General features: G+C 40.5%; 2 protein-coding genes across 2 annotated transcripts in view; both read left to right on the plus strand.

The window, feature by feature from the left end:
- asb2a.1 (ankyrin repeat and SOCS box containing 2a, tandem duplicate 1) overlaps positions 1-13,418 on the plus strand; it is a 23,183-nt gene extending 9,765 nt beyond the window's left edge. The window contains 7 exon segments of the mRNA XM_046836720.1: positions 3,187-3,342; positions 6,454-6,699; positions 6,777-6,948; positions 9,810-10,183; positions 10,186-10,379; positions 12,325-12,478; positions 12,561-13,418. Coding sequence (XP_046692676.1) covers positions 3,187-3,342; positions 6,454-6,699; positions 6,777-6,948; positions 9,810-10,183; positions 10,186-10,379; positions 12,325-12,478; positions 12,561-12,709 — 1,445 coding nt within the window. The 3' untranslated portion in view covers positions 12,710-13,418.
- Positions 13,419-28,611: 15,193 nt separating this feature from the next.
- prima1 (proline rich membrane anchor 1) lies at positions 28,612-60,682 on the plus strand. Its single transcript, XM_046835925.1, has 5 exons — positions 28,612-29,079; positions 32,674-32,817; positions 35,017-35,101; positions 43,363-43,498; positions 59,979-60,682. The coding sequence occupies exons 1-5, from the start codon at positions 29,011-29,013 to the stop codon at positions 60,079-60,081; spliced, it is 537 nt and encodes a 178-aa protein (XP_046691881.1). The 5' UTR covers positions 28,612-29,010; the 3' UTR covers positions 60,082-60,682.
- The last annotated feature ends 5,541 nt before the right edge of the window (positions 60,683-66,223 follow it).

Genomic DNA, 66,223 nt, shown 5'->3' on the forward strand with positions numbered 1-66,223 from the left:
GTAATGGAGCGTTGATTCTAGGCATTCAGTGGCCCAGTCGAGCTCTGCGGGGTCAGACGGAGATCGAATTAATATCGACAGTTCCGGAAGATTATTGATAAAACTTGCTGCTGTAGTTGACGTGAATGTGCTAAACACGTTAACGTGGTGAGGTACTAATGCTATGACTGGGGCAGATTTTAAAAGAGATAAGGTAATGATCTGAAATAGCTTCAGACCCTGGAATTAAAACTTCAATTTTTATTTTAATTCTAAATGTTAATAATAAACCAAGAGTGTGTCTCCCCTATGAGTGGGTCCTATAACATTCTGATTAATTCCAACTGAATCTAGAATGGACACAACTGCTACTCTTAAGGAGTCATTCTGATTATCATAATTTATATTTATTCAATTAATGCTTTGTGTGAAGAGGTAGCTACATTTGTGATGAAATTTGCAAATTATATGAGAAAATCAGATGAGGGCCCTTGTGGTATATAAATAATAATTAATGGAAATGACTGACTAGACCTGCTTTCAGACACTAAATATGTTATGTTTGTGTAAAGAACTTCAAATGTTAGCTAGCAGCTAGCAGACGGTCAGTTTAGCCTGTTTGTCTGCTCCCTGGCCTTGGCTCTGGACAGTCACTGGTTAATCAGAATCAGAATCAGGTTTATTGGCCAAGTGTGTTGACACACACAAGGAATTTGGTTCCAGCTGTTTGTTACTCTCAAAAGTACAGACATAACTAGTGCTGTTTTGAAACAGCACCGTCTCAAGTGGGATGGATACTGTCCCGCCCTAACAGGCCAAACAGCCTTGCCTTCAAAATTGCTCCAATTATCTATGAAGCCCAAACAATAGACATAAATACACACAGAGCGCTTCATGAACAAACAGAAGCTGGTGCCATCTTCACTCCATGTGCTTTTTATAGCTTCCTGGTCATGACGTCACCCCGCTGGTACTTATGTGATTCAGAGCTTGGACAATGTGGAAGCGTTTCTAAAGCATGTGTGTGTGTGTGTGTGTGTGTGTGTGTGTGTGTGTGTGTGTGTGTGTGTGTGTGAGAGAGAGTTTGGTAGAGTTCAGTGTGTTGAGGAGTCTAATGGCTTGATGGAGAAAACTGTGGCACAGTCTGATGATTCAGTGCCTCCTTCCTGATGGCAGGGGGGTTGAGAGTGTGTGAAAGGGGTGTGTGGGGGATGTATGTGAAGAATGTGTGTGAGGTGTGTGTGAGGGGTTTGTGTAAGGGGTTATGGGGTGTGTGAGGGGTGTGTGTGAAGAATGAGTGTGAGGTGTGTGTGTGAGGGGTGTGTGTAAGGGGTGTGTGTGAGGGGTGTGAGAGGTCGTCCACAATGCTGTTGGCTTTGCGGATGCAGTGTGTGGTGTAAATGTCCATGATAGAGGGGAGAGAGACTCTGATGATCTTCTCAGCCGTCCTCACAATCCTCTGTAGGGTCTTGAGATTGAAAGTGGTGCAGTTCCCAAACCAGGCAGTGATGCAGCTGCTCAGAAAGCTCTCAATGGTCCCTCTGTAGAACATGGTCAGGATGGGGGGAGGGAGATGGGCTTTCCTTAGCTTTCACAAGAAGTGGAGGAGCTACTGAGCTTTCTTGGTGATGGAGCTGGTGCTGAGTGACCAGGTGACGTTCTACACCAGATGAACACCAAGAAAGTTGGTGTCCCTGACGATCTCCACTGAGGATCCATCAATTGTCAGTAGAGAATAGCCACTCTATGCTCTCCAAAAGTCGACAACCATAGAGAGCACAGTCCTTAGATTTGCGGTGAGTTTTACCACAGAGAACTGCATTTCTGTCATCAAAAACCATGCCTAGCCTGTCCAGCTGAATGGCGGCGGCCGGAATTCTCTTGCTCAGCCACATTTCCATGAAAACAAAGACACAGCAGTACTTGCTGGAGTCTGATAGATTCCAATCCAGACATTTGCTAGCAGGATGGATGGTAAACCAGGCCAGCTAGGGTTAGTGCACTACTCCCTACGCGCTTTCCAAGTTTCTGCCAAGGTCTAGAGGCCTGGTCATCGAAGCAAGCCGAAGTTGTGTAGCTTCTCCCACAGATCATCATTATTGATGTTGGAGTGATATGTGTATTTCTGGAGAGTTTGGTGTTGGTACACACACAGAGACTGTTTGTTTCGATATCCATAGGTTAGGTAAGACGGGCTACAACATATAAACAGCACTATTAAGGATCCGGAGCAGCCGCTGCAGGCTGCTGTTGCAACGCTATCTCGAAACAATTTTGCCCTTGTGTCTCTAGTTGCACACTGTGTGATTTTGCCCACAATTTGGTTATCTAGGACAAATTTAAAAAAACTGAAGATTTCTATAATAATAATAATAATAATATAAGGTAAAATTCTTTAGTCTTCGATCGCTGGTTTGTTTCCCAACAGCCGATTAATGGCAATTTCGATCTTTTTTTTTCTCTGATGAAATTCTGGCAGAAGATTTTTAAGACACTCCTGCAGTGTGACTTAACCCTACAATGATCATCAAAACAAGAACCAATAGGAGCGCCAAACCGTTGTGACAACTTTAAAAAAAATGCAGGGAAAATGTGGAAGTGAGGACATAAAAAAAAAAAAGCGTATTGAGTTACGGAGGTAAAGAAGTGATTGTATGATGTTTTTATTATCAATGCATGTCAGGAACCAAAATAATACTTCAGATTTTTTGTTCACTGCTAGCTACCATTAGCAAGAGAACAAGGGTCTGAACGTGTCACGGGTTGATGACGTAAAACTTCAGATCAGTTTTTTCTTGTGCATTTTTTTTTTTGACTTTTTTACAGTCTGACATTATGACAATTGAGATTCTATGGTGTGACATGGGGATCATGCCAGGGAATTAGAAATGGGGACGACACCGGGTGCAGTCGGAACTCCTGTCTTTGTTTAAATTGGAAATTAGCAGTTGCAAAAGGGGCATCTGATGGGGGAAAAAATGGGATAGACAAAGAAAGAAAAATCCTGACAAGTTTACATAAGAAAAAAAAAAAATACATGTGAACATGTTTTGATAAATGTATGATAAAAATCACATCAACCTAATTTTTTGGATGCCTGTGCATGAACACTGACAAATTGTTACTTGTTGTTATTTATTTGTCATTTGCTTATATTCTTTTTGGGGTGCTGTGATTTTATATGTATATTTTTATTTACTGATAAAGTCCAGCCTGGGATGATAAACAAACGCACGTTGAAGGATCAGACGGCTCTCCTGCTGGCCGTGTCGCGGGAGCACGAGGGGTGTGTGTCGTGTCTGCTAGAGAGAGGTGCAGATCCAGACATCGCCAACACGAACAAGGAGACGCCTTTGTATAAAGGTAACACGGGGAGCTTCCTAAACCAGCTGCAGCTCTTCACCAGACATGTAGAATTGACTGGAATGTAAGGAAAACTTTATGGAAGGAGTCTCCAGTGTCAGTGCTTGTTACAGTCAGAGGTAATGTTTTTCAGACATTTTCCCTTATTTATGAGGGTACACCAGAGGAAGCCTGGTTATAGCTGCTGTGTGGTAAACATGAGAACAAGAACATGAACTAACATAATAGTATCAATAGTATTAGTAGAGGTAAAAGTAGTAGTGATGATAGTAGAAGTAATTAATAGAAGTTAGTAAAAGATGGTAGAAGTTAGAAGTAATATTAATAGATGTCATAGCAGTTATAGTATTTAAGGTAGTGGTTGTCTAACTGTAGAGGTTGAAGCAGTATTATTATTATTATTATTATTATTATTATTATTATTATTATTATTATTATTATTATTATTATTATTATTATTATTATTATAGTTTAAATAGCAACAATATTAAAAGTAATATTGGTTTTAATAGTAGGAGCATTTGCAGAGGTCGAAGTAATAGTAGTAGTAGTAGTAGAAGAAGTTGTATAAGTAGAAGTAATATTGCTATAAATAATAGTAGTATTATTTATTTTAAAAGTAATGTCAGTAGGAGTACTAATAGTAATAGTTAAGAAAGATGTAATAGTAGTAGTTAAAGTAATAGTAGTAATAGTTTAGGTAGAAGTAATGTTATTAGTGATAGTATTAGTAATAGTTAAGGTACAAGTTGTTAGGTTCCATCTCTGAGCCAGATATATTAGTAGTACCAGTAGAAGTAGTCGTAGCAGTAGTAGCAGTAGTGGTAGTAGTAGTAAAAGGTCTAGTTAAAGTAATATTTAGTAGTAGTGTAGTAGTAACAGGCGATTAAGAGGATGAAGAATGGAAAGTCGGTTGGACCAGATGACATACCGGTAGAGGCGTGGAGATGTTTAGGAGAGATGGCAGTGGAGTTTTTAACCAGATTGTTTAACAGGATTCTGGAAGGGGAGAGGATGCCTGAGGAATGGAGAAGGAGTGTGCTGGTACCGATCTTTAAGAATAAGGGAGATGTGCAGACCTGCAGTAACTACAGGGGAATTAAGTTGATCAGTCACACCATGAAGTTATGGGAAAGAGTAGTGGAAGCCAGGTTGAGAGAAGAGGTGACCATCTGTGAGCAACAGTATGGTTTCATGCCGAGGAAGAGCACCACAGATGCCTTATTTGCTTTGAGGATGTTGATGGAGAAGTATAGAGAAGGACAGAAGGAGTTGCATTGTGTATTTGTGGATTTAGAGAAAGCGACGACAGAGTGCCAAGAGAGGAGTTGTGGTATTGTATGAGGAAGTCAGGTGTGTCAGAGAAGTATGTAAGGGTGGTGCAGGACATGTATGAGGACAGTGTGACGGCAGTGAAGTGTGCAGTAGGTACGACAGACTGGTTCAGAGTGAAGGTTGGACTGCATCAAGGATCGGCCCTGAGCCCTTTCCTGTTTGCAGTGGTGATGGACAGGTTGACGGACGAGGTCAGACAGGAGTCTCCTGGACTATGATGTTTGCAGATGATATTGTGATTTGTGGTGAGAGTAGAGAGCAGGTTGAGAAGAGCCTGGAGAGGTGGAGATATGCGCTGGAGAGAAGGGGAATGAAAGTCAGTAGGAGTAAGACAGAGTACATGTGTGTGAATGAGAGGAGGGCAGTGGAGTGATGCGGTTGCAGGAGAAGAGGTGGAGAAGGTGGAGGAGTTCAGGTACCTGGGGTCAACAGTGCAAAGTAATGGAGAGTGTGTTAGAGAAGTAAAGAAAAGAGTGCAGGCAGGGTGGTGTGGGTGGAGAAGAGTGACAGGAGTGATTTGTGATAGTAGGGTATCTGCAAGAATGAAAGGGAAAGTTTATAGGACTGTGGTGAGACCTGCGATGTTGTATGGATTAGAGACAGTGGCATTGAGTAAAAGGCAGGAGGCAGAGCTGGAGGTAGCAGAGCTGAAGATGTTAAGGTTTTCGTTGGGAGTAACGAGGATGGACAAGATTAGAAATGAGTTTATTAGAGGGACAGCACATGTAGGATGTTTTGGTGACAAGGTGAGGGAGGCGAGATTGAGATGGTTTGGACATGTGCAGAGAAGGGACATGAATTATATTGGTAGAAGAATGCTGAAGATGGAGCCACCAGGTAGGAGGAAAAGAGGAAGGCCAAGGAGGAGGTTCATGGATGTGGTGAGGGAAGACATGCAGGTAGTTGGTGTGAAAGAGGCAGATGTAGAGGACAGGGTGGTATGGAGACGGATGATCCGCTGTGGCGACCCCTAATAAGAGCAGCTGAAAGAAGAAGAAGAAGAAGTGTAGTCGTAACAGTGGTAGATGTAATATAAGTAGAAGTAACAGTAATACTAGTTAAGGTTGAAGTGGAGTGGTAGTACTAGATAAGGTAAAGTAATATTAGTATTTGTAGTAATAGGTGCGATAGTTTAGTAGAAGTAATTGGAGTAGGGTATTAGTAGTAGTTAAGATAGAAGTAATAGCAGTGGTAGTAATATTACTAATAGTACCGTAATAGTAGTGTTTGTAATCATAGTTGTAATAGTTAGGTAGAAGTAGTAATAGTAATATATTTTTTATATTTGTAGTGGTAGTAAAAGTAATTTAGTAGTAACAGTACTGTTAATTATAGTACAGAGGGAAGTAATAGTAGTGGTTCTAATAATAGCATTAATAGTTTTGGTTTAAGCAATATTAGTAAAAGAAATATTAGCATTAGTAGTATTGGAAGCTGAGTTAGATGAAATATTTGTAGACGTAAAAGTAACAGTAGTAGTTGTATTAAGACTATTAATATTCAAGGTATGATTTATATTTGTAGTGGTAATAGTATATGTAGACATAGTAGTAGAAGTTGTTGTAGTAATAGTAGTAGGAGGAGGAGGAGTACTAATTGTAATAGTAGTAGTTGTAGTAATAGTTTCAGTAATGTTACTAAAATAGTTGTAGTAGCAGAGGTAGAAGTAATAGTAATAGTAATAATAGTAGCATTACTCTTGTATGGTAGTTTTGTTTATGTGAAAGATGGAATCCTCTGTAGAATCCTGATTTAGAGCTTTCTCTGCGTCTCCAGCATGTGAGAAGGAGAACCCCTCCATCGTGGCCTTGCTGCTGAATCACGGCGTGGCAGTGAACAGAAGCTGCATACAAGGCTGGACGGCGCTGCACGAGGCCGTGTGCAAGAACAACGTGGAGATCTGTGAGATGTTGGTGAAGGCAGGGGCTAAAATCAGCATTCCTAACATATACGGCATCACCCCCTTCTTCGTTGCAGCTCAGACCGGGAAGGTCGATACGCTCCGCTTCCTCCTGAAGAATGGTAAAGTGAGGAAACCGACCTTATATCAAACCTGACGAGTTTTATACTGAAGAGGCTTTATTTATTTCTACACTCAGGTGCTGATATTAACAGCCAGGCAGCAGATGGAGCCACGGCGCTTTATGAAGCTTCTAAGAATGGTCATGTGGAGATTGTGGAGTTTCTGCTGTCTCAAAAAGCAGACACCAACAAACCGGGAAAAACCGGACTGCTGCCCATTCACATTGCAGCTCAGAGAGGAAATGACCGGTAAGCAAGTAATAATAATAATAATAATAATAATAATAATAATAATAATAATAATAATAATAATGTCAATTATTTTTAATACAATTTTAAATATTTATTATGTTTAAACCTTTCCTTATTTTCCAAAATTACATGACTTTTCAGGAAATGGGCACCGGGCCAAGCTGTACAAATACTCAAATATAGGATCTTATTGTTCTTATTTTCCTTTTCTTTTTTTTTTTTTTTTTTTTTTTTTGCTGTAAAATTTCATACTTTTGGTATGGGTTTGAAATATCCAAAATAATCAAGAAACTAATTTTGATAAAACAAGAAATAAATATGCAGCTTGAAAGATGCTCCAGAATAGAACCACTGGTTTATTTATTCATTTAGTTAGTTAGTTATTTTATATGTAATGTTATTTCATTTTTATATAATTTTATACTTTTTTATACTTTCATACTATACTTTATATCTTTGCTTAAGCTGATAAATAATGTTGACTATTGGAAAAAGAAATAACAAAAAGATATTCAATGCAATTACACATTATTACACTTTCTCTGTCTGTGATTGTATTATTATTAGTAGCACTATTGGTAGTAGGGATAGTAGTTTTAATAGATGTTGTAGTTTTGTCAGTAGTAGTGGTTGTAGTAGTGCTTTTAGCAGCAATATTATTAATAGTAGTTTTAGTAGAAGTATTAGTAGAAGATTTAGTAGTTGTAATAGCAGAAGTAGTATAAGATGTAGTGATAGTAATTGTGTGTGTGTGTGTGTGTGTCCGTGTGTGTGTGTGTGTGTGTGTGTGTGTGTGTGTGTGTGTAGATTTGTAACTGTTGAAATGAGTTGGGATAATTGAATGTGTATAAATGTTGTTGCACGCTGTTTCAGCGACGACTGCTTCGGTTTCGGGTCAGCACACGGTACTGACAGGTGGCTTCAGTAAGTCCTACAGCGTGGCTAAAAAAACATCCACTGCTCCATTAACATTATTAACATGAGGTTAATGTGTCGAGTTCAAGCGGTGTGGTTTTCATTTCTTAACCGTGTGCCGTTCTGCTTTTCACTCTGAAGTTGCTTTGGATCTATAGGGTCCAGTAGATGAAGTTTTTTTTTAGGGTAATTAAAAGGTGTTCATAAGGCTTCATGACACCTACATAAACACTTCCATATATCTATATATCTATATCTACATCCAAACTCATTCACTTTGACTGCAGACTTTAGGCAGATTTTCCTGATATTAGGTGTTATAACACTTGCATTCAAAAGTCATATACGGTACATACAGTAGCTTGTGATGGCGGCATAGCACTAACATAGGCATTCATTGAAACTTTATTAGAAAAAAATTAAATTTTAACTTGACTTATAAAAAAATATACTGACATAACACTGACATAGGCATTCATAAACATGTTATAAGCAGAAATGTGTCATTTTACTTACAGACTATAATATGCAAAGGAGGTATTATAGTGTCTTAGCATTGACATTGGCATTCATATGTATGTTATAATGAGAAATATGCCACAACTTTTACTATAGTGTCACAGCACTGACATAAGTATTTATAAAAAAAAAAACACACAAATAGAAATATAACATTTTACTTAAACTGACACTGTTCTTAATGCCATAACAATGGCATAGGCATTCATAAACATGTTAAAAGCAGAAATATGTATTTTTAACAGACTATAGAAAAAATGTCATTATAGTGTCATAACACTGACTTAAGCATTCATAAAATCCTTATAAGAAGAAAAATGATATTTTACTTTACTTCCTTATACACAAGTGTTATTATAGAGTCATAGCATTGACAAAGGTATTCATATGCATGTTATAAGCAGAATGGCATTTTACTTACAAGACATAGGAAACAGACACATCTGTTATTATATGCTCATAGCACTGACATAAGTTTTGATAAAAACATTATACAAAAAAAACATAGCAGTTTACTTAACCATAAACACTGCTGTCATGATACTGACATATGCATTTATAACATTCCTATAGACAGAAATGTGACATTTACTTACAGACCATAGAAAATATACACAACTGTCATAATAGTGTAATAACACTAACATAATATGCAAAGGTGGAATTATTGTCATAACACTGACATACATGTTTATGTACTGTATGTTTAGAATGCATAAGAAAGAGACACAACTGTCACAACACTATCATGTTGACATTTGCATTCATAACATTCTTATAAACAGAAATTTGACCTTGGAGCAGAAATTTTGACATAGGTGTTCATATGTATATTATAAGCAAAGATATTACATTTTACTTAGAAGGCATAGACACCTGACACAACTCTTATAATAACACTGACATACGTTTTCATAAAAATGTTACAAGAACAAAACATTACACTGATATTAGTGTCATAGCACTGACATAGGCTTTCATAAATGTTATTAAAAAAAAGCAGCGTCAACACTGACGTGTCATTATAGTGACATAGCACTGACTTAGGTATTCATATATTTATAAGGATATATTCCATTTTTCATAGATTATAAGCAGGCATAGGGAACTCACTTGAGGTATGAACATAGTAATATATTTATTGTCAGCTTATAAAATGGAATATGGGTGAATGGGTACGAAGGATTATGAAGCCTTTATGTCAGGACATCCCAAGCGAGGTCATAGGTGTAGAAGTTTTTTCATGTAATTAATAGTCATTAATTGTCATAGAGTGGATTTTACTCAATAATTCCAGCTACTAAACTATTCATGTGTAAGTGCACTTCATTAGCAGTTCTTAAGCAGTTTGTTAGAGCTGTCATTAACATTAGCATTAAATGAGATGTACTGTAACACCTCGAAACACTGCCTCTGTGCTTCAGAATCGTATCAATGCTCATCCCCGCCACCAGCAAGGCCCGGGTGAGGCGTAGCGGCATTAGCCCCCTCCACCTCGCCGCCGAGCGCAACCGAGACGAGATCCTCGAGCTGCTCATCGACTCCGGCTTTGACGTGAATGCCAGGCTGTCCGATGACCGCAGCACGATGTACGAGGATCGCCGCAGCACCGCCCTCTACTTCTCTGTGATGAATAACAACATCGATGCCACCAGCATGCTGCTGCGGGCCGGAGCTGATCCCAACCTGGACACCTTCAGTCCCCTGCTTGTAGCCCTGAGGCAGGGCTGCATACGGACCGTGACCCTGCTGGTGGAATACGGCGCGAACGTCAACGCCTACATCCCCACTCACCCCACCACCTTCCTGCCACCGTCATGTTCTGCATGAAGTACCTCACCCTGCTCAAGTACCTGATGGACAACGGCTGTGACGCGCTTTCCTGTTTCAGCTGCGTCTACGGTAGTGACCCTCACCCCCCCCTGAAGCCGGAGCAAAGGGATCGTACACACTTCAGAGACGATCAGACTACATCACGTGACACCTGCGTACAGGTAACGCAATCCATCGATGTTCGCCATACAATTTACATACATACTGCGCCGAATGCTATGAAGAACTACAGCAAATATACACAACTCATATTTATGTCTTTTGTTTTATACACTGTTATAAGCAGGTATATAAATATTTATACAGTTATAAGTAAAATCATGATATCAACCTCACTATACACTGTCAGGATATCACGGTTTTCTTGGGATTCTGCATTTTGTCCTCCTTTATTTTAATAATTTTTGGTTTTAACCACCAGATGTCGCTAATGTGTCACTTTGCCCTTCACTAGTGGCTCATTAGCTGTTTGCAGTCTCTCTGTGTCTATTTACATTTAACATGTACAGCATTTGGCACTTATCCACTCTCAACTTTTTGGGATTTAATCCCATGACCTTAAGATCAGGAATCCATCATCTTATACACTGAGCTACTTAATTTCTCCTTTTTGATATCAGTTTGCTAAATTTGAAACATTATTCTAGTATATTTGTGTCCCCATATAGTCCAGATTTAGTCTCCAATTTGCTGTTATAATAACCTCCACTCTTCTGGGAAAGAAGTTACTCTAGATTTTGTGGAGATTTGTGCTCTGTAAGGGTGTTAGTAAAGTCAGGTACTGGTGTAGGTGAGAAGGTGAGGAGGCCTGAGGTGCAGTCAGCGTTCACATTCATCCCAAAGGTGTTCAATAGAGTTTATAGCAGGAGATCTTCCACTCCAACGCATGGAAAGCAGACCTTCATGAAGTTTGCTTTGGGTTTTCTAGTTCATGTGAAGGGAAAATTTTATTCTCCTGCATCCAAAGATGTCCTCCAACTTTGTACAGTTTGAGGAGGAATCACATATGGCTAAAAAAAAGCAGGTGTCCCAATACTTTGGACATTGCTCAGAAGAGTGGAGGTTATTATAACAGGAAATGGGACTAAATAGTGGAATGGGAATGTTAAAAAAAAAAAAAGAACATTGCAATCCACATACTTTTGACCATATTGTGCATGTCTTTTGTCTTTCTTGGTTTTAACCAACAGATGTCGCCAATGTGTCTTTTATCCTAGAGGAACAAATGGCTCATTAGAAGTATCGAGACACCAGAATTTTCCACCCATATGTGGTTCTTGAGTTGTGTTGGACGTCTTAAGATGCAGGAGCATTACATTTTCTCTTCACTTGACATCCCTAGGAGACTCAAACCTGTTCCATTATGAAAATGACACTGTGCACAAATCTAGCTCCATGAAGATTTGCTTTACATGGATTGGAAGATGTGGAATATCTCCTGCTTTAAACCCTGTTAAACACCTTTTGAGATGAATGTGAACTCTGACTGCACAAACATTTCTTCATATAGTGTATTTTATATGCATCACATCAGCAAAAGTGCCTTTAAAGTGGAAAAATATATTGCAATATATAATTTATTACATTCTGATTATTAAGTTTGTAGACACCTGACCATCAGATTGCTTTGTGCTTCTTTTTGAACATCCCATTCCACATTTAGACTTCATTCTTCTGGAAAGATGTTCCACTAGATTTTGTAAAGATTCTTTCAGCCTTAAAGGTGTTAGTAGAGTCAGGTCCTGATGTAGGTGAGAAGGTGAGGAGGTCTGGGGTGCAGTCAGCATTTACATTCATCCCAATGGTGTTCAATAGGGTTTATAGCAGGAGATCTTCCATCCCATGGATAGCAGATCTTCATGTAGCTGACTTTGTGCACACGTCATGCTGGAGCACGTTTGGGTCTACAAGTTCAAGTTAGGGTAAAATATTGTACTCATAGAAGTGCAAAAGTAAAGGTCACGTGTAAATTTGGGTGTGGTTGGGGCGGAGTCAAGGAAGTGCACAAATCAACCTTATGCAACTACAAACCTACATGAATCGTTTATCGTCCATAACACACCCATGCTAACACTGATGCTTTACCTGTGTCTCCTGTACCTCCAGTTCTGTGACATTGTCTCCACGGACACCTACAGCCACTGGGCAGGACCTATCATCGACGTGCTCCTGGATTATGTAGGAGACGTGAAGCTCTGTTCTCGGCTCATCGAACACTTGGACAGTTACCTGGACTGGGCGGAAATCAAGGAAAAAGCGAGTACGCCTGAGATGTTTTTGAGTGTCGTTCATGTGGATCTTTTCAGTCTCTTGTTCATTTCTCCGTTTACTGTTTCCCCCAGTGCCCCCACGGCCGCTCATGCAGCTCTGCAGACTGAAGATCCGCCAGATGATCGGAATCCACAGACTGAAGAAAATCAAAAAGTTGCCCCTTCCTGTGCGTCTGATCAAATTCCTGAACCATGAGGAGCGCATGCGTGATTTATTTTGACCGTATTGTGTTCGGAACAACACATGCCCAGAATTTTCAGTACTATAATGTATTATGTGTGTATATATTCTTTCAGTTGTTCTGTGTGTGTGTGTGTGTGTGTGTGTGTGTGTGTGTGTGTGTGTGTGTGTGTGTGTGTGTGTGTGTGTGTGTTTGTGTGTGTGTGTGTGACACTTTGATGATGTAATGTTGGACAGACCTGCACTTAGATAATTAGACCTTCACTTCTTCACTGGTTTTCATCAGCAGTGGATGAAGTACACAAACCATGTTTTTGTGAAAATATGATGATTTTGCAAAATATCGTTGAGTACAAAGTAAAATATTTGAGTTTGAAATGTAGAAGTTGCAGTAAAAGATAATGGAAATACTTCAGTAAAGTACAGATACACAAAAAAGGCCATTTAAATAAAGTAACCAATCACATTTACTTCCTTACTGTCCACCACTGGTTTTAACACAATCCTAGAGAAAAACATTAGCACTCTCGTGGGTTCTGTAGATCTCCAGAATGAAGATGGAGGTCTCAGTAGATCCATGCTAGCTCTATAAGGAACCCAAAGGAGGACCTGGAAGTAAACAACGAATCAACTTCCTCACTGCATTCTAATGCATTACATGATACTGAACGTAATTAATGTGTATTAAATGTTAGAGTGTTTCTATTCCAGTGTTTGTTTTAGTTTCTAATAAATCCTGAAAGCACTGAGGTCATGTGATCTGAGCTTTCAGTTCCCTGCTTTGAGGTCATGTGACATGTACAGGATCAATCCACAAGGTGGCATTGTAGATTCAAATATTCATTGTGTCTGGTACGATCCAGTTTATTCTCTATATTGTAAAGAGCTGGAAGCAGTTTAGGTGTGAATACTGGATTGTGATTGGCTGGAAGGAGTTCGGGTGTGAATTCTGGATTGTGATTGGCCGGAAGGAGTTCAGGAAGGAGTTCATATTCACATGGACCATATATGAATCATGTAAAGGAAAAGAAAATGTATAAATATTAGGATGCGCTGTTTTTATAATGAATAATAGTAAAGAAATCAACATTAAGGTTCTAACAGTAACTTAGAAATTACAGCGTGACCTCTGACACTGGAGACTCCTTCCATTTATATATATTATATATCATTCATAATATTGACAGAATTTGTAAATCTGTTAATAGAGAGTAAATGAGCTGATATTATAGCAACGATTGAATGTATAAAAAAAACCCTGTGATTTGTAATCTAATGAATTATCTGACCAACCGCTCAATTCAACAGCTCTAAGTAATTGCAATCTTTGTGAACTAATAAAAGGATTTGCAATGCTGTTATACAAGCACCAGGGGGCAGCAGTGATCTACACGACCCGTATAACAATAAGGTCTAAAATATATGTTAGCGGTTTGTGGAATTTGCTCTGGTAGGTTATAAATCAGCTCTACTGTAGGATTTGCTGCTGTTGATAAGTCTCTCTCCATCGGTCTTCCGTTTTTAAAAGTGTTTTGTCCTCCACTTTCCTCCCAATGCATCATGCGATCAGTCGATACAGATTTTCAAATCAAACCAAACCACAGCCATCCATCCTGCCAGGCTCGCTCATCCCTACTGCGTCTCGCTCAGCAGTCGTGTGGACAAACAGCTGTCGGAGAGCAGACTGGGGACCGTTTGTCCACTGAGGACGTTTGAGTGGACAAATAAAAAGCACTGGATGTTCAGCAGGTTGCCATGGTTGATGGTCCAGAAGTTTTGAGAGGGTTCTGCCTTCAGACAGACAGACAGACAGACAGACAGACAGACAGACAGACAGATAGACAGACAGACAGACAGACAGACAGACAGACAGACAGATAAATGGTGTTCCTCTCCGCCTTGTGAGTTCTACATCTAGACAGACAGACAGACAGACAGACAGACAGACAGACAGACAGACAGACAGACAGACAGACAGACAGATAGATAGATAGATAGATAGATAGATAGATAGATAGATAGATAGATAGATAGATAGATAGCCAGGAAATCTACAGATGTGTAGAATTAAATTTTCCCTTCACTTAAACTACGCGTTCCATGAAGATCTGCTTTGCGTGGGTTGGAGTGGAAGATCTCCTGCTATAAGGTCTCCTTGAACACCTTTGGGATGAATGTGAATGCTGACTGCACTCCAGACCTCCTCACCTTCTCACCTACATCAGTACCTGACTTTACACCCTTGTGGCTGACAGAGCACAAACCTCCACAACATCTAGTGGAACATCTTCCCAGAAAAGTAGAGCTTATATAACAGTGAATGAAGACCACTGCTCCTGACCCCCTTTTCTGCTCTCCAGACCTGCCACATCCATCCTGATGTCCTACTACGGGATGGAGTTCTCACCTGAAACTTTTCAGTGCTGTTCAGGATGGCCTCCAAATGATCACCCTTAAGATATAGAAGAGCATCATCTTGGTGATGTTACATTGTGATAAAATGTGTTTCATGCTCAGCAAAAAAAACCCTTTTACCCTTTCACATAATAAAAAACACGGACCACATGGGAGAAGATCAAAAGCTAGAAATTACCATCTCAGCCATCACCATGTGACCTTTTTTCTTTTCCCTCAGTGAGTTTGATGACGGTTTGATATTTTACCGATCTGTCTGATATCATTAGCGCATTCGTCTTTGTTCTTTTATCTTTTCCGATTTAAATGCAAACCTGGAGCTCGCTTTGAAACACTGGTCGCGTGTACACACACCCTCCCGCTGACGCTAACAGAGGTGTGATTCTTACAGATGTTACATCAGTTCACTTCTGATCACATCTCCTGTCTCTTTTTAATCCATCCTGCTATTAAATAACACACTAACTACCATCAAATTCAGAAAATCCATTTACATGTAACACTTGTGGGTCGTGTATTTCCTCGTTTCCCCTTCAGTGGTGTCGTTTAATCTCAGTGTTATAGAGAAGTGCAGTAGAACAGAGCGCTGCATCACACACAGGATCTCACACAGTCAGAATGAAAAAAAACCCAATGAACACAATTCAACACGTCTCCTTTCACTGGAGCCACAGCTGCACCTCCACATACATCATCTCCAGCAGAAGCACCAATATTCACCTCGTAACATCACCCCGGGGTTTTTGTGAATTTGTTCCTGGGGATTTGAAATGAAATGTGTTTATGTGCATATTCTACAGGAAAGAAAATACAAAAGTATAAACGATTCATAAAAAAAGCTCAACAACTGTTTTGAACTGTATTAGCGACGTTTCCTCACCATGTCCTGCTTTTCTTCTCTTGTAAATGTCCATGTAAGTGTTTCTGTGACCAAATCAGCTTCGTCTCCTCAGTTTCTTCACATGAATGTATTTGAGATTGTGAAGTTTGCTACAGATGCGGGTTGTGAGCTCTGACAAGTGACGCTCTCTGACCATCCAATCAAAAGACGTTAAAATGGCGACATTATAAGGACATTATTGGGCGACTGTTAGAGGGTCTCGGAGTCATCAACTCAAAATCTGATTGGTTACAGCAACAGCTACGAGCAGCATGTACTTTACGCTATTATATATTTTTTCTGGAGGCCTGCGATGTAAACAGACACTACAGGAAGCAGCACAAAGAAGGTCTTTTTGATATGGAACATGCTTGATTTTGTATAAACATCATTCCCGGATTACATTAGCAAAGCCAGATTGCTGGAATAGCTACATACACTACACTACATACGCCACATGCAGGAACAATTTCTGGTACTTCCTTTCAAACTTCATATTTTCTAAACAGGAACTATTATAGTTGCAGGTAGGAACCAAACTTGTGAGCAGGGAACTGAAAAAAAGTCACACCACAGAATTAGTTAGAGGTATTATTCAGAGCCAATCCTGAACAACCCAGTGCCCCCGAAGCAGCTCTGATCCATCACAGGCTGTCCTCCACAAGACCTTTGAAAGTGTGTGTGTTATCTGATAATAATACATTAGCAGATGGTCTTGTACATTGTAGGGTGGAGACTTCATAGATCGGACTAGTGTGTCCAGCACGCCCCATGGACACTCAATCAGACCGAGACCTAAAGATTTTGGAGGTCGAGTCAACACTCTTTGTCATGTTCCTCAAAGCGTTCCTGAGCAATGTGTCGCAGTGTGGATGTGAGCTTTGGAGCTTTGTTCTGCTGAAAGAGGACAATGGGAACATCATTACTTTGAAGGGGGTAACTGCATGTAGGTGCTACATTTGATAGTAACATCCATATGAACTCCAAAAGCCAAAGACTTTCAGCAGAACATCACCCTGAGTATCACCTTGCCTTCTCAAGCTCGATCTTCTTCCTATAGCGCATCTTGGTGCCATCTCTGACACAGCAAACCCCGCAAGTGCATTAGTGGGTCATTAAAAAGTCCATGTCCCTGATACTGGTTCACCAGTTTCTAACCTCTACATGCTAGAATCCCACCACAAGACCTGCTGATCCATACACTCATCCATTTTTCTTGCACACCGGTGTACGTACAGTATATGTCAGCTTCTTGTCATTGATCTTCTGAAGTTCTTCTTGAAAACAGATCCATGCAGGGAAATGTCTTGGGAGTTGTGTTCAGTTGAATGTTGGCAGACTTGGCTCAGGTACAGGCTCTGAAGTATTCCTGATCAGAGAACTCAACTAGGGAAAAACCAGAACATTAAGCACTGATGCGGTTCCTCTGGGTGAGGAACATTATTATGTTCAGCTAAGGTGTTAACATCGCTCTCGTAACTGTTTTGATTTGACTTGACTTCCATGTAGAGACCTCACACTGGGCTCACACAGCAGCTGGCACAGGGGTGGATTTATCTCAGGGAAGAAATAAAAGCGGAGTGTGTGTGTGTGTGTGTGTGTGTGTGTGTGTGTGTGTGTGTGTGTGTGTGTGTGTGTGTGTGGGATGACAGGTGCATCTGGCAGCATGAGTTGTGTTTGTGATTAGCATCGACCCTGCAGCGCAGTTGGTTGCTGTTGGAGCTGTTTGAAGGGTTTTCCTGTGGAGCGTCTACCACCTATTACCCATAATCCTCCTCTTCACACTCGAAACATGCTCCACAAATAGACTTAGTCAAACTTGGGATCAAATAAAAACCTGCTCTTCTTTGCCGTTTCAAATGATTTAGTAATTGACTTTATAAATCTGCTGAACAGAATAAAGTAAAAGAGCTTTCACATTGGATGGCATCGGCTGCCATTTTCACTCCATACAGAGCTGATGGATGGCAGCAAGCTAGCAAGCTGCCTTTAGCTAGTTAGCCCAGTAGACAGATTTGAGAACATTTAACTGTTCAGTTAGCTACAGTGGGAAATACAGCAGGGTTTTTTTAGCATCCAATATGAAATCAGAATCAGAAAGAGATTTTGAGAAATTGTTTCAAAGCTTCCAGTTGCACATTTTTTTAATGATGAATTAAATAAAATAAATGAATAAAAAGGAATAAAAAAACTACTACCCAGAGAAATACAGAAGTAAATAAGTAAACAGTTGTATTGCAATTTATTTTTTATTGAAGTGTTCATGAGGTCGATTTCCTCGGGGAAGAAACTTCTTGTTTGCCTGCTGTCCGGGTGCTCGGTGCTCTTTAGTAAAAGGTTTGGCTGTGAGGGATCCAGCGTGATTTTCTAAACCCCTTTTTTCTCATTCTGGATGTATACAGTTGTTGAAGAGTGGGCAGGGGAGCACCAATACTTTCAGCCTCACAAAGATAAACACTATAAGGTTAATAATGCAATATGGACCAAACATACGAGGTGGTATCCAAAAGTTTTGAGATTAGCGCCACAGATCCGTTCGCTTTCACAGGATGTCCTCCATCAGACGCCTTAACATCTGTCTGTAGAACTCACTATTGTAGATGTAAAACTCACAAGGCGGAGAGGAACACCATCTATCTATCTATCTGTCTGTCTGTCTGTCTGTCTGTCTGTCTGTCTGTCTGTCTGCCTGTCTGTCTGTCTGTCTGCCTGCCTGTCTGTCTGTCTGTCTGTCTGTCTGTCTGTCTGTCTGTCTGTCTGTCCTTTTGTCTATGTATCTCTCTATCTGCTGATTTGTTGTGTCAGACATTGTTAATGTGATGTTGATGTTGATGAAAAAAAGCTCTCGAGATGCCTCCTGGTTCCTGGAGGTAAGAAGGTATGGCTGCGCTCCAGGACTCCAGCGAGCCGCTGATTGCATGATTGACACGAACAAAAACAAATCATTATTTGATTACAGCCATGTGTACAGTTTGATTGCAAAAGTTATACAGGATAATAATAATAAAAAAACTCACATTCCAATCAACAATCGTTCAACTCTTCTGATCCACGGGGAGGTAGAGAGCCATCAACACCACACCCAGCAGGTCCAGGGCCAGCTTTCTCCCAACTCCAGTGACCTACTGATCTCTACACCACATTGTAGGACACTGATGTCTCACTGCTTCTCCTCCATTCTGATAAAACTCAGCATCTTCCCATGTATCATATATATCTGTATCTACACTCTGTATTATCTTGGGACGTCCTGTACATACAATTTACATACATCTACATCTACATACATCTACATACATCTCACACATGCACATGTACTTTAAGAACATCTCATTCTACAGTCCTTATTCGCTCTTATAATAAGCTCCACTCTTCTGGACAGATGTTCCACTACATTTTTGTGACGTAACAGAAGGTTGTGTGTTTGTACAGAGAGGACAATGACTGTGGTGTCAGGAGAAGATGGAGCTCTGCTGGGCTGAAAATAGATCTGGAGCAGGAGTGTGTGTTGTGCTGCTTTACTATAAAAATAAACACAACCTTACAGTCATGAAGTCCAGCAGACGGTGGAGACTCCTTCCATAGAAATGTCACAGAAAACGTCACTATATAAACAGACACGTTTCTGTTCAGTGTCTCCTGGCCGTCTGCAGAGACATGAACATCTACATTTAAAACAAACTGGCTGCTTATTCATTTATTTGTTTGTGTAGTTTGTTTACAGATAATTGCCCTGGGATGTTAAATACACTATAGAAACAAACTATTTTAATTTGAATTTAATTTCTATTAATTAGTTTGTTTGTTTTCAAAGTTTTAAAGAAAAGTAAAGATCCACATTTTATGTTACATTCTTTATTTCATAATGGATTAAATTAATTATTTTCCTTAAAATTCTACAAACAAAACCGCATAATGACATGAAAGAAGTTTGTTTGAAATCTTTGCAAATTTATAAAAAATAAAGCACATGTACAGTTTTTACAGCCTTCACCATGACACTCAGAATTGAGCTCAGGTGCATTGTGTTTCCACTGATCATCCTTGAGAGGTTTCTACAACTTGATTGGAGTCCACCTGTGGTAAATTCAGTTGATAGGACATGGATTTGGAAAGACACACACTTGTCTACAGAAGGGTTACACATTTAACAGTGCATGTCAGAGCACAAACCAAGCCATGAAGTCCAAGGAATTGTCTGTAGCCTTCTGAGACAGAATTGAAGGTCCCAATGAGCACAGTGGCTTCCATCATCTATGAATGGAAGAAGTTTGGAACCACCAGGATATTCATAGCGAAGACCCGCCCGGTCACACTGAGCGATCGGGAGGGAAGGGCCTTAGTCACGGAGATGAGCAAGAACCTTATGGTCACTTTGAAAGAGCTCCAGCATTTCTCTGTGGAAAAAGAAGAACCTTCCAGAATAACAACCATCTCTGCAGCACTCCACCAATCAGGCCTATATGGTAGAGTGGCCAGATAGAAGCCACTCCTCAGTAAAAGGCACATAACAGCCCATCTGGAGTTTGCCGAAAGGCATGTGAAGGACTCTCAGACCATGTAAAACAAAGATTTAACACTTTGAGCTGAATGCCAAGCATCATATCTGGAGTAAACCAGACACTGCTCATTACCTGGCCAATACCATCCATAAAGTGAAGCATGGTGGTGGCAACATCATGTTTGGGGGTGGTTTCGGGGCAGGAACTGGGCAGGATCGAGGGAACAATGAATGCAGCAATGCACGGAGACGTCCTTGATAAAAACCTACTCCAGAGCGCTCTGGACCTCAGCCTGGGGTGAAGGTTCATCTTCCAACAGGACAACAACCCTCAACACACAGCCAAGATAACAAAGAAATGGCTATTGGACAACTCTGTCAATGTCCTTGAGTGTCTCAGCCAGAGTCCAGACTTGAACCCGATTGAACATCTCTGGAGAGATCTGAAAATGGCTGTGCACTAACCTGATGGAGCTTGAGAGGTTCTGCAAAACAATAGGAGAAACTGCCCCAAAATTGTTGGTCAAGCTTGTAGCATCAAACTCAAAAGGTCTTGAGGTTGTAACTGGTGCCGAAGGAGCTTCAACAAAGTATTGAGCTAAAGAAAGTGAAAACTTATGTACATATGATTTTTTTTTCCTTTTTTATTTGTAGATATTAGATTGGATTTTAGAAGGAAAATTATGAATTGAATTCATTTTGGAATAAAGCTGTAACAACAAAATGTGGAAAAACTGAAGCTCTGTGAAAACTTTCCCCATGCACTGAGGTTTCATGCTCGCCTGTGAGCACCATTCATGGGGGTTATTGTATTTCTGTTCAGGCAGGATAAAAGAAGGATCGGTTGCTGTGTTAGCATTGCGTGCGCTAGCCACTCAGGCCCCTTTTTCACCCAGGATCGATTTCCTGATGAGGCAGAGCTCTTAAATCACAGTGCCATGTCAGTGCTGACTCCACTCTACTCCTCAACCTGGAGAGGGAGGGGGGCTGCCTGTCACAACACAATCTATCATCCACCGGCTGCAGCTGAGGACACGTCTCCTCGTCTCCTTGGTTCCTCAACTCCCCTCCTGCCCTCAGGCAACATCGGCCCCAGAGTTCTCTCCAGCGTGTCTCCTAAAGTAAGGTGGAACATTACATCACAGGCTAATGGAAAGGCCGTGTCAGCTCCCCGAGATCCCTGGCAATATCTTATTAGATCTGACACGCAGTAATGCCACTGTGTATAATTCACCACATCTCCAACACAAATACTCACTCACACACACACACACACACACACACACACACAGCGTGTCTTCTCACACCAGGTCCTGAAGCTTCTCCAATGGTCTAATATTCAGCAGCACAAACACCAAAAACAACCATGTTACTGCTGGTTCATTATATATATATAGTATTGTGACACTGGACTTTTTTAACCTGATGTGGTTCTTCTGCAATACCACAAGCATGGAGGCACACCATTGTACAGGACCTGTTTGGATGTGGCAGCATGAAAATTTACCTTTCACTTTAAACCCACATGTTTTTAGTTTGTTTGTTTGTTTGTTTGTTATTTAATTTACTTTTTGCAAAATTCTTTTTGGGGCAAAAGCTGTTTATAAAATACTGACAATAACAATAAATAAATAAATAAATAAATAAATAAATAAATAAGCATAGATAGATAGATAGATAGATAGATAGATAGATAGATAGATAGATAGATAGATAGATAGATAGATAGATAGATAGATAGATAGATAGATAGATAGATAGATAGATAGATAGGCCACAAAGATGCAGACACACAATTGTGTAGGATGTCTCTGGATGTGGAAGAATGAAATTTTCCTTCACTTGAACTAGGAGATCCAAACCTGTTCCATCATGATTCTACTCCTGTGCACAAAGCCAGCTCCAAATAAGATCTGCTTTGCATGGGATGGAGTGGAAGATCTCCTGCTCTAAACCCTATTGAACTGGTTGAATGTGAACGCTGACTGCACCCCAGACCTCCTTGCTTCACCTACATCAGTGCCTGACACCAAATCTCCAGAAAAAAATCTAGTGGAACATCTATCCAGAAGAGTGGAGCTTATTAAAACAGTAAATGGAGACTACATGGGAAACGAGGTGCACATAGCAATCTTATGGTCAGGTGTCCACAAACTTGTCCATATAATGTATAGGGTTAGTGTTTTACATAAAGCTCTTTACAGGTGAAGTGAGGAGTCTCCAGTGTCTCCTATCTCCTGATTTTTTTTCATATTTTAGTTGATTTTTTAATGTTTTTCTTCTCCTTGTCCCAGAAAAAGCTCACCAGGGTGTTTATTTATAATGTTGCTGAGTTCATAGAACAGAAGGCCACAAAGCTTTTAATACAGCAGGAGATATTCAGATGCGGAGATGTTTCTCTCTTCATTTCCTGATGAGCGTAGCTTTTTACAAACACCACACAAACGCCAAGTAATTACATTCCTAATCATCAGCATCTCAGATTTCAGTTGGTCCTTTATGAATAATCTGTGACAAAGAGACACAGAGACCGAGAGCTTTGTGATTATCAGTACCAATAACAGGAACATTATAAGATTATGTTCAGAAGAACAGCGGAACAGAGAACGTGTGCACCAGGAGGGGTTTAAAATGTACTTATAAATGAGTAGATCCTCTGACTGGAGCGTTCTGGATTTCAAAGCTCATTTTTGGTCTTTAATATCAATTTACTGTTATAATAAGATCTACTCTTCTGGGAAGATGTTTCACTAGATTTTTTGGAGATTTTGTGGAGATACTTTCAGACAGGTACAGTGACCCTCTCGAAAATCAAAATGAACAAATCTTTTTTTTTTTTTTCGTTTAGTTCATTTGCAGGAACAGTCAGAGGGTCCATGCAGGAGCAGTCAGAGAGTCTATGCAGGAACAGTCAAAGGGTCTGTGCAGGAACAGTCAGAGGGTCTATGCAGGAACAGTCAGAGGGACTATGCAGGAACAGTCATGGGGTCTATGCAAGAACAGTCAGGTGGTCCATGCAGGGACAGTCAGAGGGTCTATGCAGGAACAGTCAGGGGGTCCATGCAGGAACAGTCAGAGGGTCTATGCAGGAACAGTCAGGGGGTCTATGCAGAAACAGTCAGGTGGGGAATGCAGGAACAGTCCGGTGTTCTATGCTGGAACAGTCAGAGGGTCCATGCAGGAACAGTCAGAGGGTCTATGCAGGAACAGTCAGAGGGTCTATGCAGGAATGGTCAGGTGGTCTATGCAGGAACAGTCAGAGGGTCCATGCAGGAACAGTCAGGTGGTCTATGCAGGAACAGTCAGAGGGTTTTTGCAGGAACAGTCAGGTGGTCTATGCAGGAACAGTCAGAGAGTTTTTGCAGGAACAATCAGGTGGTCTATGCTGGAGCAATCAGATGGTCAATGCAGGAACCATCAGGTGGGGTATGCAAGAACCATCTGATCTGGCTGATATGTTTATACAGAACGAACACTGACTGTTGGAGTGTTTGGAGAACAACAAGATGCCCCTGGAGAAATCATGTGTCCTAATACTTGTTCATACAGCATACCTTCATGATATTACTTGTATATGGACAGTATCTGATAGCAGTGTTTTGGAACAGACCACTGATGCCTCCATGCACTTGACTGATATCAGCTGGAGTGCTTTTGTAGTTTTTTGTTTTAGCTGAGCACTTTGTAGAAGATTAAGTTTCTTTGAGACACTAAACATGCCGGTTGATAATGCCTATTATAGTCATTCCACAATCACTGTTTTGGTTTGTGCTTTTTGAAAAAAATATTCTGACGTCATGTCCAAGTATGAGACTCCGAGCCTGAGAAAAGCCGAGCATGCAGAACGAAAAACAACGTCGGAGCTCAACCCTCATTCCCAATTCATGTAAACGAATAAGAACTAGTAATAAAACAGATAAGAAGGTTTTTATTGGACAAAGAGATAAAAAGAAGAATACGAGTGAGAGAGAAAGAAAAAGGGAGAGATGATCTTGATTGTTTGACAAAAAGCGCTCTAATGGGCAGCTCTGTATCAAACACACAATCAGACAGGTCCACCTTAATGCACACAGAGTCATCCGTCGTTCCTCTAAAGTGGATTAAAGCGATCTTTAAGGTCGGGCAGCAGGCAGGAGGATCACGCCAGACTTCCTGACATCGAGAAGCTTGATCAGCTCATTGTCAAACCCCCCCTCGGAGCAGTTTTTTAATCTACTCCACTGTGCTTGGAGTCGCAGCTAATGAATTGAGTTCAACTTGGCCTAAAGACAATCCTCCCGATTAGGAGCTGCGTCAAACTCGCCACGTTGTGCTGAGTTGCTGATAGTCATAAAAGCTAAAAAACAATGATGAATCAATTTTGAAGTCAAAATCTGATATTTATAGTTGTGTCCAGAATGCATCTGAATTCCTTAAGGCATGTGTGTGTGTGTGTGTGTGTGTGTGTGTGTGTGTGTGTGTGTGTGTGTGTGTGTAAAGAAATTGGTATCAGAAACAACAAGAAATTATGTGTGCAGGTCGTGTAAAATCAGAATGCTAGGAACAGTAATGTGGTCTATGTAGGAACAGTCAGGGTGTCGGTGCAGGAACACTCCGCTGGTCTATGCAGGAACAGTCAGGTGGGGTATACAGGAACCATCAGGTGGGGTATGCAAGAACCATCTGATCTTGCAGGAACAGTCAAGTGGTCTTTAAAGAAACAGTCAGATGGTCTATTCAGGAACAGTCAGGTCATTTTTTTAGGAATAGTCAGGTGGTCTATGCCAGGAACTGTCAGGTGGTCTTTGCAATAACAGTCAGGTGATCTATGAAGAAACCGCAGATGGTCTATGAAGGAACAGTCAGGTGGTCTATGAAGGAACAGTTAGGTGGTCTATGAAGGAACAGTCAGGTGGTCAGGTGTCTATCCCACAAACACTAAATGGTCTATTTCAAAAACAGTGTGGTGGCTATCCTGGGAACACTGAAGTGCTCTATTCTGGGAACACTGAAGTGGTCTATCCTGGGAACACTGAAGCGGTCTATCCTGGGAACACTGAAGCGGTCTATCCTGGGAACACTGAAGTGGTCTATCCTGGGAACACTGAAGTGCTCTATTCTGGGAACACTGAAGTGGTCTATCCTGGGAACACTGAAGTGGTCTATCCTGGGAACACTGAAGCGGTCTATCCTGGGAACACTGAAGCGGTCTATCCTGGGAACACTGAAGCGGTCTATCCTGGGAACACTGAAGTGGTCTTTCCAGGAAAACTGAAGTGGTCTATCCTGGGAACACTGACATGGCTATCCAGGGAACATAAAGTGGTCTATCCTGGGAACACTGAAGTGGTCTATCCTGGGAACACTGAAGTGATTCATCCAGGACACTAAAGTGGTCTATCCAGGGAACAGTAAAGTGGTCTATCCTGGGAACCATAAGGATATATTTCCAATAAACACTGAAATAGTCTGAAGTGTTTTATCATAGGAACACTGAATTATTCCAAAATATTCACAATTTTATTTCTCTTATACTGTAGAATCATATTTGCCACAAGTTTGTTCCTGTTTTTTACTCGAGCTTTAGCAGCTACACCTGATCCTTCCTTGAGCGGCAGAAAGCGTAAACTCCTCTGTCTTGAAAATGTCACAGCACATAGCACCCTGGAGGCTCCTTCCATAAACGCAAAACAAAGAAGAAGAAAACTTCACCTCATTATTGACTGCACACATTTCGAACAGAACCGTGTGCCGTGAACGAGGAGTTACTATAGAAACAATATATCAGAACACGCGCATCTCAGGCAGCTTCTGGAGCAGGTGATGTTCCACTAAAGGTTTTCGCAGTTCAGAAGTTAATAATAAAGCGTCGGTGATGAATGGTTTTTGCACCTGGGCTTCAATATCATCTCGGCCCGAGTCGATAATCACAGTGTTTACCCTCTTGAGTAAACTCATTTATCTGCAGAAGGTTGTAAAAAAGGAAAACGGTCTGATTGATCAGGGCACCTCAGCAGAAGCAGCATTTCCAGAGAGACCCTGTCAGATGTCAGCAGCATCTCTCTCTCCCTATCCATCTCGCTCTCTCTCCCTATCCATCTCTCTCTCTTTCTCTCTATATTCCTTTTTCTGTAAACCACTGGCTATAAATTACGATTCAATTTATTTGTGGGAGAATTTATGGCCATGACAGTCTAATGGAGGAACCTCATCTGGGGTTGTCACATCAGGGAGCACTTCTGTCTAATTAAAATAAGGAGTGGCGAGGCAGTAAAACTCGAGCTGTCACCATGAGCCAGGACTCAGAGATAAAGCGAGAGAGCGAAAGAGAGAGAGAGCGAAAGAGAGAGAGAGAGAAAGAGAGCGAGAGAGAGAGAGAGAGAAAGAGAGAGAGTAAAAGGGAGACAGGAAGTCTGGATGCCCCGATAGATTTTTCCAGCCAGACCCGAGCTATGAATTTAACTGCAGAGTGAAAAGAAGAAGAAGAGGAAGAGGAAAGGCCAAGCGATTACTCACCCCGATGCTCTGCTTTTTCTCTGCATCGCTCGTTCCAAAATATAACAAGATTCAGCTTCCGAAGTACAACAAAAGTAATGGCACTCTTCAAGAAAATGGACAAATAAAGAGTAATCGTATGAAATCGAAACAAAATAAGAAAAAGGTTCTTAGAAACTCCTTTCTGTCTGGGATAGTCCCATTTTTATTATTCAAAATGTCTTCATTCTCTGTTATATGAAAGTTATATCTTCTGTTATTGTTTGGAAAGTGACCAATATTTTAGATCGATTTCTCAACGTTAACCGTTTCTCGAGCGACGTGTCGCAACACTACGGAAACCGAGGCGCGTCCTGAGAGTCACATAGAAAACAGATTAACATGGCAGAGGTAGAGCTGTAACTTCCTGCACACACAACAGGAAAGAAAACATCTGGTTTTATTTCATCTGTTTTGTTAAAGGGCCATGCGTTAGAAGTCAGAAGGCACTTGAGGTAACTTGATGAAATCGCATCGGTAGCTGTTTCATATGTATCAGTAACGTATCGTATCCTTGCCAAATACTGTCTCTTTTTCTATCTTCTGTAAGCTACCCCTGAGATAAACTATAGTCCCAAAAGTTTCTTCTCCAAATTATCACAAATTTAAAAGCAATTGTATAGATGATTATTTTGAAACATGACATTTTCTAGGAGTCCCAAACCTTTTCCACCATGACAATGCCCCTGTGTACAATCTCCATGAAGATCTGCTTTAGATAGGTTGAAGTGGAAGATCTCCTAATGAACTCCAACCCTCTTAAACAGATATTATTATTTTCATGCTGACACCCTTGTAGCTGTCAGAGCACCAAACCCCACAAAATCTAGTGTGACATCTTCTCAGAAGAGTGGAGGTTATTCTAAGAGCGAATGGGGAATCGCAGAATGGTGCAAAAACAGAAAGATCCAGTCCCGGAAGCAGCAGTTCCGAGGGCACATTGCTAGGAAAAGCAGGCAGAGGAATTAGGTCTCAAAAAGATCGACCCGTCGCATTCCTAAGGCTGATGATCCACAACAGCAGGAGAACACGAACCCAGAGGACATCTAGACAAACATGTAGGGCATGTAAGAAATTCAGCAGCATTTTTACCCCTTCAGTGGTCAATGAGCTGATCAAAAGTCAGATGTCTTCTCCGTCCGGCTTCCAAGACCTTCCATTGTGTGAATGTTAAAAATGTGATATACTTTATACATATCATCATTTCTGATGATTTAGGGGTGTCAATAATTATGAAACCGTACCCCTGAGGACTGCATTGCGTGGTAAAGGCTGTATAATGTATAATAGACTATAATGATGGATAATAAATAGACTTGTTTGTTTGTTTATAGGTTTTTTCTTTGTTATTTATGGTTTTGTTTGTATTTATTTATTAAATCACAAGTGTATTTGTTTGTTTGTTTATAAGTGATTCTATTTATTTATTCATAGGTTTATCTTTTTGTTTGTTTGTGTGTTTACAAGTGTTTGTTTATTTATTTGTATGTTTATTGATTTGTTTGTTTATAGGTTTATCTACCTATTTATCCATTTGTTTGTTTGTTTGTTGTCTCGGGGCGGCGCTTCAGAACTGATGACTGACTGTCCGCGCGCGCGCGCACACACACACACACACACACACACACAAAACCATACATGCACGTACGCACGCACATACACACGAACACACTCGCGCGCACGCACGCAACTTTTCGCTCCGGTTCCTCTCCGGAAGCCGGGATCGGTGTGTGATGAGTCCCGGAGAAGTTCCAGGTCCAGCAGTGTGACTGTGTGTGTGTGTGTGTGTGGAGTTGATCAGCCCGCGTGCGCTCCGTGCCCTCCTCTACTTCATGTCACGCGCTGATGACAGAGACACGGTGCCACGATGTTTGGTCTTCAGAGTAGCGAGCAGCTCGCGGGGAACTGCGTCTCCTCCTCCAGCGTCTCCTCCTCCACCTCCTCCGCCGCCGCTCAGCTCGACACGCCGCTGTGAAGCAGCCCGAACCGGAGAGTCTGGCGGTGCGCTCCGGACCGTCACCCCGCCGCAGGGATGCGTGATCACTCCGCGCTCAATCTGGGCTTCATGCCGCTCTGCGTCCTCCTGTCCGCCCTACTGCAGGTGAGCTGGAGAAACCACACACACACGCCTGATCTGATCTGTGTTTCAGTGTGTAGGCTGGAAATAAAACACCAGAAAAGATCTCAGGATCATCTTTTAATGCTTCTGTAGAGTCAGAGCCCTGCGCTCTCAGAAAGGTTCCTCAGGACCAAAGGTTCCTCAGGACCAAAGGTTCCTCAGGACCACAGGTTCTACAGGCACGAGGTCTCTTCGTGAAGAGTAGAACCGGGCCATTAGTTTATTACGGTTTATTCTGAAGTGAACTTTTTCTGTGTTTGGGTGAGATATCTCAGCACTGGGCTTCATAGAGAAAGTTCATTCGCTCTCTCTCTCTCTCTCTCTCTCTCTCTCTCTCTCTCTCTCTCTCTCTCTCTCTCTCTCTTAGCAAAATAACAATTTCAATGTATAATGTGGAACATCTAATCATCATCATCATCATCAGTATTAATATTAGTAGTAGTAGCAATAATAATAATAATAATAATAATAATAATAATAATAATAATAATAATAATTAATAATCATTAATAATAATGTATTTACTTCATGTATTTATTTATTTTATTTGTCTATTTTATTTTCATTACATTGCATTTGTTTTCTTGTTATTATTATTATTATTATTATTAGCAGTATTACTGCTAGTAATAATACTAGTAATAATAATAATAATAATAATAATAATAATAAGTGGAAGAAGAATAGTAATAAATTAATTTGTTTATTTACTTATCATTATCTGATTTGAATTAATACTGTATTAGTGTAAAACATAGTTACGCGTGTTTGTATGTTTGTTTGTTTGTTTGTTTGTTTGTTTGTTTGTTTGTTTGTTTGTTGCATATGTGTAGGTCATTTGTTTCAAGATATCCTACTGACAGTTTTTTCAAAATAAATAATTAGATAGATAGATAGATAGATAGATAGATAGATAGATAGATAGATAGATAGATAGATAGATAGATAGATAGATAGATAGATGTATTAATTATCCTCTATCCTTCTAGACTCTCTCCTCCTGCTTTCTATTCTCTTTGCTCTCTCTCTACTGTGTGTGTGTGTGTGTGTGTGTGTGTGTGTGTGTGTGTGTGTGTGTGTGTGTGTGTGTGTGTGTGTGTATGTGTGTGTGTGTGTGTGTGTGTGTGTGTGTGTGTGTGTGTGTGTGTGTGTGTGTGTGTAAAGAAATTGGTATCAGAAACAACAAGAAATTATGTGTGCAGGTCGTGTAAAATCAGAATGCTAGGAACAGTAATGTGGTCTATGTAGGAACAGTCAGGGTGTCGGTGCAGGAACACTCCGCTGGTCTATGCAGGAACAGTCAGGTGGGGTATACAGGAACCATCAGGTGGGGTATGCAAGAACCATCTGATCTTGCAGGAACAGTCAAGTGGTCTTTGTGTGTGTGTGTGTGTGTGTGTGTGTGTGTGTGTGTGTGTGTGTGTGTGTGTGTGTGTGTGTGTGTGTGTATGTGTGTGTGTGTGTGTGTGTGTGTGTGTGTGTGTGTGTGTGTGTGTGTGTGTGTGTGTGTGTTTGTATACACTATTACACTGGTTCTTCATTAGTAAGTTGATTTAAACACAAATGAAGCACATTAGTGATGTTAGTTAATTTGCTCGGATAGAGACAAAAGGGGACGGGAAAGAGGGGGAAAGAGGGGGAAAGACAGAAAAGGGGAAACAATGAAAGGAGCTGGACAGGAGGGGGGACTTGGGGAGATGGGGCAGGAAAAGATCTGGAAAAGAGAGGAAATGTGTCTCTGTATGTCCCTGTACCTCTTTATGTCCCTTTGTCTCTCTGTGTGCCCCTGCATGTCTCTGTGTGTCCACGTGTGTCCCTGTATGTCCTGGAGTGTCTTTGTGTGTCCCTGTATGCCCCTGTGTGTCTCTGTATGTCCCTTTATGTCTCTGTGTGTCTCTGTATGCCCCTGCATTTCCCTTTGTCTCTCTGTGTCTCTGTATGTTCCTGTGTGTCCCCGTATGTCCATGTGTGTCTCTGCATGTCCCTGTGAGTCTCTGTGTGTCCCTGTTTGTCCATGTATGTCCCTGTGTATCATTGTGTGTCCCCATGTGTCTCTGTTTGTCCCTGTGTATCCTTGTGTGTCTCTGTGTGTCCCTATATGTTCATGTGTGTCTCTGTGTGTCCTTGTGTGTCTCTATGTGTCCCTGTATGTCCCTGTGTGTCTCTGCTTGTCTCTGGGTGTCTCTGTACGTTTCTGTGTGTCTCTGTGTGTTCCTGTATGTTTCTGTGTCTCTGTATGTGTCTGTATACCCTGTATGTCCCTGTGTGTCTCTGTGTGTCCCCATGTGCGTGTGAGGAAAAAGCCTGATCACTCAAAGAGCTTTAACATGTAGAACAACTAAAGAGCGGAGATCTCACCTCGGAGTGTAGACAGTCCAAATCTGTGTCACTTAACGAGGTGCCGCACCATGATGGGTTTATAAATCAGCATCAGACTTTTAAAATCATTTCGGAATCTGACCGGGAGAAAATACAATAACTCCAGAACTGGAGAAAAACGTCTGGTCTTAGTCAGAATCCCAGCGGCTGAATTTTGGACAACCTGTAATTACTTTAACGTAGATTTCGAAACTCAACAAGAAAAGAATTGCAGTAATTGATGCGTCTTAGTGTGTCCCTTTGTGTCCACATATGTTCCTGTGTAGCGCTGTGTGGCTCTATATATATCTCTGTGTGTCCCTGTGTGTCTCTGTATGTGTCTTTATACCCTGTCCAGGGTGTCTCTGTTTATCCTCTTATGTCCACATATGTCCTTGTGTAACCCTGTATGTCCAGTATTTGTATGTCCCTGTATGCCCCTGTGTGTCTTTTTATATCTTTGTGTGTTCCCATTTTTCCCTAACTTTCCCCGTGTGTCCATGTATGTCTCTGTGTTTCTATGTGTCTCTGTGTGTCTCTGTATGTCCCTGTGTGTCTCTGCATGCCCATTTGTGCCTCTGTGTGTCCCTGTATGTCTCTGTATATTCATGTACATATGTCTCTGTGTGTCCCTGTGTGTTCTCGCATGTCCCTGTGTGTCTTTCTGTGTTTACGTGTCCACCGAGTGTCCGCATGTGTCCCGTATGCTCCTGTGTGTCCCTGTAAGTCCCTGGCAGTTAAACACACACACACACACACACACACACACACACACACACACACACACACGTGCACACACATACCCACATGCACACATATGCATGCATACACACACACACACACAGACACACAGACACACAGACACACACACACACACACACACACACACACACACACACACACATACACAACAATTGATTATTGATACTGGGGAAACAAAGTAAATAAATTAATTAAAAACTCTTATAAACGTGAATGTACACTCACAAATACTCACACAAATACACACACACACACACACACACACACACACACACACACACACACACACACACACACACAAATGAATGTAAAATGTTTTCTTTTTTTTCTCCTAAATAATATATTTTAAAGACAGACAGACAGACAGACAGACAGACAGACAGACAGACAGACAGACAGACAGACAGAAGAATTGGAGTGTGTTCCTGATGTTCCTCCCTGGTGTCTGTTCTATAGCACGCTCATGGAGAAATGCAGAAGTCCTGCACTGGAAGTTCTGCTGTGGTCCTGGAGAACACCTGCAACCTGCCCTGTTACTGCAGACCATACCCAGTGCTGCCTCCACCTCCTCCTCCACCACCTCCACCCAGACTCTTCTCTCTACAGGTCAGACACACACACACACACACACACACACACACACACACACACACACACACACATGTTATGGTGGTGGTGGATGAGAAGGTGGAGTAACCCTGATGTAGAAGTTGTAAGATGTTGATGGTGGTGGTGTTGGATGAGATGGTAGTGTAACCCTCATGTAGAAGATGTAAGATGCTGATGGTGGTGGTGTTGGATGAGATGGTAGTGTAACCCTCATGTAGAAGATGTAAGATGCTGATGGTGGTGGTGTTGGATGAGATGGTAGTGTAACCCTTATGTAGAAGATGTAAGATGCTGATGGTGGTGGTGTTGGATGAGATGGTAGTGTAACCCTCATGTAGAAGGTGTAAGATGCTGATGGTGGTGGTGTTGAAAGAGATGGTAGTGTAACCCTGATGTAGATGGTGTGAGATGATGGTGGTGGATGAGAAGGTGGTGTAACCCTGATGTAGATCATTCTCCTGGACCTTGGTGTGTTTTATTGGCAGATTAGCAGCAGTTTATTTTTAGCTTAACAGCTGAGACGAGGGAAAGTCGATTATTCACAATCGCTCGCAGGCTCTTGGGGAAGAACAAACTCCTTTAAGCCCAAAAAAGGGCATGTGAGGCAGACGCTGTTTCCCTAACTCGATATTGTGTGTGTGTGTGTGTGTGTGTGTGTGTGTGTGTGTGTGTGTGTGTGTGTGTGTGTGTGTGCGTGTGGCTCAGGACCTCATATTAAATCAGCATCATGTTCTGTCAGACTGAACTGCAGGATGGAGCTTTAGTTCTCCTCCGTAGTGCTGCTCTGAGTGATCGCTAGGTTTATTTTACAGAGAAACCCTGAAAACATTCACCACCATGGACAATACCCTGGTCAAAGTCTGTCTGTCTATCTATCTATCTATCTGTCTGTCTATCTATCTATCTATCTATCTATCTATCTATCTATCTATCTATCTATCTATCTATCTATCTATCTATCTATCTATCTATCTATCTATCTATCTATCTATCTATCTATCTATCTATCTATCTATCTATCTATCTATATAACCTGACTCTGAATATGAGAACTTTCCTCCTCCTAGCCCACACTGAGAATATTTCTTCCTTTTCTATGATGAACTGATGATAATGGTGTGTTTTTTTACTCCTCCGTCCTGCCTGAATGACAGAATGTGAAATTTATGTGTTTTGTATAAACAAGAGGTCTCCACACAGCGCTCTGATGAGATGTGAGAGCCCTTTTCCTGTCTTTCTCCCTGGAGAACCTGTCAACTTATGCCCCTCTCTGTCCATCATCCTTCCCTCCTTCTTCGCCTCCTTCACTTTTTCCTCATCATCATCCACCTTCCCAAATCCGTATGATGCTTATTATGAGTTTATCACAAGGATTATTTTGGAGAACGTCTACATTAATTATGGAATTGTTCAGTACACCGTGATGACAGAGCTCAGCGTGCTCTTGTGTTCCTCAGATGCTCTTATACAAACAACAGCTTATTAACACCTACTGACCAACCAGAATTCAGAATTCAAAATTTTGTTAGTATTCATTAATAGCTGCCACTTCTCGCTCATCTTCTTTATCTCCATCATTTTAGCCCTCTTTATTATCTTTATAATTTTCCATAAAGCTGGTCATCTCTTCATCATGTCTTCTTTTTGCTTCACTTTCAGCATTTCTACCATCTCAATAATCTCCATAATTTCTTTCACCTGCATTATCTTTATCATGTCCATCATCTCTACCATCTGCATCATCTCTATAATCAGCATCATCTCCAGCATCTCTACCAGCTCAGGCATCTCTATCACCCCATTATATCTACCATTTGCATCATCTTCATCAGCTCTACCATCTCCAACCTATCCATCAGCTTTACCTCACTTATGATCACTAACACTTCCAGGATTTCTTCCATCTGCATCATCTCCATCATCTCCAAATCTACCATATTCAGAACCCTTACCATTCCAAGCATTTATAACATCTGTATCAGAGAAGGTCTCTGTCCTCTCTTTATCCCTCTTATTGTGATTTTCATTACATTCCTCAGTTGCTTTAAGCTGACCCTCTCTATCAATTTGTCCATTATCTTCTCCACCATCTTCACCAACTCCAGCATCTCTATCATCTTAATCCTTTTTGTAATTTATCTCTATGTTCTCCTTTGTTCTCATAATTTTTTCTTTCTGAAACTGTAAAAGCTACAGTGCTCCATGCTGAAAGCCCCCCAGCAAAGCTTCAGGAACACTGTGAACTTCGCTCACCAGATTTACGTTGATTTTGTGAGTAAGCAACACTATTAGATAAATGTCCAGCTGGCAGCATGAAGGAGTTTGTCCAGCTCATGGAACTGATCATGCTGGAAGAATTGAAGTCTGAACAGCTGGCAGGACATTCACATAACACTTGGGAGTTGTGTCCAGTCCTCCTTCACCTCCTAAAGACATGTCTTCACATTTTTCCAAAACCGGTACCATTTCTAATCCCTCATACATCTCATACAGAATCAAACGAAACAGCAGATGCAGATTGAGGTACCAATGACCACTGCTCCCATCCCTTTATTTTTTTCTGATCTGCCTGATTCTTCCTACCTCTCTTCAGTGTAATGCCCACTCTGTCTGAGGATGGTTCCACATCAATAGCCTAAAGATTCATGAAGTTCCTGAGAAACTTAAAAAGAATGAATTAGGACTGGAAATTAATATGGACAGTCTGCTTCAATGTTTCAGGACCCCAGGTTGCATGAACAGTTCTGCATTTCAGCACCATTAAACAGCACCTCAGTTATGATGGAACTGTAATGAAAGGACCTTCAGTGTTGAGGATGAAGATGGGTTCCCTTTTGAGTCTGGTTCCTTTTAAGGTTTCTTTCTCATGGAGTCTCAGGGATAAACTTGTAATTCTCATTTTTGTATTAGTTATTTCTCTGTGTAAAGCTGCTTTGAGAAAATGTCCATTGTTTTTTGTTTGTTTGTTTGTTTTTTGGGGGAAAAAGTAAAGAAATTATTATTATTATCAGGAATGTGATTTGTGTATGACCTCCATGACTTCATCACATCTCTATCATCATGATCTTTCTCTTGGTTCTTTTATTAAATGCTGGTTAGAACCCTGTTTAATCAGTAATCGGAATTCTTCTAGTACACCAGATCTCCTGAGTCTTCATTTTTCTGCATTTTCATGTTTCTTTAATAAAGAACTGCAGACTGATGCAACCTTGTTTTTTTTACGTTCTACTCTCCGTCACTGATCTGTGATGGAGCGATGGAGTGATGGAGTGATTTGTGTGCCTGCTGATGACTAACAGTAGTCCGGGGGAGGCTGCGGTGCCTGCAGGTTTGCCATTGCCCTTTGCTCTGCTCCACGCTGTCGTGAGTGTGGGTGAGCCACCCACAGCGATGGAAACCCACAAGTGCTCCTGTCATGCAGTCATCCAGAGTAAACTGTGTGTGTAAGAGAGAGATACCCAGTGCTGCCAGTCCACAGTGTAGACAGTGAATGATGCTTTGTGAGAGGATGGAGTGATGGAGAGGCTGGAGGGAGTGAGCGCTGTCAGTTTGATGAGATCCTTGTCTCTCAGTGTGACTCACAAACTGGCAGGAGAAGCAGAGTTTTTAGACATGAGGAGAGTTTCGGATTTCAGGGTACAGTGTGTGTTTCAGTAGAACATGTTCATTAGAGGCCTGATGGGTGTGTTATTAGGGGACTGATGGGTGTGTTATTAGGGTACTGCTGTGTTATTATGTGGACTGGTGGTGTGTTATTAAGGGGACTGATGGGTTTGTTATTAGAGGACTGATTGGTGTGTTATTAGGGGACTAATAAATATGTTATCAAGGAATTATGGGTGTGTTATTAGAGGACTAATAAATGTGTTATTAGGGAATGATACACGTGTTCTTAGGGGACTGATGGGTGTGTTGCTAGAGGACTGATGGGTGTGTTTTTAGGGGACTAATGGGTGTGTTTTTAGAGGACTAATAGTTGTGTAATTAGGGGACTGATGGTTTGTTATTACTGGACTAAGGGGTGTGTGATGTGACTTAAGGGTGTGTTATTAGAGGACTGAGGGGCGTGTTATTAAGGGACTGATGTGTGTTTTATTAGTGGACTGATTGTGTGTTATTAGAGATTAAGGAGTGTTATTATGGACTGATGGTATGTTCTTAGAGGACTGAGGGGTGTGTTATTAGGGAATAATAATGTGTTATTAGGGGACTGAGGGGTTTGTAATTAGAGGACCGAGTGTTGTGTAATTAGAGAACTGATGGGTGTGTTATTATGGGACTGATGTTGTGTTATTGGGGTACTGACGGGTGATCTTACGAAACTGATGGTGTTATTACGGAACTCATGGGTGTGTTATTATGGGACTAATGGGTGTGTTATTATGGGACTAATGGGTGTGTTATTACGGGACTGAGGGGTGTGTTATCACGAGACTGATGGGTGTGTTATTATGGGACTAATGGGTGTGTTATTACAGGACTGAGGGGTGTGTTATTATGGGACTAATGGGGGTGTTATTACAGGACTGAGGGGTGTGTTATTATGGGACTGATGTTGTGTTATTAGAGGACTGAGGGGTGTTCTTACGGGACTGATGGTGTGTTATTACGGGACTGATGTGTGTATTGTTAGGGGACTGAGGGGTGTGTTATTATGAGACTGATCGTTGTGTTATTATAGGACTAATCGGTGTGTTATTAAGGGACTAATGGGTGTGTTATTAAGAGACTGAGGGGTGTGTTATTATGGGACTGATCAGTGTGTTATTAGGGGACTAAGGGGTGTGTTATTATGGGACTGAGGGGTGTGTTATTAGGAGACTGAGGGGTGTGTTATTTTGGCACTAATGGGTGTGTTATTAGGAGACTGAGGGGTGTGTTATTAGGGGACTGAGGGGTGTGTTATTACGAGACTGATAGGTGTGTTATTATGAGACTGATCGTTGTGTTCTTATGGGACTAATGGGTGTGTTATTACGGGACTGAGGGGTGTCTTATTATGAAACTGATCAGTGTATTATTATGGAACTAATCGGTGTGTTATTAAGGGACTGAGGTGTGAGTTATTAGGGGACTGAGGGGTGAGGTTTTAGGGGACTGAGGGTGAGTTATTAGAGGACTGAGGGGTGAGGTTTTAGGAGACTGAGGGTGAGTTATTAGGGGACTGAGTGGTGTGTTATTAGGGGACTAAGGGGTGAGTTATTAGGGGACTAAGGGGTGAGTTATTTGGGACTGAGGGGTGAGGTTTTAGGGACTAAGGGTGTGTTATTAGGGGACTGAGGGGTGTGTTATTAGGGGACTAAGGGTGTGTTATTAGGGGACTGAGGGTGTGTTATTAGGGGACTGATGGGTGTGTGATTAGGGACTGAGGGTGTGTTATTAGGAACTGAGGGTGTGTTATTAGGGGACTGAGGGTGAGTTATTAGGGGACTCAGGGGTGAGTTATTAGGGGCTGAGGGTGTGTTATTAGGGGACTCAGGGATGAGTTATTAGGGGACTGAGGTGAGGTTTTAAGGGGACTGAGGGGTGTGTTATTACGAGGCTGATAGGTGTGTTATTATGAGACTGATCGTTGTGTTCTTATGGGACTAATGGGGTGTTATTACGGGACTGAGGGGTGTCTTATTATGAAACTGATCAGTGTGTTATTATGGAACTAATTGGTGTGTTATTAAGGGACTGAGGTGTGAGTTATTAGGGGACTGAGGGGTGTGTTATTTTGGCACTAATGGGTGTGTTATTAGGAGACTGAGGGGTGTGTTATTAGGGGACTGAGGGGTGTGTTATTACAGGACTGAGGGGTGTGTTATTATGAGACTGATCGTTGTGTTCTTATGGGACTAATGGGTGTGTTATTACGGGACTGAGGGGTGTCTTATTATGAAACTGATCAGTGTATTATTATGGAACTAATCGGTGTGTTATTAAGGGACTGAGGTGTGAGTTATTAGGGGACTGAGGGGTGAGGTTTTAGGGGACTGAGGGTGAGTTATTAGAGGACTGAGGGGTGAGGTTTTAGGAGACTGAGGGTGAGTTATTAGGGGACTGAGTGGTGTGTTATTAGGGGACTAAGGGGTGAGTTATTAGGGGACTAAGGGGTGAGTTATTTGGGACTGAGGGGTGAGGTTTTAGGGACTAAGGGGTGTGTTATTAGGGGACTGAGGGGTGTGTTATTAGGGGACTAAGGGGTGTGTTATTAGGGGACTGAGGGGTGTGTTATTAGGGGACTGATGGGTGTGTGATTAGGGACTGAGGGGTGTGTTATTAGGAACTGAGGGGTGTGTTATTAGGGGACTGAGGGTGAGTTATTAGGGGACTCAGGGGTGAGTTATTAGGGGCTGAGGGTGTGTTATTAGGGGACTCAGGGATGAGTTATTAGGGGACTGAGGTGAGGTTTTAAGGGACTGAGGGGTGTGTTATTACGAGGCTGATAGGTGTGTTATTATGAGACTGATCGTTGTGTTCTTATGGGACTAATGGGTGTGTTATTACGGGACTGAGGGGTGTCTTATTATGAAACTGATCAGTGTGTTATTATGGAACTAATTGGTGTGTTATTAAGGGACTGAGGTGTGAGTTATTAGGGGACTGAGGGGTGAGGTTTCAGGGACTAAGGGGTGAGTTATTAGGGGACTGAGGGGTGAGATTTTAGGGGACTGAGGGGTGTGTTATTAGGGGACTGAGGGTGAGTTATTAGGGGACTAAGGGGTGTGTTATTTGGGACTGAGGGGTTAGGTTTTAGGGGACTGAGGGGTGTGTTATTAGGGGACTGAGGGTGAGTTATTAGGGGACTAAGGGATGAGTTATTAGGTGACTGAGGGGTGTGTTATTAGGGGACTGAGGGGTGTGTTATTAGGGGACTTAGGAGTGAGGTTTTAAGGGACTGAGGGGTGTGTTATTAGGGGACTTAGGGGTGAGTTATTAGGGGACTGAGGGGTGAGTTATTAGGGGACTCAGGGGTGAGTTATTAGGGGACTGAGGGGTGTGTAATTAGGGGACTGAGGTACAAAAAGGCATGTGGTTATGTCTGCTGTACAATAGGCATATCTGACTGAGCAGGGCAGTCTCACCCCAAAGCGTCACATATCGACGCTGTGGATGTTGCGTCGGACGGCGTCCACATCCGGCGCCGAGGGTACCCCTTCGCCGCTTTTGGCGTGAGAGACGGAACCTCCCTCGCCTCGCTTTTCGACGCAGATGTTTGAGAGCCCGTGTGCTACACTTTTCAACGCAGATCGCTGTCCTATACACTGAATAAAGTATTATCTATCATAATAAGTGTACAGGAATAATTTTTAAATTTCGAAAAATCCTGAAGATGTCCGTAGCCCTAACCCTAACCCTAACCCAAACCCTAACCCAAACCCTAACCCTAACCCGAACCCTAACCCTAACCCAAACCCTAACCGTAACCCGCAAATGGGGTTCCGTCCATCTCGTCAAAAGCGGCGAAGGGTTTCCGTCCTCTCGTCAAAAGCGGCGAAGGGGTACCCTCGGCGTCGGATGTGGACGCCGTCCGACGCAACATCCACAGCGCCGATATGTGACGCTGTGGGGTGAGACTGTGTTGGACTGAGACACACAAGTGTGTCTAAATGATTATTAACTCTACATACATTGTTTTCTGTCGCAGTGAGTACAGGTTGTGTAGTTGTAATTGTAGTGTAGTTGCGGTTATTGTGCTCTTATACAGGGAACGGTCAGGACTGCTCACTACAGAGCTCCGTCCACCAGAACAGCCAGGCATAAAACAGTTTTTTCCTGCAGTCTATAATCAGCATGAACAATTAAAATATGAATAACTACACATTATCCATCATAACTCACACATTTAAACATAGAATCCAATGGTTTATTTGTAAACTGCACACTTGTAAATAACATCTGTACATTCATTTATATGATATTTGTACTCTGTATATATTGCATTATTTAATTGTGTTTTACTATTTTGTTATATTATGTCTGAACTTTTCCTTGTGTGTGTAAGCATGCTTGGTAATAAAGTTATTTCTGATTCTGATTTTTCTGAGTAGTTGTGTAGTTGTAGTTTTGGTGTCGTTCTGGCTGTTGTTTTGTTGACGATCTGGCTTTTGTGGCGTTTTGGTTGTGATTGTTGTGTAGTTGTTGTGTAGTTCTAGTGTGTCTTGTTGTGTAGTTCTAGTGTGTGTAGTACTAGTGTGTGGTTTTTGTGTTGGTGTTGTGTCATTGTAATTGTTCTGTAGTTGTAGCTGTGTTTTTGTGTAGTTGTGTCTGTAGTTGATCTGCCATTGTTGTTGTTGTTGTTGTTGTGTTTTTGTTGTGTTGTCGATGTGGTTGTTCTGCAGTTGTATGTATGGTTGTTATAAAGATGTGTAGTTGTAGTTGTCTAGTTTTGTAGTTGTAGGTGTGGTAGATGTGTAGTTGTATTTATGGTTGTTGTGAATTTGTGTAGTTGTTGTGGTAATTGTGTAGTTGTAGTTGTGGTAGTTGTGTAGTTGTAGGTGTGTAGGGTATCAGGGCACTGTTGGTCCTCGGGTGATTAGTTGAGTGGAGTTTGGAAGGCCAGAGCAGTGTAAGTGCATTAAAGCAGGAAGCAGCTATAAAAATAGTCTCATCTAATAACACTGCCATCATGATATCTGTTATCTGCTGTTTGATCACACACACACACACACACACACACACACACACACACACACACACACACACACACACACACACACAAAATAAATAAAGTTATAGTTGTAGTGTAGTTGTAGATGTTGTGTAGTTGTAGTGTAATTGTGGTGTTGTAGTTGTTGTGTAGTTCTAGTGTGTCTTGTTGTGTAGTTCTAGTGTGTGTAGTACTAGTGTGTGGTTTTTGTGTTGGTGTTGTGTCATTGTAATTGTTCTGTAGTTGTAGCTGTGTTTTTGTGTAGTTGTGTCTGTAGTTGATCTGCCATTGTTGTTGTTGTTGTTGTTGTGTTTTTGTTGTGTTGTCGATGTGGTTGTTCTGCAGTTGTATGTATGGTTGTTATAAAGATGTGTAGTTGTAGTTGTCTAGTTTTGTAGTTGTAGGTGTGGTAGATGTGTAGTTGTATTTATGGTTGTTGTGAATTTGTGTAGTTGTTGTGGTAATTGTGTAGTTGTAGTTGTGGTAGTTGTGTAGTTGTAGGTGTGTAGGGTATCAGGGCACTGTTGGTCCTCGGGGTGATTAGTTGAGTGGAGTTTGGAAGGCCAGAGCAGTGTAAGTGCATTAAAGCAGGAAGCAGCTATAAAAATAGTCTCATCTAATAACACTGCCATCATGATATCTGTTATCTGCTGTTTAATCACACACACACACACACACACACACACACACACACACACACACACACACACACACACACACACAAAATAAATAAAGTTATAGTTGTAGTGTAGTTGTAGATGTTGTGTAGTTGTAGTGTAATTGTGGTGTTGTAGTTGTTGTGTAGTTGTAGCTGTTGTCTAGTTGTGGTTGTGGTGGTTGTGGTGGTTGTCGCATTGTTGTTTAGTTGTAATTGCGGTATAGTTGTAGTTGTGGTTGTTGTAGTTATTGTGTAGTTGTAGTGTAGTTGTAGATGTTGTGTAGTTGTAGTTGTAGTGTAATTGTGGTGTTGTAGTTTTTTGTGTAGTTGTAGCTGTTGTCTAGGTGTGGTTGTGGTGGTTGTGTAGTTGTAGTTGTGCCGTGGTTGTTGTATAGTTGTAATTGCTGTGATTGTTGTGTAGTTGTGGTTGTTGTGTGGTTGGACAGCAAATGTACAGCTTGGACAAAATAGACCAGAAGTTTGAGAAGATGATCAGAAAGTGGATCAGATGCAGTGGATTCTCTGTAGATCCTCATTCTGCACTGCAGCTTCTCACTAAAAGGTTTCATCATTCCAGCAGATCTTTTCCCAGGAACATCCTGAATCGTTTTATTTATCTGCAAAAGCTTCACGTATCCATGTGCATTTGTTTCAGACCCTTGTTATGAATAGCTTTGAGATGTTTCTTGAACTTGATACGAGTTCAACTTGAAAATTCCTGCGAGTGAAGAAAATCCCCGCTGACAGAAACGTGTCGACGCTAAAAAAGCTTAGAAAAAGGGCTGTGTGGGTCGTTGACCTTTGAACTGAAGGCGGGCTGATAAGCGATGCTCGCGGATCATCGAGGATTCGTGTCTCTCTGGAGCTAATAAACACTCCGTAGTACAGTAGAGTATATCTTAGTATGCTAATGAGAGAGGCGGCGAGGAAAAGAGGACGATGCGGCACTTGTGTGTGATGGAGCGGATGAATGGGGGCCGTTAACTCCTCTCTCGCCTTTCAGATTCGCACTCCATAAAACTTTAAAGTGGCACAGGAGGTGTGGCTTAGCCCGGAGCGCTAATCTGCTGCAGCGTAATGGGCCGAGTGAAGCAGCTCTCAGGATACGGAGATGATGAATGGAGTGGTGCAAAGCGCTGCGGTTTTCCTAAAAACACCCCAGAGCTTTACAGGTGACAGAGGAGACACTGGAGCATCTCTTCACCACCATTTACTTTTTCTCTCTTTCTCTTTTTTCTTTTAGTTGCTCCATCCAGCGTGTCTCCTCCTGTTAAGTCATGGGGAAGAGAGGTGGAGATTTTGGTGCTGGGGACGGTGAGCTGTGCATCAGTCATCTTCTTCTTCCTCACCGTCATTATCTGCTACAAGGCCATCAAGAGGTACGATCTCATTCAAAGCACTTTTGTGTCTGTAAATTTACTTATTTAGTTCTTCAAATTAACATTTGGTATTTGATTGTGGATTCCGCGCCTGCTTACCTGTTACACTTAGCGTTGCCCACTTATGCAAATCAAAGTCCCACCAATTTGTCCTTATCAGAGTCCCACCCACTTGTCCTTATCAGAGTCCCACCCATTTGTCCTTATCAGAGTCCCACCCACTTGTCCTTATCAGAGTCCTACCCACCTGTCCTTATCGGAGTCCCACCCACTTGTCCTTATCAGAGTCCCACTCACCTGTCCTTATCAAAGTCCCACCAATTTGTCCTTATCAGAGTCCCACCCACTTGTCCTTATTAGAGTCCCACCCACCTGTCCTTATCGGAGTCCCACCCACTTGTCCTTATCAGAGTCCCACCCACCTGTCCTTATAAGAGTCCTACCCACTTGTCCTTGTCATAGTCCCACCCACTTGTCTTATCAGAGTCCCACCCACCTGTCCTTATCAGAGTCCCACCCACTTGTCCTTATCAGAGTCCCACCCACCTGTCCTTATCAAAGTCCCACCCACTAGTCATCAGAGTCCCACCAACCTGTCCTTATCAGAGTCCCACCCACTTGTCCTTGTCAGAGTCCCACCCACTTGTCTTATCATAGTCCCACCCACCTGTCCTTATCAGAGTCTCACCCACTTGTCCTTATCAAAGTCCCACCCACCTGTCCTTATCAGAGTCCCACCCACCTGTCCTTATCAGAGTCCCACCCACTTGTACTTTTTAAAGGGATACCGACTTATCTTAATTAAAGTCACTCCAGTCTGTCCAAATCAAAGCCCTGCTGATCTGCCCATGCCAGTTTGTCCAATTCCAAGTCACACCCACTTGTCCAAATCAAAGTTTCAACCCTTTGTTTAAATCAAAGTCCTGCCCATTTTTGCAAAAAAATTCACTGACTGTAAGCAACTCTTTAATACTTTATGTCTCAGGACTAATGAATTGTCTCACACAGAGATCATTCTTTGTGTGTTGGTCTCACATGAGCAAAGCTGTACCTTTATAACATTAAAGACCGCACGGCTCTGTACAGGAAATAACAACCATTCAGACCAGAAGAGACTTAAGAGGGAAAGGAATCAGTTCTGTTTTCTGTACTCAGATACTGAGGTTGTTTTCATGATACTGAGGAATGTACACATGCAACACAAACAAACCATCGCTTAGTTTAGTGAGTCATTGTTTCACCAAATCATTTGGCTGCAAACCTTTTATTCTTCCTCAGTATATGATCAAAGTTATGTGTCAGCAGTGTGGTGTACTGAATACTGAAGTGTACTTAATACTGAAGTGTACTGAATACTGAAGTGGAATGAATACTGAAGTGTACTGAATACTGAAGTGGAATGAATACTGAAGTGTACTTAATACTGAAGTATACTGAATACTGAAGTGTACTGAATACTGAAGTGTACTGAATACTGAAGTATACTGAATACTAAAGTGTGCTGAATACTGAAGTATATTGAATACTGAAGTGTACTGAATACTGAAGTATATTAAATACTGAAGTGTACTGAATACTGAAGTATATTAAATACTGAAGTGTATTGAATACTGAAGTATATTAAATACTGAAGTGTACTGAATACTGAAGTATATTGAATACTGAAGTGTAGGGAATACTGATGTGTACTGAATAGTGATGTGTACTAAATACTGATTTGGACCTCTTTGATTGTTTAAATCCTCTGGAATCGAGAAGCTGGTGTTGGATCTGTGATAATCTCAAATGTTGAGCTATTTTATGAGTTGCTCAGTAGCTCCTGGTTCCATAACGTCAACTGACTGTATGAGACTGTAGAAAGAACATTACTTATAATTCAGTGGTGGGCGGTCAGTGCCAGTAAATCCTTTTCTGCTGGCCTAAACACTATCAGAAGCCTACATTTACAACCTAAATTCTAATATTTGTTTCATGAAATTGTATTCAATTATTCCCAACAGTTTATTCTCCTTATTTCGTAGCGCTTCTCTTGGCTGCACTGCTTCCAGTACGTGTATCGTGTATGTGGACGGTAGATTTCAGCCTCTATGTGCTGCCATGTCAATCTAATCTGCCCAGAGCCTTCATAGTCAGTACTGCTGGCTCTTTTTTAACCATCGTCTCCTTAAGAAATAGCTCTGTTTCTTTAACCAATCAGATTTTATATTCGCCTCACAGGGCAGCTAGCTGGCCAAAACTACAGTCGGAATTTTCAGTCCTCTGATTGGTTGGTCAGAGGGAAACTGGTACAGCCAAGTTTGACTGGCAAAACACGTGTGTAGCTCTGCACACGTTAATACATCAGAGACAGAGAAAGAGAAATTGATTTGGTCTCAGACGTACTTTAAAATCCATTTTGAAGAAAAGCTGGACATGGTGAGGAGGTCGTCCAACCCTGAAGCTAGCTAGCGTGTCTCATCCCGGGAAAGGGTTTGTTCTCCACTTCCAGACCAGTGAATACGAGCGGTACCACTGGATTACAGCCTCTGAGGGGCGCTGCACATTATGAGTCTGTATCTCTGGTGAGTAGGTTGTGTTTTATTAAAATCTTTATGTTTTTGTCATGTTATTAGACAAATATTGATTCTGAACTGCTCCAGATGTTGTAGGTGCACAGTTGTGGTTGTAGTGTAGAGGTTTGGAGTTTTAAGTGGGTTTGTTGCTTTAGTAAAATGGTTTTCACCTCCATATGTAAAATGCCTCTCTGTAATGCCACGTGTTGTTATATTGTGTTTTTGTATTGATGGTTTCTATAATTGAGATGTGATGTGGTGGTATTAAGAGGTGGATTAAGTCGGGACGTCCCCACTGATGGCCCAAGTGCCAAATACACGGCCCTCCACTGTTGTAATCACACATTCCAGTGCTCATGTTAGTTCTCACTCTTCAGTGTTCTGTATTGTTTAAAGACTATAATCACACTCTTGATGTCACCCAAATGAGGATGAGGTTTCACTTTTGAGTCTGGTTCCTCACAAGGTTTCTTCCTCATAACATCTAAGGGAGTTTTTCTTTCCCCACAGTCACCATGGCTGCTCATCAGGGATAAATACACACCAGTTACCTTCACTCATATTCTGTAAAGCTGGTTTAAGACAATGTCTGTTGTGAAAAGCACAACAGACGTGTACAGACGTGTACAAAATACAGACGTGTACAGAATACTGAAGTGTATTGAATAGTGATGTGTACTAAATACTGGAGTGTAGGGAACACTTAAGTGTACTAAATACTATGGTGTACTGAATCCTGAAATGTGCTGACAAGTGAAATTAACAGAATACTGAAGTTTACAAAACTGAGTTCTGCTGTGACTCATGAGACAATTCCTGGCTGTATAATTGTGGCTTGAGGGACCTTTTAGTGTAATTATATTTATAAGATTTAAAAAGTTAGAAAAGATCAGGGTGCATTTTTTAGATAACAGGAACTGAAAGCAGAGCCTTAAATCTCATTCTGGAAGTAAAATACATTACATCTGTATTTTATAATTTCTTTGTGGAAATAATTCTCGCAAACGTCAGAGTGAAACAATCCAGATGTTCGAGAGAAGCCCGAGGAGATCGGCGCTGAAGTTTACACACTCACGTCATGCTGAAAAAAGGAGTCGTTTATTAAGCCATTGTGTGAAGTGTCTGCTCTCAGCGTGTTATTACACCAGCGTGTTATTAGCTCTGGAGACGCTCTAAACAGACCTGCTGAATTCCAGAGTTTCCACCCGAGAAGAGAAACATGTTTCCTTTTATATAATATGTCATCTTTTATCCAGACTCAATGAGCAGCGAGGGAAACCTTCCGACGCAGATTATTACTCCGCTTATTGCATTATGGCTGTGTGCTCTGGGATCACTTACTGTAATGAGATTAATCGAATGAAAGCCAGTGGGATGGAAAAGCTGACAAAAGAGCTCACAGTTTGGGTTTAATATCACAAACCCCTGTTGATGCCAGAATAATATCTCAGCTAGCATATTTTGATATTTTGGATTAGGTTTAATATTTTATTGTCACTTAAACTACATGACTGTTAGATTCATATATGTATATAAAAGGTCAATAGGATGAATTTTTCTTGGATTTATGTACAGAAGGATGTGGCGCTCTCACCACTGCGGCCCGGGTTCGATCCCCCGGTCAGGGAACCAACCCCAGCCACTCTTAGTGCCGGTCCCAAGCTCGGATAAATGGGGAGGGTTGCGTTAGGAAGGGCATCCAGCGTAAAAACATGTGCCAAATCAAACATGCGGATGATCCGCTGTGGCGACCCCTAACGGGAAAAGCCGAAAGAAAGTTTTTATAGCCAACCATCAGATTGCTATGTGCTCCTTGTTGAACATCCCATTCCACATCTCCATTTGCTGTTATAATAAGTTCCACTCTTCTGTAAAGATGTTGCAATAAATTTTGTGGATATTTGTGTGATTTGTAAAAATCAAGTCAATAGGGATTGAGCTCAATAGCAGGAGATCTTCCACTTAATCCCATGGCATTGTGCACAGGGTTCAATTTTTTTTTGTCAATTTGATGCCAAGTGCATCCAAAAGACCATAACAGTCTGTGATAGAATTACATCTGGCTAGAAAAGTCAGGTGTCCCAATACTTTTGGCAATACCATGTATTTCACTGTATTTCCATGCACCTTCAATATTTAACAAACAAGTAGATTCATCTAATCCTGAGATTTGGATCTACGCCTGTGTTTCTATAAAGAATAGAAACCCAAACAGCCTTCGGATTCGTCATCTGCCCCGTACTCCGTGTTCTGTTTCCCTCTGGCAGCGTCACGGCTCGGTGAATTTTCCAGTAGTATTTTATTTTCGGTCTTGTAAACACTTGCAGGCGTTAAAAATAACGTCCTGCCCTCTGTGACAAAGAGGGCATTCCTCTCAGCATCTCAAACGCCCCCCAACTTAATATGGTAAATGGGCGGAGCCGGGAGATCGGCTTTATTTCCCGTCTCGGCTGTAAAGAGTCGTTCTGGCAGGAGCGAGGAGTGTGTGGTGGAAAGAAAGAAAGCAGAGTTTATATTTAGCCGCGCTGTAACACGTAGATGGGTTTCCCCGATAAACACAACGCAGGCTATTGCTAGGAAGTTTGGTGTTTTGTTGGAACGGGTCGTGGCTCCTTTCTTCTGACAGCCATGGAGGTGTTGCAGTGAAGAAACAGTGCAGGAGATGTGAGAGAAATAAACACGAACGTACGAAAGCTTTCTCTAGGCAGCTGCTTTCACAAGAGAGCAGATACACTCTTCCTGTAAGAGCCTGAGAATGAAATATTTATAGGGTTTCTTGTATTTTTTTTTGCCAGACATCTGCTGTGTGTACTACAGAGCCTCTATTATTCATACTGAAGGCTCCTGTTTTAGGTTCTGCTTTTGATGTTTCTTCTGAATGAGAAATCGAGGTTCTCATAGAAACGCTGCAGGGAAGTGGACATGTCTATTTCAGGGTTCCATTAGAGCTATTTTTATCTCAGGATGTTTAACTCTATAAATATTCCATCACGCAGGGGTATTTAGAGTGTGACTGACTTTTTTTTTTTGCACTGTAGGCCAAGCAGAAGCCTGTGACTGATTGTTATCATTATTATTATTATTGTTGCATTATTTTTTTACATAATTTATAGCACAAATCTGGTGGAACGCTTTTTTATGCTGCCATGTATGGACATAAAAAGTCATGAACATTGGAAAGTGTTTTCTGGCTCGAAGAAACCAAAACTATTGGTGGAAAACTAAATACCTGAGAACACCAAGAGTGAAACATGGTGGTGGTGGTGGCAGCATTGTAATGAACATTTGAAAGTCACATTACAGCACAGTAAAATTATTTCTTCACATGTCCCAAAGATGTTAGGAAGCTATGCCAGCGATAAAATTTTTCGATGTTTAGAGATTTTATTTTTTATCTTCTTGCTTACATTATAGCAGTGATAAACGGTCACTCCTTTACCGGCTGCTCTTTGTTCCTCTTTGGAAGGTGATAAGGCTTTGAACGCTATAAAGCACAAATGCTGTGTCAGATTTTAGCTTTATGGTGATACACACACACACACACACACACACACACACACACACACACACAATGCTGTATTCCTTAAATAATTGCGGACATTTAGAGTTTATGTGGTGTGGCTGGAGGTAATCAATTGGTTTATGTAATTTAATAAATGATTAGCATGAAATAAATTAGGACTAATTTAAATCTAATTATAGACAATGTGTAAAAACTGAAATCAGGCTCTACAGCATGAGGAACATCATGTTTGTTGATGTACACATGGATGTAAGAGCTTTTGTTCTCTCGTGGTTCTTGTCTGACCCACAGTGATTAGATTCTGACCATCAGTGGTGATTTATATCAGACATCTCCATGCTGATGTCGTTAGCGATCTCTTAGTGACAGCTTAATTACAGACGTCCACCAGGTATCAGGAAATAAACGTGATACCGAAAGGTCAGAAACGTTTACCATTTAAAACTAAAGACACACATCAAGGAAAAGGATTTGTTTCCTGCTGTGAGTGGATTTTCCATATCACTGAGTCTCCAGGACACGTGCAGAAGATTATTCAGATTCATGCAGAACAAACGTAGTACAAAAAATACATCATTATTAATACTACTACTATTAATAATAATAATAAATATATAAACAATATAATATAAATAAAATATAAATATAAATTATATAATAACAATCTATCTATCTATCTATCTATCTATCTATCTATCTATCTATCTATCTATCTATCTATCTATCTATCATAATAATAATATTTTTATTGTGTTTTTATTGTTATATTCATAATAATAATGATAAAATACTATATTAGAATCTTTAAGCACAAGATTTAGGTGTAAAAAGCTACTACTTGACAGTCAACTAAATAAATAAGATGATACTACTACTGCTACTACTGCTACTAATAATAATAATAATAATAATAATAATAATAATAATAATAATAATAATAAATAAATAAATAAATACCAATAATTGTGGTCCAATAATAGGTCTTTTAGGGGAGCAGTATGTACATGTTAAAAGCGATAGATAGATAGATAGATAGATAGATAGATAGATAGATAGATAGATAGATAGATAGATAGATAGATAGATAGATAGATAGATAGATAGATAGATAGATAAGATGATTACAATGATCATCATCAGTAAAAAAAGTGGTCCTATAATAGATACTTGTTGGACACCAGTATAAAAAAAACTATTTATTTAGCTTAAAAGATACAGTATAAATAAAATGTATCATCATCATCATCATCATCATCATCATCCAAGAGTAGATTGTTGAGGGACACCAATATATGTATGTATGTGAAAAATCTCACCTAGTTAAAAAGATATGAATTCATTGAAAATACATTATTATTAGTAGTAGTAATAATAAGTGGTCCAATAATAGATTATTTCAGTAATCTTATCATCATCATCATCATCATCATCATCACCAATTAAATAATAGTGGTCTAATGATAGCGTCTGTAGGATACACCTGGTTGTTATGTGTAAAAAGCTCTGGACCAATAGAAAATTCGAATATAAAATGAATAATTATGAATAATAATAATAATAATAATAATAATAATAATAATAATAGTAATAGTAGATCATTATTGGATGCCAGCATAATTGTTTCCTACGAACAAAATATTGACATTAAACAGATAAAATTGTAAAATAACAGTATAAACTGGTCCAAGACGAGATACTTGTGTGAGCAGTTCTTCATTTACAAGCTTTAATTTTTTATTCTTTCTGTTATTTTGCTTGTAACCAAAAAAAATGGCTCTTCCACCTATCAGTGCGAATGCTCCATCATCACTTCTGCCTGTGGAAACTTCTTCAGCCGTGGGTTCATCCTGAATCACGTGATCAACTAAAACAAACACAGTGAAAGCTCCAAGGCTTTTTTTATGTGAACAAGTCAACTTGTGGAAGTTGTATAAGTCTTCTATATTCCTATAGCACTCTGTGGAGCTTCTATTTAACCCTCCGACACGTGTTTTTTGCTCCTTCGGCATCAGCATCATCTCCGTACCGCTACACCTTGGATCACCTCATCTCTTTTTCGTCTCACCGCAGTCCAGCTCTTGGCTTACATAACAGCGCTGGGCACTGAATCAGCACACACTCAGCATTGCCTCGCACCGTCCTCCATCCTCTTCATCCGCCACTGATCTGACCGTCAGAGCTTCTCGCTCACACACACCAAAAAACCCTGTGGGTTGGATTCTCTGATTGAATACATAAAAATACGGGAAAAAAATGATGGATAGAGATAAAAAGATCTACCTCTGAAATATCCTGTTTATCAAGAAATTACATGTCAATTCTGGATTTTGATTGGTCAATGATATGTTGTTGTTGTTGTTGTTGTTGTTGTTGTTGTTGCTGTTGTTATAGTAACACCCTTTTTTAGCATTTAATACCGTGAATTTTTTTTGTAAGGATATTAAAGGATGTATGAGAGAAAACTCCAGTCTCAGCGAAATAATACGAGGATGAGGAGGATGAGGCGTTTTTGACTCAGCGTCTCCTACCCTCAGAACCCTCATGATCTCTTCGTGTCATTCCTCTGGTCACCAGATAAGTATTCATCCTTTGCGTGAAGTAGAGGGAAAGTGTTTATACCCAAGTTTTTGTATACAAGGCACCAGATTGTGGGATTAGAAAAGATTTTCCCAGAATTCAAAGCTTAGAAACGACTATGAGATTTTATATATACAGAACGATGAAGACTGAAGAATGGGTTCGCTCGATGTCTCGAGTGGTTTCCGCCTCCTAGTCGTCAAAAGCGTACGTGATGTACGAGACGATCTGAGCGCTTGTGTAAACAACAATCACAGAAAAATACGTAAGATGAAAACAGAGATATAAATAACCAGGTTTGGGTTCTGTTTAAATAAGATGCACATACTGGATAAATTCATTAAATCTACAGGGCAGTGAAAAAATGTGATTTCATAAATTGTTTTTTATTATAGTTTTTTTGCCATATGTGTCACATTTAAATGATCATCAAGAAAATGTTAATATTGCATAAAGATAATCCTAATAAATGCAAAATGCATTTAAAAATCTGTCCCTATGTGAAAAAGCAGCGATGGACGAAATACACAAAACATGTAGGTGAGTAAAAGTAATGACACTAAAATGTGACTCCAGTAAAAGTAAAAGTGTCCCTTTAAACTTTCACTTGAGGAAAAATACAAAAGTGTTTGCTTTCAAATGTACTTAAGTATCTGATTTATTATAACTGTAATGTTCCTATTATCATTTTTATCACAAGATTCTTTAGTTAATCAACTCAGTTTATGTGAAAAGACTCGAATGTGACTCTCAGCACACTGATCTATTAATAGAATGATATTAATGATTTATTTCTATTATAATTGTCATGAGAACAAAAACTTCTTTGCAACTACTTGTGTAAATAATCCCACGTGTGTTGTGGCGAGTTCGAGTTTCTTTATCAATTGTTCCTCTTTAAATGTTCTGCTTGTTGTTGAACTGATGTTAAACTGTATGTTTGTGATCAGTAGATACTACCGATGATGCTTTTAGCTTAAATGAGGCCCTGAGTAAACCACGGCATGACCCAACGTCTCCCATTCATTAGTTTCAGCTTTGAGAAGCTCCTCTCTGCTTCAGCTACAGTCACTGGATAAGTAAAACATGTTCTCAAAGCAGTCCACATATTTGGACACATTTTCAAACTCCGTTTCGTGTATAAATATCACCCTACCTGCATTTATTGCACAATTAAATTACCATGTCATTGTGGACAGTTTATTAAACTCTCAGAACCAAGAACCAAGCAACTCTTTGGGTAATTCAAATCAAGTCATGTCAAGTTTATTTCTATAGCGCTTTTCACAACAGACAGGATTTAAGAGTTAAGGTGAGCGATGTGTCCCTGATGAGCAGCCATGGCGACTGTGGCAAAGAAAAACGGGGACATGGATGAGTACAAGGCTGCACATTACAGTGGGTGCAGAGCGGTGAAGGAAGCAAAGCGGCGCTACGAGAGGAAACTGGAGTCACAGTTCCAACATGATGGCTCAGGGAGCCTGTGGCAGGGACTAAGAAACATCACAGACTATAAATATATCTACCAAAATGGGGAATGCAGACGCTTCTCTGGCGGACAAGCTAAACACCTTTTACGCTCGCTTCAAAGCTGAAGCTAACCATGCTAGCAAAGCTGAAGCACAAACCGCATGCACGCTGAGAGAGCCGGAGAGATAAACATGTTCACCCCTTGGAGCATGGCGTGAGGAGGGCATTTAGGAAAATAAATACCAGGAAGGCAGCAAGACCACTTGGCATCACAGGTCGGGTTCTGAAAGCCTGTGCTGAACAACTAGCACCAATGTTCACCGAGATATTTAACCTCTCCCTGGAACACTCTGTTTTCCTCTTATGCTTCAAACAGTCCACCATTTTTTCTGTCCTGAAGAAGCCCCAGCCCGCCTGCCTCAACGACTACCGCCCTGTAGCCCTGACTTCAGTAGTGATGAGAGATCAGAGATTTAATCACTGCGACACCACCAGACACATTGGATCAACTACAGTACGTGTACCACCAGAACCGCTCTACTGAGAACGCCATTGCTCATCTACTTCACACAATAACGTAATGGAACCAGGAGCTTCTGAGCAACTCATAAAATAGCTCAAAAGTTGAGATCATCCTAGATCTAACACCAGCTTCTCTATTCCAGAGCCTTTAAACACTCAAAGAGGTCCAATGTCCAAACTCTACATGAGGTAGAATCCAATTGGTGCTGGTACGTCTCTAGATGGTTTGGGATGTTTGCAGGCATCTACTACTTTAAAGGTCCACAATCTTCATTAGGTGGGATGTGACTGGTGCTGGAGCAAACTCATGATGTCTCGGGATGGGAAGAGAAAGACAGCACAAGTTGATAATGTGCATGTGATCAGATGTTCTGGAGCACAAGGTTATGATGTGATGTGTGTTATGTGTAGGCTTTGCTAAAAAGATATGTTTTTAATCTGCACTTAAACTGGGAGAGTGTGTCTGAGCCCCGAACACTGTCAAGAAGACTATTCCAGAGTTTAGGAGCTAAATCTAAGAATGTTCTACCACCTTTAGTGGACTTTACTGTTCTAGGAAATACTAGAAGAACAGCGTTTTGGGATCTCAAGGAACGTGTAAGAAGAGGAGTTGTAGGAATAAAATTAAATGTAATTCATTAATGTACTGAAGTAGTTTTTTCATGTATTTGTACTGTTTTAAACTTGTTTTGATTGCCACTTGGCAGTGGTGGACTTAAATGACATGGGCAGCTGAGCTAAACCGCCATTGCTTTTCTCCACGCTGAAGTTCTGTGGACGTATGTGTCCAGTACTCGCACCGGGCACATCCAGTTAAGCTTCTCCTGGTCGGGGGCCTGAGAAGGAAGAGGATAGAATGCTTGGAGCATGACTGGTTGTGGGACAGCCGAGAGCACCTTGGGGACAAACCCTGGCCTGGTGTAGAGAAAGGCACTGTCCATGCCTGGGGTAAACTCCAGACAGAAGGAGTTCACGGAAAAGGCATGAAGGTCCCCAAATCTCTTTAGAGACGAGCTGGCTCTTGACTGTTAAAAATCTCAAGGGCACTTTGTGCAAGGGCGCGAACTGTGCCGCTGACTGTTTCTTGGCCTCCTGGAATTTTTAGAATTTTTCCTTGTGTCTGAAATCTAGTGAAACTTCTTCCCAGAAGAGTGGAGGTTATTAAAACAGCAATTTAATGGTCAGGTGTCGACAATATTTTAGCAAAAAATCATTCTGCAATTTTTTGGATTTTAAATTGTATGTAACAAAGGCACGCCTCTATATTCCTTAAGCTCCGCCTCTCACACCACACAGTGCTGTATGTCAGGATAACGGCTCTAACAGTGAACATCGAGCACCATGACTTCACCGGGCTCTTTGTCTTTTCAAAATTAACTTCTCCAAAGTTTCTTCTGGTGAACCCTCGGCCGATGGCGGTCGATGGCTTCGTCTCCTCCCCTGAGCGAGCAGGCGAGGCAGGACTTCTCCCCCGTGTAAATCAGGCGAGGGGATGTTTTTATACGAGAAACCCTGTCGGCCTCACGGCTCCTCGCGGTCGTTCTCATGACAGATGTTCCCCACAGAGCAACTAAAGAGTCTCATCAGTCGTACCCGAGAGACGGTGATTGTGTAAGTCACGACAGGCTTTTCCTAAACATTTCATCAATCACGCTGAAGTCTGCTGCCGTGTTCGACAAGCAGAAAACCAGCACATGTTTTTCGAAGAGCTGCACCCAGGAACGAGGCGTTTCATACAAAATAATATATCAGGCAAAAACTTCCTGCTTCTCATAAAGATCTCTGGCTCGTGAAGAGTCAGTGGGTATTTATTCGTTTTCTTAAACAGAAGCTCATACAGTAGTGCAGGTTTGTAGTAATGCACTGGTTTCTTTAACATTCGCATAGAAGCTACACATTAATGGATCGTAGACATGGTGACCTTTCATATGAAGAAACACTGGTGGAACAAGTATCCAATGTCAGAAAAGTTCATGCTCTATTTTGTTTAATCTTTCAGAAGAAAAAACAATAAGCTGGCGAGAGAATGACCATTTATAGCTGCTCTAATGTACATGAAAACAGAAAATAACAGTCTTTCTCAAGATTTTTGATATATATATATATGTGTGTGTGTGTGTGTGTGTGTGTGTGTGTAAGGTTATGCAAAATTCACAGTTTTGGTACAGTTGGGGGGGTGCATAAAATGGCTTTTTTTTTTATTAATGCACTTTATTATTATTTATTATAACATTTGTTTACATTTTTTAACAATTTTATATAAAATGCCTGCTTTGTTTAAATAATATATACAATTTATTATTTCATAAAAAAATTTATATATAAAAATAAAATAGAATAAATCAAATGAATGCAATACATGTTTTTATTTTATTGATTAAATTGAGTAATCGATTAAACTGCCACAAAATAGGGAAAACCAGGAGCGATTGGGGAGGAAAAAAAAGTAAAAAATGAAGACAACAGAGTGAAAGACAGGAAAGAGAATTAAAAGGAGATTTTAGTTGAAGGCAAAACTCCTTCCACCAAACCACCAAACTCCTTCCACCCAATCACAATCCAGTATTCACACCTGAACTTTTATTTAAACCCTGAGTTCAAATTCTTTGCTTCTTCGAAGTTCTTCAGCAAAGACCATCCTCCCTCCACGTTACTCCACAGGCATGGTCTGTGTGTGTGTGTGTGTGTGTGTGTGTGTGTATACCTGCACTGAGCAGGCTGTTTTAATGAGCTCAGACGGTGTTTATGAAATGAGCCTCCAGACACGTCTCAGAGCAGCAGCCTGCAGTAGGAGCAGTGTTTGGAAAGGTCATGTTGTTTTCCTCCTCCTCGTCTCACTGATGAGATCAGGAGAGCGTCTCGTTCTGACGGGAAACTTCGTTTGCTCACACTATTAAGCCCTTCTTCACCCTGATTCAATCCTGCAGCAGGATGAGTTTATTCCTAACGCTGCTCAGGAAAATCCCATCCTTCTGCAGAAAAACCTTCAAACACTGAGGCTTCATACGTGTGGAGCGTTCACAAGTTCACAAGTTAGAACACACGTGACATTAACATACGCACACAGTACACAGTGATACTGCAATAATACACTGCACTGTTTTATACTTTATTATACTGCATTATTACACTGCACTGCATTATACTCCATTATACTGCATTATTATACTGCACTGCATTATACTCCATTATACTGCAATATTACACTGCACTGTTTTATACTTTATTATACTGCATTATTACACTGCATTATTACACTCCATTATACTGCAATATTACACTGCGCTGCATTATACTCCATTGTATTGCATTATTACACTGCACTGCATTATACTCCATTGTATTGCATTATTACACTGCACTGCATTATACTCTATTGTATTGCATTATTACACTGCACTGTATTATACTCCATTATACTGCATTATTACACTGCACTGTATTATACTCCATTATACTGCATTATTACACTGCACTGCATTATACTCCATTATACTGCATTATTACACTGCACTGCATTATACTCCATTATATTGCATTATTACACTGCACTGCATTATACTCATTATACTGCATTATTACACTGCACTGCATTTTACTCCATTACACTGCATTATTACACTGCACTGTATTATACTCCATTATACTGCATTATTACACTGCACTGCATTATACTCCATTATACTGCATTATTACACTGCACTGCATTATACTCCATTATACTGCATTATTACACTGCACTGCATTATACTCCATTATACTGCATTATTACACTGCACTGCATTATACTCCATTATACTGCATTATTACACTGCACTGCATTATACTCCATTATACTGCACTATTACACTGCACTGCATTATACTCATTATACTGCATTATTACACTGCACTGCATTATACTCCATTATACTGCAATATTACACTGCACTGCATTATACTCCATTATACTGCATTATTACACTGCACTGCATTATACTCCATTATACTGCACTATTACACTGCACTGCATTATACTCCATTATACTGCATTATTACACTGCACTGCATTATACTCCATTATACTGCATTATTACACTGCACTGCATTATACTCCATTATACTGCACTATTACACTGCACTGCATTATACTCCATTATACTGCATTATTACACTGCACTGCATTATACTCCATTATACTGCACTATTACACTGCACTGCATTATACTCCATTATACTGCACTATTACACTGCACTGCATTATACTCCATTATACTGCATTATTACACTGCACTGCATTATACTCCATTATACTGCATTATTACACTGCACTGTATTATATTCCATTATACTGCATTATTACACTGCACTGTATTATACTCCATTATACTGCATTATTATACTGCACTGCATTATTCTCCATTATACTGCATTATTACACTGCACTGCATTATACTCCATTATATTGCATTATTACACTGCACTGCATTATACTCCATTATACTGCATTATTACACTGCACCATTATACTCCATTATACTGCATTATTACACTGCACTGTATTATACTCCATTATACTGCATTATTACACTGCACTGCATTATACTCCATTATACTGCATTATTACACTGCACTGCATTATACTCCATTATACTGCATTATTACACTGCACTGCATTATACTCCATTATACTGCATTATTACACTGCACTGCATTATACTCCATTATACTGCATTATTACACTGCACTGCATTATACTCCATTATACTGCACTATTACACTGCACTGCATTATACTCCATTATACTGCATTATTACACTGCACTGCATTATACTCCATTATACTGCAATATTACACTGCACTGCATTATACTCCATTGTATTGCATTATTACACTGCACTGCATTATACTCCATTATACTGCATTATTACACTGCACTGCATTATACTCCATTATACTGCATTATTACACTGCACTGCATTATACTCCATTATACTGCATTATTACACTGCACTGCATTATACTCCATTATACTGCACTATTACACTGCACTGCATTATACTCCATTATACTGCATTATTACACTGCACTGCATTATACTCCATTATACTGCACTATTACACTGCACTGCATTATACTCCATTATACTGCACTATTACACTGCACTGCATTATACTCCATTATACTGCATTATTACACTGCACTGCATTATACTCCATTATACTGCATTATTACACTGCACTGTATTATATTCCATTATACTGCATTATTTCATCACTCAATCAGTCAAGCAAAACACCAAGGACAGTTTTCGTTTGTTTCATTTGCTGCGATTTTTCAGGTTGTTTTTTTAATTATTATTTATTTAATTTTTCCTTTGGTTGAATAATTTTTTTATTTGTTTCTTTTATGTTCAATTGTTTGTTGTTTCATTTAAAGTTTATATATATATATATATTTACAATATTTCATTTCTTTTATTTATAGTTGCTTTATATATATATTTCTTTTTGTGACCCTACAAAACTAAAAAAATGAAAAAACAAATCTGAAAAAAAAGATTTAAGAAAAAATTTAAATAAAAAATGTAAAAAACAAACAAACAAATTTACATTTAAAAACTCAAAATAAAACAAACAAAAAATTTCCTCATGCTGGATCTATCAGGCTGAGATGCTGAGACCGGAACGTAGATATCACTGATGATAATGATGATATGATGATGATGATGATGATGATGATGATGATGATGATGACGACGTTGACGATGATGATGACGACGATGACGATGACGACGATGACGATGATGATGATGATGATTATGATGCTTTAGTAAAAGGTTCTTTCGTTGTTCTCAGGAAACCTTTGAGGAAGGAGGAGAACGGCACGAGCCGAGGGGAATACGCCATGAGCTCTCGCTGCAAGCAGACAGCCGTGGAGACCAACAACACCGGAGTATAGCAGCCAGAGGACAAACACTAAGGTTCCATCATGACCTCGAGCCTCGAGGGCTTCAGAGATGGAGGATGGGTTCGAGAGGAAGCACTGATGGAGCTCTGAAGAACTTCTTTACAGAGAAAAACACATAAATGATGATAAGCGCTGCTTCATGACTGATATGTGACAGAATACGACGGCAGAGAGGAAGTGTGAGAGACGTGTGAGGGACGTGTGAGGGATGTGTGAGGGACGTTTGAAGGACGTGTGGAGCCTCGAGACTCATTGTTCTGTTCTAAAAGATTTTAAACCAGTAAAACTCTCAACAAACCCGACGCATGCACTTTTTACTGAATACAGCGACACCTCTGGACTCCGTTCTTTCTTTTCCTTCTCTTTTCTCTACTTCTCTCCATTCTCTTTTAATTCTCTCCCTTCTTTCTCTTCTCTCATTCTACCTCTCTACTTTCACTCGTTCTTTTCATTCCCTCATTTTTCTCTTACAATCTCTTCGTTATCTGTTTCATCTCCTTTTTCTCTATAATTCTTTTTCAATTTTCTCTCCTTTCACTCTCTCTATCTCTCTCAATTTTTCTTTTCTCTTTATTCTCTCTCTTTCATTCTCAACTTTGTCTTTTCTACTGGCTCTCTTTCTCTGTTCACTCCATAATTTTTCTCTCTTACCATTCTCTCTCTCTCTCTCTCTCTCTCTCTCTCTCTCTCTCTCTCTCTCCTTTCCCTCTTATTTCTCCCTTTTATTTCTCTCCTGTCCTTTTGCTTTCTCTTTTTCTTTCACTTTTTATTTCTATTCTCTATCTTGATCTTATGCCTTCATTTTCTGTTTTCTTTGCTCCACTTTTACTCAATTTCCTCCTTCTCTCTCCGCTCTTTTCTCTCTTTCTCTTCTGTCTTTCTTTCTCCATTTTCTCCATTTCCTCTATTTTCTATAATTTTTCCCTTCTTTCACCTCTTTCTTTTTCTCTCCCTTTTTTGCTTTCTGTCTTACATTCTTTCTCTTTCCTTTTTCTATCTCTCTCTCTCTCTCTCTCCTGTAAATAAACTCAGTTCTATCCCTCACTCTGATGTTCTTATAAAGACTAGACAAATACTGAATATGAACTTGAGGAGGAGGAAGCAGGTCGCTGTTTGTTTGTTTGTTTGTTTGTTTGTTTGTTTGTTTGTTTGTTTGTTTGTTTGTTTGTTTGTTTGTTGACTATGCAACTGGAAAAGGATTCGAGACCCGAGTGCTGCATGTTCATGATGTTAATCTACAACGTTAGCAAAGTTCACCTGCTGCTAATCAGTTTGACGTTTGCTAATGTCCTCGAACACGTGTGTAACGTTCAGATGCTGGACTTCACGTGACATCATCATCTTCATAATCATCCTCATACACATGTGGACGTGTCCTGCATTCCTCCATGAACCACGTGTCAGTAATCAGTTTATCTGAATTTTTTATTTGAAATGATTTTTTTTCTTATTTTCTGGAGATTTTTTTTTGGTTTTTATTTTTGTTTGTTTGTTTGTTGATGACATTTTTGTTTTTGTCATTTTGATTTTTTGATTGTTTTTTCTTCATGTTTAATTCTCTTTATTTCTCATTTTGTGTTCAAATTGTGTGTCTTTTAATTGTTGGGTCAAAACTTGTGGATTATTGGAATTGTTTAGTTTTTTGTTTGTTTGTTTGTTTGTGTGTTTGTTTGTTTGTTTGTTTGTTTGTTTGTTTGTTTGTTTTATCTATAAAACAAAGAATGTTATTATTTTCATTATACAGCAGTTATTACAAACACGGAACAATCAGACCCCAAAGTTCTGACTGACTGAGGGAAAATAAATATTTCATTTAATTATTCTAAACAAACAAATATATAAATAAATAAACAGAATGATTATATAATATATACATGTAGCATTGATAATGTGGAAACATGAAAATATTATATACCATAAAGATTATACACTATATGGACCAAAGGTATGTGGACACCTGATCTGGAACATCCCATTCCACATTTAATCTCCATTTGCTGTTATAAACTTCATTCATAATCTTCACTCTTCTGGGAAGATGTTCCTCTAGATTCTGTACAGATTTTCTGGAGATTTATTCAGTCATTAGTGTGTTAGTAAAGTCAGGTGCTGATGTAGTGAGAAGATGAGGAGGTCTGGGGTGCAGTCAGCGTTCACATTCACCCCAAAGGTGTTCAGTAGGGTTTATAGCAGGAGATCTTCCACACACGTCTACATCCCATGTAAAGCAGATCTGTATGGAGATGGTTTTGTGCATAGGGGATTGTCATGCTGGAACAGGTTTTATGCTCCGAAGTCCGATACAATCTGTCCGATACAATCGTGTGTCTCGAGCTTCATGGTAACAGTTTGCAGAAGAACCACATACGGCTGGAAAAGTCAGGTGTCCAGATACTTTTGACCTTATTAACAATAACATCTGTTATTTATTTTTGGTCATGTTTTACTTTTCATTTGTTTTAGTCGTTAATCACCTCACTACATTCTAGTTTTAAATATATGTGTGTGTGTGTGTGTGTGTGTGTGTGTGTGTGTGTGTGTGTGTGTGTGTGTTTTAATATATAGATATTTATTCCATAATATTTTCCTATCAGTACAATTTCATTCGTTGCTCTGCTGCACCCGAGAGCAACAGATTGTGTGACTGGTTCATTGGTAGCAGGTAATGTTCTTCAGAGGCTCCTCCCTCAAAAGTTTGTGGACACCTGGCCATCAGATTGCTATGTCTTTCTTTTTAAACATCTCATTCCACATTTATTCTCAATTTGCTGTTATAATGAGCTCCAATCTTCTGGGAAGATGTTCCTCTAGATTCTTGTGAAGATTCATTCAGCTATAAGGTTGTTAGTAAAGTCAGGTACTGGTGTAGGTGAGAAGGTGAGGAGGTCAATGTTCACGTTCATTCATATTCAATAGGGTTTATAGCAGAAGATCTTCGACGTACTTCCAACCCATGAAAAGCAGATCTTCATGTAGCTGACTTCCAAAGATGTCATGCTGGGACAGTTATCTCAAGTCAAGGGAACATTTTTGGTGCCTCTAAGATTGTGGTAACAGTTTAGAGAAGAAGCACTTATGGCTGAAAGGGTCAGGTGTCCAAATACTTTTGCCACTACAGTATATCAATGCTGCTGGTCTAAAAAAAATACAAATATAAGCATTATACAGTACAGACCAAAAGTTTGGACACACCTTCTCATTCAAAGAGTTTTCTTTATTTTCATGACTATGAAAATTGTAGAGTCACACTGAAGGCATCAAGGGCTATTTGACCAAGAAGGAGAGTGATGGGGTGCTGCGCCAGATGACCTGGCCTCCACAGTCACCGGACCTGAACCCAATCGAGATGGTTTAGGGGTGAGCTGGACCGCAGAGTGAAGGCAAAAGGGCCAACAAGTGCCAAGCATCTCTCGGGGAACTCCTTCAAGACTGTTGGAAGACCATTTCAGGTGACTACCTCTTGAAGCTCATCAAGAGAATGCCAAGAGTGTGCAAAGCAGTAATCAAAGCAAAAGGTGGCTACTTTGAAGAACCTAGAATATGACATTTTTCAGTTGTTTCACACTTTTTTGTTCTGTATATAATTCCATATATAATTCCACATGTGTTCATTCATAGTTTTGATGCCTTCAGTGTGAATCTACAATTTTCATAGTCATGAAAATAAAGAAAACTCTTTGAATGAGAAGGTGTGTCCAAACTTTTGGTCTGTACTGTATATTGATGAGGCAGATACTAAGGATGATTAAATGGACTTTGGACCAGAAGGTTATGAGTTTAAATCCCTGTACCACTGAACCAAAAGCAGCCACTGTTGGGCCCTTGAGCGAGGCCCTTATTTCTCAACTGCTCTGTATCATCTGTTGCTCTGGAAAAGCAGGTCTGCTAAATCGCGTAAATGTTGAGGGAGCACAAGATTTCTCACTCAGCGCTCAGTGTGTGTGTGTGTGTGTGTGTGTGTGTGTGTGTGTGTGTGTGTGTGTGTAAAAATCGTCCCTTGTTTTTTCCCCGTGTGTTTATGTTTCTCCTGCTGGATCCGAGTGCATTTACAAATCCAAGGATGTGATGTAATGGTGAAGATGTAGCGCTCCTACACAGCAGTGAATCACGCGAGGGTTTGAAGTGTGTTGTTTATGTGATGTAAATGACCGGAGCTGTGCATCCCTCCCTCTCTCCCTCTCTCTCTCCCTCCCTTTCGATCCCCTCTCCATCACACACTTTATCGACAGACGTAAAAACATGTATCATAGTGTACAAAATGTTACTCGGCCAAATATACTGCATGAATGTAAATATCTCAGTGTTCACCTTCAGGGTTGTAAAGAGAGAGAGAGAGAGAGAGAGAGAGAGAGAGAGACAGAGACGGAGAGAGAGAGAGAGAGAGAGAGAGAGAGAGATGGAGAGAGAAAGAGCGAGAGAGACAGAGAGATGGAGAGAGAGAGAGAAAGAGAGAGACAGACAGATGGAGAGAGAGAGAGACAGAAAGAGAGACAGAGAGAGAGACAGAGAGAGAAAGACAGAGAGAGAGGGAGAGACAGAGAGAGAGAGAGAGAGAGAGAGAGACACAGAGAGAGAGAGAGAGAGAGACACAGAGAGACGGAGAGAGAGATAGAGAGAGAGAGAGAGAGACGGAGAGAGAGAGAGACGGAGAGAGAGAGACGAGAGAGAGAGAGAGAGAGACACAGAGAGAGAGAGAGAGAGAGACACAGAGAGAGAGACGGAGAGAGAGATAGAGAGAGAGAGAGAGACGGAGAGACAGAGAGACGGAGAGAGAGAGAGACAGAGAGAGAGAGAGAGAGAGAGAGAGAGAGAGAGAGAGAGATGTTGGATAAATGTACAATATGTTGATTTGAATGTGTTGGTGTTTGTAAAAGGCATTAATGTATATCCATCATGTAAAAAAAAAAAAAAAGTCAGACATAATAAATATATAAATATAAATATAAATAAATATATATATAAATATACACTGTGTGTTACTCGAACTCTATGCTACATTTTTTAATTTTAAATAAAACTTAACTATTATCCAATCTTCCTCTTATATCTCTTGTCTTTCATGGGTTCAGATCCCAGCACCACTGAGCTACTTGTGATGAGTCGTTCATTTTAAACGAGTCTTTAATGTGAATCAGAAGAATGAGTCGTCTTGTGAAGAACGAGTCGTCTTGTGATGAGTCGTTCATTTTAAACGAGTCTTTAATGTGAATCAGAAGAATGAGTCGTCTTGTGAAGAACGAGTCGTCTTGTGATGAGTCGTTCATTTTAAACGAGTCTTTAATGTGAATCAGAAGAACGAGTCGTCTTGTGAAGAACAAGTCGTCTTGTGATGAGTCGTTCATTTTAAACGAGTCTTTAATGTGAATCAGAAGAACGAGTCGTCTCGAGGTGGACGCACACGAGCACAAGATCTCCGTAGGTTATTTACAGGACACAGAATTGAATAGAATTTAATTTACTTCTCGACTTCTCTGTCCGATTCGTTCCCGTGACTCCCACAGACGCTACACAATGCAAATACACAAAAGATCATTGGAGGTTTTTGGATGAAGCTGAAAATGTAATGAATTGTATTGGAGGTTAAAGCCCCAGGATGGCTAAGCTGCCCCTCCTGAGCCCTAAACCCTCTGTGCTCCAGGAGTGACCCTGCACTCCAAATGTTCATCACCATGCCGCCACCACCATGTTTCACTTCTTGTTTTTTTTTACCAAATGTACCATCAGTTTTAATTCATTCAGACCAGAAAACATTTTTCCATGTTTCTCATGTTCTTTAGTAAACTCCACACATGCCTAGATGGGCTGCAGATCTTAAAGGATATCATTGGCCTCCTTGTTGTTCTTCCTCATGACCTGGTAACTGATTTGTTGATGGGATTGTCGGAGTTGGGGGGAGCACAGGAGCAGCCATGATACAGCACCTCTGGAGCACTGAGGGTTAAAAGCTTTGTTTAAGGGTTAAAGGGCCCCAGAATAGCAGCTTAGAGATACTGGGGCTCGAACCCACAACCTTACAATCAGTAACCCAAAACCGCTGAGCTCCCATTTCACCTTCTTCTTATCACAGGTACATTACAGCACGGTAATATTCCTTCTTCACATATGTGCTTTTTTATTTTCTTTCTTTGTATCT

This window comes from Silurus meridionalis, chromosome 23, assembly GCF_014805685.1.
Source record: "Silurus meridionalis isolate SWU-2019-XX chromosome 23, ASM1480568v1, whole genome shotgun sequence".
NCBI classification, from domain to species: domain Eukaryota; kingdom Metazoa; phylum Chordata; class Actinopteri; order Siluriformes; family Siluridae; genus Silurus; species Silurus meridionalis.

What these genes read in the sequence shown, in the direction of transcription:
- prima1 (XM_046835925.1), top strand. Translation starts at nt 29,011, where the DNA reads ATGCGTGATCACTCCGCGCTCAATCTGGGCTTCATGCCGCTCTGCGTC. An exon ending in CTCCACCCAGACTCTTCTCT is followed by an intron (nt 32,818 to 35,016) that starts CTACAGGTCAGA and finishes AAACTGTAAAAG; the next exon opens with CTACAGTGCTCCATGCTGAA. An exon ending in GATTTACGTTGATTTTGTGA is followed by an intron (nt 35,102 to 43,362) that starts GTAAGCAACACT and finishes TTTTTCTTTTAG; the next exon opens with TTGCTCCATCCAGCGTGTCT.